The sequence below is a fragment of the Argentina anserina genome, chromosome 5 (genome assembly GCF_933775445.1).
Source record: "Argentina anserina chromosome 5, drPotAnse1.1, whole genome shotgun sequence".
Taxonomy (NCBI): domain Eukaryota; kingdom Viridiplantae; phylum Streptophyta; class Magnoliopsida; order Rosales; family Rosaceae; genus Argentina; species Argentina anserina.
Window position 1 is genome coordinate 3139356 of NC_065876.1, and position 68628 is coordinate 3207983.

General features: G+C 37.9%; 10 protein-coding genes and 1 non-coding gene across 14 annotated transcripts; 7 read left to right on the plus strand and 4 right to left on the minus strand.

The window, feature by feature from the left end:
• Positions 1 to 6609: 6609 nt before the first annotated feature.
• On the plus strand, positions 6610 to 11074 carry LOC126796465 (auxin response factor 9). Its single transcript, XM_050523292.1, has 14 exons — positions 6610 to 6964; positions 7052 to 7161; positions 7318 to 7419; positions 7629 to 7685; positions 7783 to 7938; positions 8060 to 8144; positions 8268 to 8358; positions 8537 to 8701; positions 8811 to 8924; positions 9014 to 9086; positions 9344 to 9497; positions 9577 to 10133; positions 10208 to 10395; positions 10507 to 11074. The coding sequence occupies exons 1-14, from the start codon at positions 6910 to 6912 to the stop codon at positions 10634 to 10636; spliced, it is 2037 nt and encodes a 678-aa protein (XP_050379249.1). The 5' UTR covers positions 6610 to 6909; the 3' UTR covers positions 10637 to 11074.
• Positions 11075 to 16252: 5178 nt separating this feature from the next.
• Positions 16253 to 19692, plus strand: LOC126796464 (cellulose synthase-like protein G3). The gene is made up of 6 exons (XM_050523291.1): positions 16253 to 16840; positions 17323 to 17472; positions 17561 to 17686; positions 17786 to 18229; positions 18363 to 18710; positions 18964 to 19692. The coding sequence occupies exons 1-6, from the start codon at positions 16253 to 16255 to the stop codon at positions 19525 to 19527; spliced, it is 2220 nt and encodes a 739-aa protein (XP_050379248.1). The 3' UTR covers positions 19528 to 19692.
• TRNAS-UGA (transfer RNA serine (anticodon UGA)) lies at positions 19598 to 19676 on the plus strand. Its single transcript has one exon. It is a non-coding gene; the product is annotated as a tRNA-Ser (tRNA).
• A 4948-nt stretch (positions 19693 to 24640) lies between the features above and the next one.
• LOC126794999 (probable E3 ubiquitin-protein ligase RHA4A) lies at positions 24641 to 26728 on the minus strand. Its single transcript, XM_050521806.1, has 3 exons — positions 26349 to 26728; positions 26086 to 26171; positions 24641 to 25344 (listed from the first exon to the last, which is right to left on the minus strand). Exons 1-3 carry the CDS (start codon positions 26625 to 26627, stop codon positions 24867 to 24869), a joined length of 843 nt encoding a protein of 280 aa, XP_050377763.1. The 5' UTR covers positions 26628 to 26728; the 3' UTR covers positions 24641 to 24866.
• Positions 26729 to 29631: 2903 nt separating this feature from the next.
• Positions 29632 to 32816, minus strand: LOC126794876 (30S ribosomal protein S6 alpha, chloroplastic). Its single transcript, XM_050521669.1, has 2 exons — positions 32428 to 32816; positions 29632 to 30112 (listed from the first exon to the last, which is right to left on the minus strand). The coding sequence occupies exons 1-2, from the start codon at positions 32782 to 32784 to the stop codon at positions 29873 to 29875; spliced, it is 597 nt and encodes a 198-aa protein (XP_050377626.1). The 5' UTR covers positions 32785 to 32816; the 3' UTR covers positions 29632 to 29872.
• A 181-nt stretch (positions 32817 to 32997) lies between these two features.
• On the plus strand, positions 32998 to 35501 carry LOC126794386 (26S proteasome non-ATPase regulatory subunit 8 homolog A). Its single transcript, XM_050521094.1, has 6 exons — positions 32998 to 33158; positions 33724 to 33802; positions 33929 to 34031; positions 34367 to 34630; positions 34873 to 34984; positions 35139 to 35501. The coding sequence occupies exons 1-6, from the start codon at positions 33054 to 33056 to the stop codon at positions 35277 to 35279; spliced, it is 804 nt and encodes a 267-aa protein (XP_050377051.1). The 5' UTR covers positions 32998 to 33053; the 3' UTR covers positions 35280 to 35501.
• Positions 35502 to 37136: 1635 nt separating this feature from the next.
• On the plus strand, positions 37137 to 40027 carry LOC126793585 (protein ABIL2-like). Its single transcript, XM_050520148.1, has 10 exons — positions 37137 to 37512; positions 37937 to 38037; positions 38200 to 38282; positions 38396 to 38546; positions 38680 to 38779; positions 38894 to 38983; positions 39172 to 39205; positions 39295 to 39371; positions 39463 to 39563; positions 39708 to 40027. The coding sequence occupies exons 2-10, from the start codon at positions 37939 to 37941 to the stop codon at positions 39882 to 39884; spliced, it is 912 nt and encodes a 303-aa protein (XP_050376105.1). The 5' UTR covers positions 37137 to 37512; positions 37937 to 37938; the 3' UTR covers positions 39885 to 40027.
• LOC126793584 (uncharacterized) lies at positions 39925 to 43364 on the minus strand. Of its 3 annotated transcripts, none has more exons than XR_007672079.1 (12): positions 43211 to 43364; positions 42921 to 43122; positions 42764 to 42811; positions 42625 to 42672; positions 42302 to 42376; positions 41973 to 42070; positions 41521 to 41764; positions 41292 to 41414; positions 40856 to 41077; positions 40677 to 40738; positions 40213 to 40470; positions 39925 to 40054 (listed from the first exon to the last, which is right to left on the minus strand). XR_007672079.1 is itself a non-coding variant. In XM_050520147.1 (11 exons), the coding sequence occupies exons 1-11, from the start codon at positions 43313 to 43315 to the stop codon at positions 40270 to 40272; spliced, it is 1428 nt and encodes a 475-aa protein (XP_050376104.1). In that variant the 5' UTR covers positions 43316 to 43364; the 3' UTR covers positions 40170 to 40269. The 3 variants fall into 3 exon arrangements, 1 of the variants encoding a protein (XP_050376104.1); XR_007672080.1 differs by having other exon boundaries at positions 39976 to 40047; XM_050520147.1 differs by lacking the exon at positions 39925 to 40054 and having other exon boundaries at positions 40170 to 40470.
• A 157-nt stretch (positions 43365 to 43521) lies between these two features.
• LOC126794679 (uncharacterized) lies at positions 43522 to 45298 on the plus strand. Its single transcript, XM_050521446.1, has 5 exons — positions 43522 to 43614; positions 43705 to 43811; positions 44549 to 44583; positions 44703 to 44770; positions 45008 to 45298. The coding sequence occupies exons 1-4, from the start codon at positions 43612 to 43614 to the stop codon at positions 44768 to 44770; spliced, it is 213 nt and encodes a 70-aa protein (XP_050377403.1). The 5' UTR covers positions 43522 to 43611; the 3' UTR covers positions 45008 to 45298.
• A 2373-nt stretch (positions 45299 to 47671) lies between these two features.
• On the plus strand, positions 47672 to 51670 carry LOC126793547 (protein NLP6-like). Its single transcript, XM_050520097.1, has 5 exons — positions 47672 to 48059; positions 48493 to 49052; positions 49183 to 49230; positions 49350 to 50289; positions 50423 to 51670. The coding sequence occupies exons 1-5, from the start codon at positions 47786 to 47788 to the stop codon at positions 51460 to 51462; spliced, it is 2862 nt and encodes a 953-aa protein (XP_050376054.1). The 5' UTR covers positions 47672 to 47785; the 3' UTR covers positions 51463 to 51670.
• Positions 51671 to 64932: 13262 nt separating this feature from the next.
• LOC126793387 (bidirectional sugar transporter SWEET4-like) lies at positions 64933 to 67333 on the minus strand. 2 transcript variants are annotated; one of them, XM_050519892.1, is made up of 6 exons: positions 67249 to 67329; positions 67003 to 67063; positions 66762 to 66798; positions 65768 to 66146; positions 65415 to 65534; positions 64933 to 65330 (listed from the first exon to the last, which is right to left on the minus strand). In XM_050519892.1, the coding sequence occupies exons 2-6, from the start codon at positions 67043 to 67045 to the stop codon at positions 65148 to 65150; spliced, it is 762 nt and encodes a 253-aa protein (XP_050375849.1). In that variant the 5' UTR covers positions 67046 to 67063; positions 67249 to 67329; the 3' UTR covers positions 64933 to 65147. The 2 variants fall into 2 exon arrangements, with proteins under 2 accessions (XP_050375849.1, XP_050375848.1); XM_050519891.1 differs by having other exon boundaries at positions 67003 to 67333.
• Positions 67334 to 68628: the final 1295 nt, after the last annotated feature.

Below are 68628 nucleotides of genomic sequence, written 5' to 3' on the forward strand. Positions count from 1 at the left end.
CGTTGTGGGTGTTCCGGCGACGGTGGTCCCAGTCGGGTCGGGGCAGGTTCTTTTTTTGCGGCTGAGGGTATCCATGTGTCCTTGAATAATGTTTGGGTTTGGGCCTTCCTTTTAGGCTTAACCCTAAGGTTTATTGTTATTTCAGTTTTGTTTAAGTTATGTTTTTATTTTAATTTAATAAGTTCCTACGATAGTTGTGTATGATGTATCGGGTTGCGTGTCCGTGTGTGCACTCAGTGTGTCTTGTTTGCTCTAGATAGGCGGCGAGTTCCTTGTTTTGTCAAACTGTCATTGCCTCCTAGTGGCAAGATGAGACTTAGTGTCGTCGGATTAATTTTTCGGGGCAACTTAGTGGGAAAACTGTGGTATTAGTAATTATGTTTCGCAATAGTCAAGTTATCTTTTCTACATGTCACCGATATTCTAAAGCAAATAGAGTAGTCATCAAAGTACTTTTTACTAGTTGGTATCTTGTTGAGTACAAGTTTGTAGAAATATCTGATATTATTTTAGGTATTTATAATCAGGCGTTTATGATTCATATCCTCCTTGTATTCGTCAGTTTCATCAATCAAGATTTGAGAGTAGCCTCACAAGCCCTCTTTTCAAAAAAAAATAATAATAATAAATACGGGTTGATTAATGTATCTCGTTTCATAACAAATTAAATAAACATCTTTCATTTACCACAAATATTACAAAATGAACATATAGCAAAATAAACCAACATATATTTTCATATTGTAAATGTTTATCAACCAACAATCATATTGTTACTATGAAATACGAAATATATAATGGCTTATTTTGTTATAATTTAATTTTAACTTGTTTGTAATAGTTGTGATAAAATATTAATTTAATTTATTATGAAATGAGATACATTAATCAACCCATCTTTATTTTTTTTTGAAATAGAAGTCTTTTTTTCGGTGAATAAATCGAAATTGCCATTGGAGGGAAATGAAAACTTAAATCGGAGAGAAATGAAATGACGAAAATACCTTTGAAAATCGGTGGGAAATAAAGCGACTAATTGTGATAATTGATGGAATAGACTACAATTAAACTAAAGCAGAGACTTGAGTACGAATGCGATAATTTCGAAATATGAGATACCAAAATTTAGAACAGTCAATAATTGAAGTATTGTTTAATTAAATCTTCATTTTTGTGTTTATATTTCCATTTCTTTTCTCCAAACAGGTCTCCACGTGGGGTGTGCTTATAGAATTCCACAAACCCCCACCAATCTTGGTATTTTCTCTCTCCTTCTCTTATTCTGTAGTGTCAAAAATACAGTCTTTTACATTAACAACATGTCATACTCAAAATTCTCAAACATTTTTTACCCAATGAAGTTGGTCTAGTGGAAACATTGATGTTAAGCTATAAGTAGAGTGGACGTTGCATGAATACTCCTGGTAATATGAGGTCTATAGTTCGAACCTCAGTTTGTGAAAAACTCTCATTGAGCCTCGGTCATATACTCATACCTATATTGCTCAACAGCCACGAGTAGTAGCTCAATCAGCCACCATTTATATATATTAAAAAAATGTCATACTCAAAAATTGTAATTAGTGTGCAATTTATTTTCTTAGCTCTCACATAGAATAAAATTGTTTTCTGTTTTCTTTTAGTATAGCATTATAGAGTGACAAACAATGAAAAGCATTCCAGGTTTGAGGGTGGTGGTGGGGCGAAACACACACCCTGTCTTTTTCTTGACCCTCTGTGTCCTGTGGTCATCAGGATTTTGCTCTAAGGGCACCCCTTCATTTTTAACCAAGGGCCATATGCTATATTGGAATCTTGAGTCGGAATGAATGGATATATCTAGACCATATTCCGGTGATAAATTCGAGTCACTTCTAATGCAAGTTTTATTTATAACTCGTAAACATTGAGTTGGACCGATGACAAACTCAAGTTTTTTTTATCATATTTAAATAATTAAAAAAACAGTTTACATGACTTAGCCGAGGATTAAGATTTTGTTCAATAAGTGTATAGAGTTTCCGAGCTTGTAAACATTTCTTGCCAACTCCAATGTTAAGCACCTGTAACTGTCTAGTAACGGTTTTATTACTAATACCATCTGATTATTAGAAGTTAGGAGCATGTTGAAAAAGTTGGAACAACAAAGACCTAATTGAGAATGACCTAAATCACTAAACTCATGTTACATATTCCCTTTGCAACCCTAAATTCTGACCAAGTCCCCGTTATATATGTTTGTCACTCACTACTTATGCTTAACAAACCCAACATTAAGTTATTGAAAACAGATCCAATAATTATTAGCGCTTAAAGACAATTGCAATAGCATACTTTTAAGACAGGTGTTGATCACTACACTAAAGTTAGGCAATAACAAATCTAAGTTAAAGGCCTACAATTATGAATAGGCACAGCCAAACACACCACACCCAAACTAAATGTGATTGGTTTTGTTTTGTCCTAATTGCTTTCTCATCCACGTTCTCATTTCAGATATATAAAAAGGCCTAACAATATTAAACAGCGAAATTTGCAAAAGGGTCGAATTAATCCTCAGAAGCAGCACCCATGATTAAACAAAACATAATGCTGAGATGTAAGTCATTAATCCCCACCAATACTTAATCTAATTTAGGTCTGCTGATTTAATTTACCTGATTCAATTAAGCTATTACTGTTTCAAAAGAGTTCTCTTTCTAATGAGAACTATATTGTTGAAGACTTTATACTTAATTGTTAATTAGACATACTTTTCGATTATATTTTTCAATCTCAACCGTTTAGATTTTAAGACTATATAAGTAGATTATTTATATAAATTTTCAGCCAATTTTATAATGGTTATGTATTAAAATATATCAAATTAGTGAACGGACCAAAATTGTCAAACATGAACCGTTTAAGTTTATAATGGGTATATCACATTTATGAATGTCTTAACGATTTTCAATTTGAACAAAAAATTAGAAGAATAATCTACTCATATAAATACAAACTAAATGGTCGAGATTTAAATATAAGATCGATAAGTGAGTGAATATTTTTAGTCCTTAATAAAACAGTTTTCATTTGAAAGGCTCCCACTGTTTCAATCCAAAAGAGGGTCAGACCAAAAAAAAAATCCAAAAGAGGGTCAATTGGTTGTTTGTTGTAAAAAGTATGTGTGAATTCTTGATCCCTTTTACTTGTTAAGCTGTTTTGGGTTTTTAGGACTCGAGTTAATCTCTGCTTGACTAAGTCTCATTCGCATATTTTAAGTATTCTGATTAATTTAATAGAACTTAGTGCTTAGATGGTTAACAATTCATTGCCCATTAGAATCAATCATTACTCTTCGATCAACTTATGCATGTAGACTAAAGTTGACATTTGAAACGAAGTATATGCGTAAGGGCTTGCCACTTAAGTTCACCACTTGAACCAAAAGTAAACACAGTTGAAGTTGATTATCTTACCCACAAAAGATAGGGGAAAATTAAGAAGCTTAGCATTACATTATGTGTGACATTCTAAAAGATGGGATTAATTTAGATTAGATTAATTAGTGAATAAGAGAGAAGCATATAAAGTGGTGCTTGTGGAAGGCATCTTATATTTCATAATCATATTCATATAAGATAGATTTATTCTTGTTAGGGGGGACAGAGAGTTGCTTAAGTTAAAAGATGCAAAGTAGAGAGACTACTTAGACTTAGTAGTAGTGATTAAATTAACTCATATCAAACCAAAGGTGGGTTTAAAGTTTAAACTAATCCTTTCACCACCTTTTCAATGTTCTTCCGAGATGGGAAGAGGTAAAGCAACCTTGATCTGATGTAACATGCACTATTGATCTTAATTTTTTGTTTTATCAACAATCCATTTTTTGATGTTTTACCGTGATTGTCGACGAGTTTTGCCGATTAGTCATTTTTTCTTTTCTATTCTTCTTATAAAGATTCCTACGCTGAGATGTATTGGTTGTGTATGACATCAGATTCCTTTATCTAGTGTAGTAAACTAGTAATGGTGAATAAAACAACTTTTATCCATTGGCATTAAGCTTGCAAGGGTTTCCACTTCGTTGTGCTCAATTCCAATTCGATATGACATTTTCCACCTGATAAGGGCCGCGTTGGCGAGCTGTACTCTTTGTATTATTTATTTTCTGGCCTAAACGTATGTGCGGTCTTATACGTTTGGATATTGTTCATTTTATGAATTACTCATTAACTAAAAAAAGAAAGGGCCGCGTGGAAGATGCAACACTATTATCATGTTGAACACCGAGTCTTGTCGTTCACAAAATCACAATCTCACAGATACATACATTCCCATGTGGTTTATACTTGCATTAAGGAGGTAAGCTAGCTAGCACCACCCGTTAGACAATGAAGGTAACTTATTTTAAAGCTAGCCTAAAACTATGAAAAACATAGCATAAGAATTGGGCTAAAGCGGTGAATAAATTTGATCGCCTGCAGTTTTGTATTTTTTAAACAACATAGTAATTTAATGTTTCTATATTTGTGGGCATGTATCACTAAAAAATCTTATCAAATAAAACAACGTCGTAAAACTACTACAAGGGGAAACAATCACTCCAAAACAAACAATATGCAGCTCGAGATCGAAAGGGGTAGTTAAGACGACCTTGAGCAACTAGAGCTTTTGTCTTAGGTATAACATAGCTCATAATTTGAAAAACGAGCATTGTGGAAACTACTCAACAAGAGTAATGTGGCGCCTGGCCAGAAAACTAGCAGGCATGTAGGTCACGTATCTCATATCGTCGCGGGAGAGTGAAAACTGTGCTTATATGAGTATGGTCGGTTTTTTATAGTGAGGGCGCATTTTAAGGTGACACTTCAAAAACAAAACCGTGCAGGCCAATAGATCCAACGCGGCTAATACCCTAAGTTATATGAATTGAGTTGTTACAAGGTAATGGAAAGGGTCAAAGGGTTCGCTCCGACTACAACTATCTTCCTTCCCGCACAAAAAATAACCATTTGTTGAAAGACGTTCCACATACGTCTAGGTTAGACGATTTAGCAAGGCAACACGAAACCCCTCGCCATTGCTAATCTCTCATCATACTTTCTCAAGTACATTAGGGGCAAAACTAACAAAACATTTTATTTAATTCACATAATTGGGCATACATACACAAAACTCAAAAGTAACTTGATGAACATCTAGTATGCAAAAACAAAGAAATACGACTCCATCATAAAATGCACAAAACTCAAGTAATTCAAGAACATCCGGTACGTAAAAAAACAAAAACTACGGCTCCATCATAAGAAGCATAAACACATATTACCAACGGAAAACATAGATCTATTTGTTAATAAAAATAAATAAATTGGGAGCTTATATTCATACCTCCCAAAATGACACTTGGACCTCTATCTTTTTTCTATATAGTTTTGACTTAGTCAATGCATATGAAATTACCAAAAAACATATAGCAATAAAAATATAAGAAAAGAAACAATTTTTACTTATCTATTATAAAATACAAATATAGATAATTATCCTTTATATTTATTGCTAGACAATCCAAAATGGGATATCAAATTGCATTAAATGATTTAATTGATTACCTTCTTTTTTAATAAACATCATTAGTCAAAAATTTAATGTAGTTGATAAACATCAAATTGAATGTGGACGATTTAATGTATAAACTATATAACTATCTATAATTTCTCATAAACTTCAATTTGCGCCTATAAAACTCGTTCATTAGATGTTATAATATTTCATATACGTTAATGAACAAAACTCATTAATTAGTGGTTAAAATATTTCATATACGTTGATGTTACTATCAATGAATGAAAAATATAGTTTGCCAATTTATTATGAATTTATAAAACGAGTGGAAGAGTGATCGAATTAATTTGAGAAGATAGTTTGTGTAATTATTATGCATTTTTCGAGTTGTATATAATAAATGAATTTGAAATATAGTATGAAAGAAATTAATAGATAGTAGTATGATTTGATATATCAAATTAGATAATAGACATTTTAAGAAAACTTTAGAAGTCAAATTAGTATTTTAGGTATATATAAAAGCAAAATAGAGGTCTACTGAGTAATGGGGTCTAAATATTATTTTTAGAGGTATGAATAGAAACTCCGAACTAAATTGGATAGAAAAAGGGGTAAACTTTCAACCCACGAGTAAAAGTGGCCCACAATGATTTTCAACAAGCGTAATTATCAGACAAAAACCATCCTAGCCTCCGCGAAATCCCAAAATTAAATAAAAAAAATTCCCCGTCCCAAAATTCTGCCGGGTTAACTCGAGCCAACCCTGTTGCCTGCTTCGAAGCAGACAACGAAAGTGACGGTGACAAACGGCAACGGCCTACTCCTTTCTCTCTCTCCGTTACCTCCCACCTCACGCTTCCCAACGCGCGCCCTTCCCCTTTCTCTTTCCCTCCCTCCAAAAAACACATTTCACGCCGTTAATCTCCCCCCGTCACGCGCTTTAACCCTACCTCCCGGTTAAATCCCAACCCAAGGCTCTCTCGCTTCTTCTTATAACTTATAAGAGACGCGCGCAGCCCGGTCTGGGGATTCCCCTCTGTAACGCCGTTTTTCATCCAAGAGAGATTCCCCCAATCTTGAGAGAGAGAGAGAGAGAGAGAGAGAGAGAGAGAGAGAAAGGCGGTTTCCCGAGCGGTTTTCGTAACGGCTTTTTGTCCCTCGATCCGGATCGTTACACGAGGAGTGTGTGTTGTGAATTCGAAAAGGCGAGCTGGGATTTAAGGCGGATTAAGGGCTTATTAAGAGGCTTTATTGCTCGCTGTTTAATCATACCTCGTTAAAAAAAGAGGACAGAGTCTTGTGCTATATTATATATTGAGCGCTTCTGAGCAGTTGTGATTTCGTGTTAAGTTCGTGACGGGAATGATGGCGAATCAGGCGGGTTTGTTTCCGCAGCAGGCGAATGTCTGCGCTGAAGGTGGGGATTTAGGTTGTTGTATTTTCGATTTGATTTTGGATTCGATTTGGTTTTCCGATTTTGAGGGTTTCGGTGTTGTTGTGGCAGGAGGAGAAGTGCTGTATCAGGAGCTATGGAGGGCATGTGCGGGCCCACTGGTGGAAGTGCCTCGCCTGAAGGAGAGAGTCTTCTACTTTCCACAAGGCCACATGGAGCAAGTCAGTTGATCTTCTTCTTCTTCGTCTTGTTTAACTCTTTTTTCTTTTCTTTTCTTTTGTTGGGTTTTGATTTCTGTTTATAGAAGTGTTTTTTTTTGGTTGAAATTGACAACTGTTTTGCTATTTTTGGTTTTTTTTTTATATGTGATTGTGTAGTTAGAGGCATCAACGACAGCAAATCCGGAAGTGAATCAGGTGATTCCTCGGTTTAATCTTCCCTCGAAGATTCTCTGTCGCGTAATGCATGTTCAGCTATTGGTAATTTCCTCTTTCTCCGTCTTGATTAATTTTGTTTCGACCGAGATTCTGTTTGGTTACTGAGAGCTGATGGATTGTTCTAGTCAAACTTTTCGACTCTGATTCCTGAAAAATTGAAAGTCAGATAAGCTGTTTTGAGTTGGAATAATATGTGGAAATTGTGTACTTTTTGCTAGGAACTTACCCTTTCTTTTCTTCTGTAATTTTAGGCTGAACAAGAGACAGATGAGGTTTACGCCCAGATTACTTTGATTCCTGAAGCAAAGGTAAGAAATATTTAAGCTTCTATTTTGTTGTAACAGAGTTAATATTTGAAGCAAAATTTTGTCATCAAGTGTTTCTGATAGTTAATTGTATGTGTAGCTAACCTCTAAACCTACTAGTCCTGATGAGTGTGTTTCTGAACCCGAAAGACCGAAGGTTTACTCATTCTGCAAGGTTCTTACCGCATCGGATACCAGTACCCATGGTGGATTTTCTGTTTTACGCAAACACGCTACGGAATGCCTTCCGCCACTGGTACTTTTTCTTTCCAGTTTCCTACCTTTTTGTTGCAAACTATATTTGTTCTCTCATTACTTATCTGACGTTTATCTTTATGTTTGTATTCATTCATCACTTGTCATGTATTCTCGTTCAGGAGATGACTCAGCCAACCCCAACTCAGGAATTGGTGGCCAAAGATCTTCATGGTTATGAGTGGCGATTCAAGCACATTTTCAGAGGTGACCTACATTTGTTTGCCCTCTTACAGTTGTCCCTAATCTGTGTTTGTATGTAAAAGTATGTGCTGGACCATTAACCATGTCAATTCTCACTCATTGTTCCCTGATCTGTGAACTGAACAGGTCAACCACGGAGGCACTTGCTTACAACTGGATGGAGTACTTTTGTTACTTCTAAGAGGTTAAGTGCCGGGGATTCCTTTGTATTTCTCAGGTATATACCGCTTTCTTTTCCTTCGTGTCTGTTTTTATTGTTCTTTGATCAGTTGTCAATCGCACCTTACAGCACTTGGCCTGGAATTTGATACTTGTCCCTTATGCTATATGGGACACTATTATTCATTATTTCCGACGGAACCATTTATTTAGATATGGAAAAATTTATTTCTCAGAGGTGACAACGGCGACTTGCGTGTCGGAATTAGGCGTCTTGCTCGTCAACAGAGCAGCATGCCATCATCTGTGATCTCAAGTCAAAGCATGCATGTAGGGGTGCTTGCGACTGCTTCCCATGCTGTTGCAACCCAGACACTCTTTGTAGTGTATTATAAGCCAAGGTCTAACGTACTATTATATCTGTGATGACTTTGAGATTATATTCTCTGTTAAAATTTGTATTATCCTGACAGCATTGGTCATATTTTTCATGATTTTCTAAATTTACAGGACTAGTCAATTCATTGTTAGTTTGAACAAGTATTTGGAGGCTGTTAACAATAAGTTCTCGGTTGGAATGAGATTTAAGATGCGGTTTGAGGGGGAGGACGCTCCAGAGAGAAGGTAGCACACGTCTGATCACTTCTTTAATAAGTTTCTCTAATGATGCGCTTTCTAACACATTTTTGTTATGTATTTTTTAAATTTTTTAGGTTTTCAGGCACTATAATTGGTCTCGAGGATATATCTCCTCAGTGGGCAGATTCCAAATGGCGATCTCTCAAGGTAAAATCTTCTACTTGATTACATACCCTTGTTGTAATCTTGCAGTATGGACTAATGAATAATTTTACAACTGTATCAGTAGTCCAATACCGCTGCGAACCTTAATATTAGATAGAGTTAGATACCTTAGCCCAGAACAAGTACCCAAATAATGAGTTAGAATTGTTACTACTAATACAATATTTCACTAGTCTTTGTCTGTGTTTCCTTTCTGTACTTAGTCTGAATTAAGAATTGTCACATCAACTTGATCCCAGGTTCAATGGGATGAGTCTGCATCCATTCCCAGACCTGACAGGGTCTCACCCTGGGAGATAGAACCATATGTAGCTTCCATACCTGCATGCCTTTCTCAATCCACTGTGCTGAAGAACAAAAGGCCTCGGCTTCTCCCTGAAATTCCAGCTCCTGGTGTGTATTCTTAACTTAAGAGTTCTTTCCATCTCTGCATCAGTGTCAATGTATGACTCTTTTTTTGTTTGAATTCTAGATACAGCAAGTTCAGTAACATGGCATGATGTAACACAATTGAGTGGTGCTGCTGCTGAAGGCCAGAGAAGTGAGGATCATGTTGCGTTGAATAATCAGCAGGCAGACATGATCAGCATCAGCAGCTGTATCTCAAGGACTCAGACTGATGGGGGCTGGCTATCTTCTTCTACAGTGGTGGATAGTAAAAGTGGTCCTGCTTGGCCACTTATCTCTGGATATTCAACTCCAATTTCATCAAAGCTTAAAAATGACTTGATGCTAGACCATGTTGAAAAGAGGAAGAAAACTGAGACAGCTGCTAGTTGCCTGATTTTCGGTGTAGATTTTAGCAGTCATCCTAAGAGCTCCCCTTCAGTGGAGAAGCCACCCCCACAACCAATTATTGCATCTATTGGAGCCACTGAAAAACAAGTTAGTATCTCAGAAGCAGAGTCTGACCAGAAATCTGACATTTCAAAGGCTTCTAAAGAAAGCAGCAAAGCTCAGTTTCAAGCATCACCAAAAGAGACACTGAGCAAGCAGAGTAGCTCTGCATCCACCAGGAGTTGCGTCAAGGTGCTCATTAATATTCTTTTGGTCATTTTATTTTTAATTTTATTACAAGTTTCTGATTTATGGCATGCCAACAGGTTCAAATGCAGGGAATAGCAGTTGGTCGAGCAGTGGACTTGACGATGCTCGACGGGTATGTTCAACTTATAGTTGAACTGGAGGAGATGTTTGATATTAAGGGACAGATCGGCCCTCGTAAAAAGTGGGAGATTGTGTTTACTGATGATGAAGGAGATATGATGCTTGCCGGTGACGACCCATGGTTGTAAGTATTCTTTATCACAAGATATAACAACCGGCGCTTATGTTTGGAAAAAAAATTATGTGTCCTTTTTTGGTTAGATTTAATGATTCTTTTGTGTCATTTTCTTTGTAGGGAATTCTGTAACATGGTGAGAAGAATCTTTATATGTTCAAGTCAGGACGTGAAGAAAATTAATGCAGGGAGAAAACGTCTTAGTATGTCCTCACTAGAAGTTGAAGGGACAGTAACAAATTCGAATTAACATTATATTGTTCTAGTTCTTTATCTCTTTTGTTTGTTTTCTTTTCGGGGCATGCTCTTTGTTAGTTTGTTGTTGGAGGACTCTTAATTTTGAGCAAATGAAGAAGTTGAAGTTGGAAGAAGAGGACCGTGGCCGATTAGCAGCTCGCTTATTTAGGGCTAACTAGAAGACATTTGACTGGGAAATTGAAGAGTAATGCATCATGTGTTGGATAGCGGGTAGGATCAGAATGTGTATATTTAAGCTGTTTGTGGTGGGTGGCTGTTGGGTTGGGTGGTGAGGTGAGGCTGGAGTCCTTTGTTCCATGTTCGTGTAAATATTCGTACTTCGGCGGTGTAATCTTGGTCTTTAGTGGGGTGGCAGTATGTATCTCATCTTATGTTGCAGTATTAGTTTTAAGCAATGATTTATAATAATCAGTACAATTTGTTTTAATCTCTCAAAGCTTTTGCTTGTGTTGTTTGTGTTTGGTTGTGCTCTATAATTTGATCATCACAAGAGGTCTGGTTAGAATATGGACTTTTTAGTTTTTATTTTCTTGTACCAATAGCATAATTGCAATCGTGAAAGGCCCAACTCGCACTCCTAAACTCGGTTCTAATTTCTAAACTAGTGCTGAAGCACAAAACCTTGAGATTGACATAAACCCGCTGAAAGGGGTTGAATGGGTTACCCATTGGTTTTCTCAGCAAGCATTCCCGAATATGATGTGGCCTTGAGCTCGTTGACGGAGAGGTTATAAGCAATTCATTTATACATTATGAGATCGGAGTTTGAAACTCTCCGGCAATATCGGCACCACCGTTTGCGACGGCAAAGTCCTTCAGAGCTAGAACAAGTGGTCTTTGGTCGGTGGACCAAAAGCCTGTGCTTCACTTCCCCAAATAAAAGGAAAGAAAACCATCTTTCCTTCGATATAAGGTCAACATCGCATCTTAAAGCTCGCCTCTATGCTTTCTTAAAAAGTAAGTAAATCGGGCGATCTTATTGAAATTTTTTGAAGAGGCTTACCAAGGATCCATAGGTTCATTTTAAGGAGCTATGCGCTCTCACGTCTGCCATACTTTGTGCATTTTGACAGCGTTACTCTTCCTCGTAAGATCATCTTCTACAAATGATTCATACTTGGAATATCTAAGAATCAATCATCAAATAAGTACGATAATTGAATTATTACCCTCATATTTGCTTAGGGTGTTTAACAATAGTTTCGACCACAGAATACTGATGCATGATGAGACAACGAGCAGAAAAAAAGATTGCTAACATTTGTCTAATAATTTAGTCCCGTAAACCTCTATGAAATATATGGGATGCTTCTTTCTTTCCTTCTCACATCAGGTTTCCATAATAAATTTGGAAATTCGACAGGTGATGCCACCTTGAAAATGAAAGAGGTGAACGACTCACCATAATCTAGGTTATCTTTTTTTTTTTTGAAAGGAGGGCTGGTGTGGCTACCCTCAAACTTCCATTAATAAAACCGTTGAATACAGGGGGGGACATGAAGCCTAAACTCTGATTATAAAAACCTGACATAATATCAAAGATCCCTACAAACAAGTACTCAACAAAACACCAACTAGCAAATAGTACTACTCTGATGACGACTCTATTTGCTTTAAAACAGCGGTGACATACAGAACGAGAGAACATTAGATATGAGACCCTAATAACAATGAAGCAGCAGTTACATATCCTAATGTCCAATACAATAGCTCTCCGACTACGTTGCCGCCAGAATATCACTCCGACGACACTTAGTTTCACCCTGCCATTAGGCTACAACGACTATTTGACAAAGCAAGAAACTCACCACCTACCTAGGGCAGACAAGACACAAAGATTGCACACATGGACACGAAGCCCGACTCCCCCTAGAAATCTTTTTGTAGGGAATTATTAACCACGATAAACTAAAAATAGTAAAATAAACAAGCTAGTTATGACCCACTAAGTAAGCCCAACCAGTATTACCAGGCCAACGAAGGCCCAACCGAAACCTCCAGGCCCACAACCAAAGAGGGCCAAAACAGGCCCAAGAAATGAGTGTGAAGCTGCACCGATGAAGCATTGAGACCGCCACCGCTCCCTCCTCCAGCCCTTTGCGTCGCTGCCGCACTTGAAACCTGAAAACATATGGAAAGAACTCGCCTTCACCCTCCACCACTTAACCCAAATGGTGCCCATATCTTGAAAAGCAAGATCCATTAGAGAATGGACACCCAAAGATCCTCCCCCCATAGCCAACTTCGATCCCTCTTCCCACCGCCACAAAAACGAAAAGCACAGCCGCCACAATAAGGCTAGACCACCGTGGCCACCACAGTCCCCCATCTCATGCCTCTGCCGCCGCTACAACAAACCCAATCTCAGACCCACCCCACCCTAATCTCTGATCACAAAGCCGGAGGACAAATTCCCCATCCCATCCGACCGCACAGGCCGCACACCAGTGGGGCCGAAGGCCGATGCAGGCACCGCCATACGGCCGGATGAGAGACACCGGCACCTGCGAGCCCCTTCTCCCAAAAGCCTAGCACGTGGAGGCACGTTCTCTCTGTCTCTCGTGTTTTTTTATGCATATTATTTTTTAATCTAGGTTATCTTTTGGAACGTAACGTGTACAAATTGTTGTTACATGTTTGATTAGCTATAAGCCTATAATTGGTTCTTGTTTAAATGGTAACTTAGAGCATCTCCAACAGTTTTGCTATAATTTCTCTATTATAGAGAAGCAAATTACAAAATCTTCAAAAAAATCATTGTCAAACTCCAACCTTCTCTTTTGCAGATTAACTATTTATTATTATAATATAAAATTAACATCTTAATTTATTATCATAATAAAATAATCTCAATTTAATAGAAATTTAATTGAAGAGAGAGAAAAGTGGTAGGAGATCAATAATGTCTTCATATTTCAAACAGTTGATATTGAGAGAAAAGTGGAGAGAGACATAGAGATTGATAAAACATTTATGATTGTCATCCTACAAATATTTTTAGAGAATCTGCAAATTTGGAGGAGGAAGTACTCTCTCTCATCACTTTCTCTATTTTGAAGAATGGGATGGAGAAACTGTTAGAGTGAAAAAATGTCAAAATTTTGTAAAATCCTAATTTTTCTGTAAAATGCCAAAGTTGTTGGAGATGCTCTTACTCCATTGTTGTGTGGCCCATGAAAACAACGATATTGATTCTCTCACATTATTGCTATCTTGCACAGGGCCGATCATGAGAATTTTGATGCACAATGCGAAAAAAATTTGGTGCCCAAATGGCAAACCATTAAAATGACGTACAATCAGTGTTTATTTCAACTCAGAATTTACAATTATATATCAAAATGATGTCAAGTTAGGAGGTTAATTTTTAAGCTAATTTTTATCATATAAAATATACAATTTGTGCAACAATTTTGAGTTGCAATGCAATGTGAAATTCTCATCAAGATATCTACATGCATTTTCTAATTGTGTCGCGTGTACAAGTTAGATTACAACAAAATGTTAAAATCTAATCTATCTATATATATAAGAATAAAAACATAAAACGTTTGAGAGATGAAAAATGATTAGAATGAATCAATTGGTTAAATAATAATTAAAACCTAAATTAAAAAAATATATATTTAAATTATAAAACAATTGAGAACGGAGGCCCCCAAGATTGTTTACATATTAACATATATCACATGCACTATCTATATTATCTAGAAATAAACTAAGAAGACATTGATTTTAACTAGAAACCGCACACGGGAAAGTGAGTGGTTAATTTGTGCTATCCTAGTTTTTTATATTTTTACGATCATAGTCCTGCTTGTTTTTTTGTGAGAGTCTGTGACAGAGATATATCTAAACGTTTACAATTTAATAAAACTCTAGCTACTCGCTATATAATAATAGAGATATGTAGAATTATGAATTGTGTAATTATGGGCCTAGCACTTGGGTGGTCTCTACTTTTTTTCACTATTACATCAACAGCCTCTACATATATACGTTGAAACATTAAAACTTGTGCCCCCATTTGTGTGGTGCCCTGGGGCAGGGCCATGCCTGATCTGCACAGTTCCCCGTCGTATTCTACAAATTATTGAAGCAGCAGGGCCACCGCGGCAAGTGGCCGGCAACTAATCTCAGACACGTAAATTGCTGCACATAATAACTGAGACCATCGGATCACAGAAATCTCACCCATTATCCTTCGATTCGTGAGTTGCGATGGATCACTTGATCTGAAATACCTCCATCAACTCGATTGTAGTGTAGCAGAAAGGAAAATTTGTGACCAGAACATCTCAGAACCTAACAATTACTGAAAGAAATTAAGTGGGAAAGGTGTCTTAGCAAGGATTCTTAATTCATGTAACTTTGTCTAACGTTAATTGGTCTATCCCTGGCTTAATTTTAAACACTAAACATGTCGCATCATGATACTCGGAACTACAAGGTATATGCATATGATAGTTGGGGACCAAATAATATTTATTCTTTTCCATAAATTCTGATTGAGCTATTTCTGTTTGCTTGCTGAATAGTGCAATCATGTGCTTGACTATATGTGACGACACTAGCTTCCACTACTCGATCACCAAATCGAGGTTGTACAATATATGGTGATCGGCGCGCGTACCATATCTGGAAGGATCTATCCAGAAACGGTGATGTTGGTAATAAATTAATAATACATAGAGAAAATTTGGGAGGTTCTACCTTTCTCAACGAACAAAAAATTGCCGTAGTTCTCATAGGGTTGTGCATTGATTTCATCTTTCTTATTCGGATACATCAGTTTTCAGCAGGTTGCTAGCTACCTCGAATCTTTCAGTGATATGCTAGTTTATGCCGTAGTTCTTGACTGTCGCTCAGAACTGTACTTCAGCATTGACTATTAGCTACATTTGTGTTATCTATGCACATTTATTTGATCAATGATCGATCTATGATTGTGGCACGCCGGAAGATGTTAAAAATGAATCATTCAACGATTAGCACCTTTGCTTATTCATTCATAACTTTAAAATAATCAAATCGTCGATATATATGACTGAGTTGAAATATGATGCGTCTACGGTTTATCATCAACACCTCATCGCGATCATAACTAAGTAGGTAAAATAATTTTCCATCTTCAACAATAGCATGTGTTAACTCTTGGCTAAAAAAGAACCGTAGAGATAAATTTTACGTTGATGGCCAAGATGAGCTAGGGTTTGTGATGACGAAGATGAAGTTTCAGAGAGAGAGAGAGAGAGAGAGAAGCTAATCTGTTTGTTATTACCAAAATGATAAGTTACAGAACAACAGAGAGGAGAAGATATTTATGTTTATACATATCAGCAGCAACTAACTAGCTATAAGATGGAGACTTAACACGTGTCTCAATAGGACTGGAAACTTCTACATTTTATTGTAATACACTAACATACGTATCTCTAACACCCTTGTGGAAGTTATATAATATACCATATCAAGTGATCGATCAACCTTATTCATTTCATGCGCCCTAACATATAGCATCAACTAGGATATATATAAGAGTAATAAGACCAAAGTACTTCGGAAGCTCAGAGGTTGCAACTAGTATTATACTTCTTGCTCCACCACCATGTCCACCGCCACTGACGACGTACTCCCTCTTCATAACTACAAACACTCTCTTCGTACCTCTATCAACCGCCTCTTTGCTCTAATATACTGTTGTGCCATCCTAGCCTTGCTTAATCACCACAGACACTCCCTCCTCCACTCAACAACCCTAACCTCCTTCTTCATCACCCTCACCCTCCTCATAGCTGACTCCATCCTCGGTTTCTTGAACATCACCGCGCAAGCTTTCCGAATGAAGCCCCTCTACCGCAAAGAATACCTCGAAAACCTCATAAAGGTTCTTCCAAAATCCGACTTCCCTGCACTTGATGTGTTCATATGCACTGCGGACCCCTACAAGGAGCCTCCGATGAACGTTGTGAACACAGCGTTGTCGGTGATGGCTTATGATTATCCGACGGAGAAGGTGTCGGTGTACGTTTCAGACGATGGAGGATCGGCTCTGACTCTGTTTGCGTTCATGGAGGCTGCAAAGTTTGCAAGGCACTGGTTACCTTTCTGCAGGGAGAACAACGTAGTGGAAAGGTGTCCAAAAGCTTTTTTGGAATTGGAACACTCCAGATTTGCTGAGGCTGAGAAAATTAAGGTACGTAACAAAGCTTTACACAAGCTTAATTTGTTTCTATTTTTTGTTTAATTAAATTAACCATGCATGCACAGTACTAATTAAGTTCATTAAACTCCTGCAATACGCCACTAACATTTGCTATAAGTTCATTCATATATATATATATATATATTCTTGCATCTTGAGTCTCAATTGATCAATGTATGAAAGCTAAAGAAAACCAAAAGACCAGGTCCACCCTACCCATCCATGATCGATCCATCCAAGAAGATAAGGAGCAAAGGAGATTCGATAGCCAATGCAAGGACAAAGTTACCTCAGTTTGCTCCAATCAAATTCATAATGAATCCTATGAATTCAAGTTAATCTTATCAAAGAACGAATCGATCAAATATACAACGGCTACTGAATTCCTCTGACAATCTTTGTCGTTCCGATCCTCGTACGTACAAACTTGGCACTACCATATTTTGTGATCTAAAGTCTAAATCTTGTTGCAGATCATGTACCAAGGCATGAAAGTGAGAGTAGACAACGTAATCGAGAGAGGCAAAGTCGACAGCGAATATATAATCGGAGAACGGGAAAATCAGGCATTTGTTAAATGGACCGATGGATTTACCCGGCAAGATCATCCCACAATCGTTCAGGTATCTTAAGCTCAAATAACAGAGATAATTATTTATAACGTTTAGTTCCTCAAACATCATAAGATGTTTAAGATTTGGATATGAGCAGGTTTTATTGGACAGTAGCAAAGACAAAGATATCACCGATAGTGTCATGCCAAACCTAATCTATGTTTCTCGAGAAAAAAGCAGGACATCAGATCATAATTTTAAAGCTGGTGCCCTTAATGTCCTTGTAAGCTCCATTTTAATTTCTATTCTATTTTACTCTATTAACAGTCCAAAATAATCACTGAAATATCTTTTTGCATTTTCACGTACTACTGCTGCCAAGATTCGAGTTTCGGCTGTCATGACCAATGCACCAGTAGTCTTAACCATAGACTGTGACACGTACTCCAATGACCCCCAAACACCTTCTCGTGCACTATGCTACTTATCAGACCCTAATCTTCGATCTAAATTAGGATATGTGCAGTTTCCGCAGCGATTTCGTGGAATCAACAAAAATGACATATATGGTTGTGAACTTAAGGGTTTGTTTGTGTTCAATGCTGAGGGAATGGATGGGGGTTCGGGGCCAAATTATGTAGGAACAGGATGCTTTTTCAATAGAAGGGCTTTCTTCGGCGGTCCATCACAGTTGTTATCACCTGAAATTCGCGAGTTAGCCCCGGATAAGGTGGTGGACAAGCTCATTCAGTCCCCAGAGATTCTTGAATTGGCACATCGTGTTGCTGCTTGCAACTACGAAAAGAATACCGATTGGGGATGGAAGGTATACTAAGTTTGATGACATATTTCTATGCATAGTTATGTTCATGATATAGCTAGCAATTTCGGTTATTCAACATTGTCACGTATGAGAGAAATGCGACCTCACTCGAGTTAAATGGTCTCAAACTGTGTAGCTTGGTGTGAGATACGGCTCGCTGGTGGAGGACTTCTTCACTGGTTATAAGATGCAATGTGAAGGATGGAAAGCTGTACTGTGCAATCCTACTAGGGCAGCATTTTATGGAGATGCTCCGATCAACCTTGTTGATGTGTTCACGCAAATAAAGCGATGGACCATAGGCCTCCTTGAGGTTGCTTTCTCTAAATATTGTCCAATTACATTTGGCATTCGAGCCATGGGCCCTTTGATGGGGCTCTCATATGCTCACTATGCATTTTGGCCCATTTGGTCCATTCCAGTCGCGGTGTATGCTTTCCTTCCCCAACTCTCTCTCCTCAATGGAATCACCATCTTTCCTAAGGTAACTTACATCAATCTTGGTCAGTTTCTCTGCCAAGGTAATATTCCCCATATATATATCAGTGTTGTAGTATTATACTCTAAGTTGATTAAAACTCATACTAATAAAGAGTTCATAACGACAATCTTATAACATAACATATTCAAACTATGTAACAAGATAAAAATTAATTTATTAATTCTTGTACTAAATTTTTTATTCCAACTACATAGGTACTTCTTATTAATAACATTGAATGAAGTTTTTGTTGCAGGTTTCGGAGCCATGGTTTCTCTTGTACGTCTTTCTTTTCCTTGGAGCCTACACGCAAAACTGCATAGACTTTATGGTAGAAGGAGGATCATTCCCCAAGTGGTGGAATGACCAACGAATGTGGATGGTTAGAGCTCTCTCACCCCTCTTGTTTGGATCCATTGAGTACCTCCTCAAGTCCTTGGGCATTTCTGCCCATGGGTTCAATGTGACCAGCAAAGTTATCGATGAAGATCAAAACAAAAGATATAACCAAGGAACCTTCGAGTTTGGTGTCGCATCACCCATGTTTGTGCCTCTAACATCAGCTGCCATTCTCAACTTGGCTGCATTTGCTTGGGGGCACGTAGAGGCTTTCAGAGGCAGCAATGGCTTGGAGGGGATGTTCTTGCAGATGTTTATAGCTGGTTTTGGCGTTGTAAATTGTATACCAATCTATGAAGCCATCATCAGTAGAAGTGACAAAGGGAGAATTCCTACAAAAATCACTATGGTTTCATTACTCTTGGCAATTGCTCTGTATGTAGCAGCTTATGTTGCTCTTCAAGTAGCTGACTTGGTATGAAGTTCAATTTACCATTGATGGACAATAGGTTAAAGTTAATTATGCCAAGCTTAATGCTAACTAGCTATTGGTCGATACGTCCGAGCGGTTAAGGAGACAGACTTGAAATCTGTTGGGCTCCCGCGCAGGTTCGAACCCTGCTGTCGACGTGTAGTGTTTCTGATTTTTTTTTCCTCAGTATTGTGAAACTGTGCAACTTGAATACTTGATCCGAATTACATCGGATATTGTTGCATGGTTATTTGAATGATACTGAAGACATTTATGAAACTTTAGTCATTTGCAACACAACAACATCCATAAGAACAGAACACCCATTTCATCGATCATATAAAAGTAGTTTATCTCAATTCTCAAATAGAGGTAGTAAGCATCAGTAGCAGGCTAGCAGCAGTACATAAAGTTGATTCGAAATCGAAAAGCCAATGCTGAATTTATTTTAAGCCAAGAGCTTCATCCCAATAAGGTAGGAAGTATAAACATCATGAACTGCATGCTTGATCCCTTCCTGAGTAAAAACTCGAGCATCCCAACCGTCCGCACCAGATCCACTCAGCGGCTCAACATCAATACCAACTTCAGCTGCCAACTCGGGTAGTCTCGTCGACTCCAGATTCGGTTTCTTCAGTATCCTGGCCGCAAAATATCCCAAGTCTACTCCTTCATTCTTCATCAGATCATCACGCATTGATTTACCATTATGACGAAACTTTCTTTTCCTCTCTAATTCTATACCCAAAAAGCAAATATTGGTATCAGCAAGAAGATCGCGGAGTTTAGTATTACCAAAGTAGCTGGGATAATAGTTGAACAGATCATACAGCTTAATCTGGGAGGATCAAGCAACGACCTTCAGCACAAAGTAGCAGCATTGAAGCCTTCACATTTGAAAACGTATCGATTATAATACCCTTGATATCAAGTCCCATAACAGGTCTTGCAGTTTCCAGCAAAGCCCTCATTTCTGATGTTATTTCATCAATCAAAGTAGCATTATCCACTACGTACGCTAACCTTCACCTTAACTGTAACGACCCCAAAATTTCGAGCTTAAAAACTCAAAATTCTAAAGTCGTTAAACACCAAATAATCTCAATAAATCGAAATCATTAAAGCGTAACAGCGGATCACATCTGAGTTTAAAATATAACTCAGTCAAGCCGATTATTACAAACCCAAATGATAATTCAACATATAACAAATGGAATTGTATAATCCTCACAACCTCACAAATAAAATTACACCAAATCACACACACAATCCCCGCTGGAACCTCACCACGACTGGATGCGATCGACTTCGAGTCTTCGGAGTCGTCACTCAATCACCACTACTCAGCACCTGCGGAAGTATCCCCTACACCATTGTAATTGGTGCACCGGGATTGCAACACAAACCCGGTAAGCTTTACAGCTCGTATGAGTAAAATATTAAAATAACTCTCGTCTCATAAAAGACACAACTCCACATCAACACAGCATAATGAAAATCATGAGAAAACGAGCAACCCATCTGGTTACTCTAATACTTTCACAAAATGGTAACTAATGAGCGCTGGTACACATCCGTTACCCCTCACTTAGTATACCGCTGATGTTGGGTAACCACCCGCCACCCAACATCCAAACAAGCTGAGTACCCATGATCAGATAACCACCCGTTACCTCCATGCAGTACTATGGCAGACAGACTAGAGCTCTAACTGTATCGTAACTTTCGCCCGGCCAAAGGCTAGGTTCCGACTTGCCTCACATGTACAATAATCTCACATCATATTGTACCACACATCACGTCCGAAGACAAATCACAATATTTCACATTTTCCGTGATAAAATCATGTACAATAATCACTCATCATATTGTACGTTTTAAAACTTTCACAATATATCCATAATAAAAATCATAACAGTATATTATATAGCAAACTATATATATTCGTATTTATTTACCATTTATACCACATATACATAGTCCACTATATCCTATACATGTCATATTTCATAAACACCTGAAAAATTACGTACGATAATCTCACATCATATCGTACCATTGAAATCACATACACATGCACAATTTTTCTGTCACCGAAATGACTATTTTCAATGAATTAATAACAGTAAGTAATTTAATGAACTATATATATATATGTACTTATTACCATTATACTGTATATATGTAGTTCACTAAATTATATACATGTTGTAATTCATTTAATAAACACACTTGCAAAAATGTCGAATCACCGCGAGGGTAGATTCGTAATTCAGTGAGATTTTACTCACCTTATTGACTCGAGCGTAATTCCACAATTCGCGATGCTAATTCCTTTCCTCGATTTAACGATCACCTTAAAAGAATAAGAAAAGAATTTAGAATCGTTTCGTGAACCTTTAAATGCCAAAACAGTAATATACGGTTACTGTTAAGCAATTTTGGTTTATACGAAGTTACTGTTCACTGTTCACTATTCACGGTTACTGTACAATACTCAATTAATACGTATTTCTGTACGTATAAATATTATATACGTATTTCTGTACGTATAAATATTATATACGTATTTTTGTACGTATAAATATTAAATATGTACTTCTGTACGTATAAACGTTAATACGTATTTCTGTACGTATAAATATTAATACGTATTTATGTACGTATAAATATTAATACGTATTTATGTACGTATAAATATTAAATACGTATTTCTGTACGTATAAATATTATATACGTATTTCTGTACGTATAAATATTAAATACGTATTTTCTGTACGTATAAATATTATATACGTATTTCTGTACGTATAAATATCAATACGTATTTTGTACGTATACGTACGATTTAAATGTAAATACAACTCAGTAAATAAAATTTACTAAATTATCCTTTTACAATTTACTTTTTACATTTACTGAAAGTAAATTATAATTACATTTACCGAAGGTAAAAATTAATTACATTTACCGTAGTAATTAAAATTTACATTTACATTTACCATTACACAGTAAATTACCAAAATACCCTTTCAGTCAAGACTATTTACACCGCCTCACACGGCGGCGCGTGTGGCACACGCGCCACCTCCGGCCGGCCGCGCGTGGGGCCCACGCGCCGAGGCTAACCACGGCGCGTATAGCGCCACCGCCACCTGAAAACTCATCCTCTCCTCCTCCTCTTTCTTCCCACGGTCGCAGACCACCCCTAGACTGCCCCATACCCCTTCACGCGCCGCCTAAGGCGGCGGTGTTCACCATTTCTCCCCTCCTTCCCGATCTCACTCCAATCTCCTCCACAATCAACCAAAACATCCACCATACACACCACAACAATCACCACAACATTTAGAATTGAAACCTCACCTATTATTGGTCTTGGAGGCACCGAAGCTCGTCGGAGAGCTTGGAGCAGTCGTGCGGTCCGGAGAGGCGCGAGCGGGCGAGTCGACCTCGGGGTCGCTTGTGAGGGACGGTGCGACGTCTCCTAGGCCGGCGGTGAGGACCACATCTCCCTGAGAAGGGAGATCGGTGGTGGACCGAGAGGGTGAGGGAGAGAGCTCGGGAAGAGGAAGAGAGGGTGGAGGCGCTGCGTGACGATCGGGGCTGCTTGCAGGAGATCTTGCGAGGGTGTAGGGTGCGGTGGTGCTAGCCACGAAGGGCTGAGGAAGGAGGTCGGGGAGGGAGGCGATTCGGAAGGCAGAGAGGGGAGAGAAGGTCGGGTGGAAGAGAGAGAGAGAGAGAGAGAGAGAGAGAGAGAGAAAGAGGGAGGCGGGCTGAAGAGGGGGTTTCCAAATATGGGAACCCTAGCTCTAAATCATTCCTTATATACCCCCTCCCAAAATCGGAAACTAACTTCCGTCGTTAATAACTTTTTCGTACGTCGTCCGATTCGAACGCGTCACATATCCACGAACTCGTATCGCCGAGCTCTACAACTTTCGTGAACGAAGTTTCTGCAACTGAGCGACGGAATAAAAGTCACTAATTTCGTTCGGAAACGTAACGTTTTACTTATTAAACGTTCCGAAGACGTTTCCGTTTTCGATTCCCGATGTTACAAAACGGAACAAACACGATTTAAATCATTTCTAAAACTCAAAACTTTAGAAATAGTGTATTAACTCGTCCCGAAAAATCGGGTTATTACATTAACGTACACCATGAAGTTCAACCAAGTAATTATCCATTTTCGACAAGATAAACAGAGGTATCATTCTGAGAAATACAAATTAAGAAACTCTAGCAAGGGACAGTAAAAGCATGAAGATGTTCATCATATTTATATATAAGCACATGAGTTTAGGCCGTTAAGTATATGGGTTTTACAAACTCTTAAGTGCATGGTATCTAGCTAATCTACACGTCAAATTAACATGAATCTAGTAATGGATATTTAATTACATTAGTGGAATACTGTAGACCGATCATCTTCGTTGGTGTGTACATTAATTTGTATGGGCACTGCAAAGTCTGGAGGCCCTTTGATGTTCTAATTCAAATGGTCAATCTTCTCCAAAAAACCGTGGCTTTCAATTGTTTTCAAGGGTTTATTCTTTCATTTCTTTGTGTTCAGTGTTCACCCCCCCCCCCCCCCCCCCCCTCTCTTAATATTTGATGTATGTAGTTGCTAAGATTAGATGAATCTCTAATATACTCTAAGTTTTTATTATTGGCCGGAATGAAAATTCAGCTTTGATAAAACATCATATATCATATATATACTCCAAAATTCTGATTTATATTCACAAAAGTCCACCTACACCAACACATATTAGATGGATCGGTGCCCTTGGTATTTGTGGTCAATATTACTTAGAAAATACCAAGTATATGTTAGCTAACTGTCCATTTATGTTGGTGCTATAGATAGTGTATGTCATGCTCTAAATCAATTCTTTGACTACTAAGAAATTGCATAGTGAGTTTAATAAGAGTTAATGAAGAATATTATAGAAGAATCCCCGTCCCATTCTGCCATGCATTTGCATGCATGTCAATCTTGTAACTTGTGTTCTTTTTCAACTAATACAAGAACAAAGATTGGTGCCCTCAGCATTCCCATATTCAGCTTTCTAACAAATGCAGACAAATGCAGTTAATCATTCGCTACAAGCAAGGGCACCCAGTTAATCATTCGCTCTTCTATATCTAGCTAGTCCACTTCAAATTACGTACTCTAGATTGTAGAGACCTCTCTCGAGATTCTTGACAATATTTATAGCCGGCCTCTATATATCTCACTCGTCTAACTAGCTGCCGCCAAAATTGGACCTCTCAGTGCGAAAGTATATAGCTGCTTGAGAAACTTATGTTATTCCTGGGTGAAGAAGGAAAGCACACATGGCTTAAACTTCTGGGATATGAATAGTAACCGAGTCTCCCGAATCTCGATTACTAGTAGTACTACTGGAACACCCGGACTCCCTTAAAGTTGAACTACCAGTGCCAGCAGTTGATGATGACTCTTCTCCAGCCGCTGCTGTCACATTTGGAGCGACGTTATTGTCCATCTGTTGCTGCTGGTTTTGTCGTAGCTCCAATGAAACTATCCTGGAACTGTGGTGGGAGACTATAATGCTATGGTGCTGCTGGAGTTGTTGTGCAGCTGGCTCTGTTGATGTGGTGGAACTAACAGTTACTGGTGCGGGATTATTACTGTCGATTTTGGTCGTACTAATCGGAATCACCAAGCATCTGCAAAGGGGGCAGGTTGTGTTGTTGTGCAGCCAGTGATGTATGCAATGGACATGGAAGACATGCTTGCACGATTGAACCTGCAGTAACTCCTCTTCCATTTCGAATTCCCCCAAGCAAACACAACATCTGGATCCAACCATTAGGCAGGCACAAATTTAGCTTACAAGATCAATTAAATCAGCCCACAAATCACTAACACATCACAATTTGACATCCCTAGTTCGATCAATGAAAAAAAAAACATAACTTGTAGAACGCATCAAACACTCATAAAGTTGATCGAATGTCTATATATTATTATCCATTTCGAGCTGGAAAAAAGTTTTGTTGAAAGAATCTCGATCAGAATGCTATAATTACACAAATTCTATAATTGAACTTTATTTTCACGTTTGGTCTCCTCCAAAAGATGTCCTTTCACACTATATATATTCTACTCGTTTATCAATCACTCCTTTTCTCAAAAGCACTTTTGAGAAAAATAGTGGATGTTATGAGAGATTCTAACCGATCGAACATGTATGCAAAGAAATATAAGCATCGAACTATTTATATATGATATTACTTAATAATTGAGAGATTACCTTAGAATTCAAAAACCCTCTACTATTTTTGTTGTTATTTTTTATTTTGGTAAATCGTCTAAATCTCAAATTCTGAATAGTCGGTTGGCAATGGTAGTGGCATTCCAACTTTAAGATGTGATGGAACACCATCTTGGCACATGCTAATAGAACCTAATAGGCTAATACTGATGTCTCCAACACATAGACCAGTTTAACTTCATCTGGCTTGTCATGACAATATGGTAAATCAAGATTAAACAAGTTAAAACTTAAAACTGAAAGCAGTTTGATTGAAACTTACTGGGAATCCTTTTTCCTCAATTCTTCATCAAATAGAATGATCTGCAGCTTCTCTTTGAGCTCTCCCTTCAAATCCATCGGACAAGGCTAATATGCATGGAAGGAAAAACAAAACAATTAGATAATTATAGATGATATACAAAATTCACATTGTAAAACCTCAGAAATGGATTCTCAATTAATTTATCTACTGGCCGGTACTTCTTTTCACTTCTTGCATGTTTTTGTGAGAGAGAGAGAGAGAGAGAGAGAGAGAGAGCTTACAGCTGAGGAAACATATGTTGAAGGTCCTGAAGCTTGATTATGGCTTCTTCTTTGAATGAGAATTGGAGGAGAAGATGAAAGAGTGGAAGCCCTCCGTTTGAGGTAGAACAAGTAGAACAAGAGAAAGAGAATGATGGAGAAAAGAATAGGAATTGAAAATATAAAGGCCTGGTAAAGTTTGAGTTGGAGTGCCTGAGGATAAAGGTGAGATTGAGAACTAGTAGTAGTAATAGAAGAAGGAGAACTGGCAGTTGTTTGAGTTGGATATGGAAGAACCATGCTGATCGAGTGAATTAAGCAGCTAGCTAGTTAATAAAACCTGGAAATTATGATGCCTGTTAGTTTGAAGATGTAGGGGAACTACTACAAATGCCCTCGTTTTCTATTTGAGGAGTGTATTTATGGGGGAGAACTTTGAGGTGGGATCTGTTCAGATATGAAGGGAACTGAATGATTGTTTTTCATACCAAAAAGTAGAGAGATCATTTGGCTTTGTAAAGGCAAATTTACAGTTGATGTCTACAAAAGAGGCGCAGGTCTATTCATTTTTTCTCTCTCCAACTACTGTGTAATGTAATAATCCGAATCAATAATTATTTTCTAAATTTCTTTGCAATATGTAATACTGCATAATACAGTGAAAAACAATTTCGGAGTCCAAATGAGAAGACAAGTACAATTTCATCATCTTAATCCTGTTGATCAAATAGCTCGATAATATGGCTGAGTTTTTAAGAACAGTTGTGGTTTTTATTGTTTTCCTTTGGTCAATTTCACTTACTGCAGTTCTGGTACAAAATATTGGATCGATACTGATGGTAGTGGTAAAAGTATCAGATATGATGAGTTACTCAACTATCCATGCATGAAAAATTAGAGCATGCATGCAGTAATTAAGAACGTAGTTGAACTAATTTCTGAATTAACCATCAAAATGGAGATTTATGTAATTAAGATCCTACTATTGCCGCGACTATGTTTCCTATGTAACTTTTTTGTGGATGAGTGATGATCTATGTTGATAACTTTTAAGAGTATAGTCGGACCTTTTATAATTGGAAATATCTATTTTTGCTTTTCTTCCGTAGTGCTTGTTTGAGAGCTTATTTCTTTTGGCGTTATGATTGTTTAGAGCTTGGGGAGAGGACACATTATAACTTTGTTAATTAAGATAATAGGACCATGAGACCTTCATCCCCATAAAAAACAGAGCAATAAGTTTTTTAGATAAATTCAATATTATTTCATGATCTAGCATATATTCCTTCAAGTCATGTCCATCACTAAAAACATGGGTCCTCATCACACCAAGCACTGAGAGGCTCAGTAATCTCACTGTAACATCATGGACCCAAACAACATCATCATCAGAAATTTTTACCAATTTCTGAATTCTTTTTAGTTATTTTAATCAAAAAGATCAAAACAATAAATAGATGTGAATTGCCTACTCTTAAGTGAGTTAAGTCTTAATTACTTAAGCTGTTAGTCCATCTGATCGATCACCCTTCGTGTTACAAAGTTGATGACCTAACTAACCTATAAAGCCACAAGTTATTAGTATGTTGTGTGTTATCAAGGAGGTTTCTCCCAACTTCAATTAATTTGACACACCTCTACCATCAGATATATATTTTGCCATGATTAGTAGAAGCCACAATTATAAAATCTGGACTACAAGTTCATCAATTGACATCAAATGTTGGTGTATATGCTTAAGATGTGCAACTAACAAGCCTAATATTTTTTTTATGTCCATATCCTCCCTAAATTGTGGTCTCTCTCGTCAACTGCAAGGGCTTAATACAAATTTAGGTGTGCTTTTACGTGTAAATGACTTGTTGAGGCCAAACTTGTTTATAGATACTAGGTAAATGTTACCCTCTCCAAACGGGGCCTTAAGGTTTTGAAAGGGAAGGAATTCGAACTTTGAAGGCCAAATACCAATGATACAGTAAGTGGTGTGAATATCAACTACAACGTACACATACTCTACTGTATATAAGCAAAGAATTTATTCTTCAAAATAAAAGGAGCAGAAATATTTCCCTTTTCGAAGTGTTTAGACCTTTAGCTCTCGACTACTTCTTTAGGCTAGGCAGGGGAAAAATTCTTTCTCCAAGCACTAGACTATAGTGATCTTGGTGCCTTTGAACTTTTCATCATTACATAAACACTAGAGTTCAGCAAAATCTAAAGTATAGAAAAAACATGGCATCTACAAAGTCAAATCTAAGAACCATTCCTTGTGATGAGATCAAGCATAAGCCATTTATATAAGACAAAAGAGATCATAATACTAATTGCGAGAACTATGCTCTAATTTCACAATGTTTGATTGGTTTTAGAGGCTTTGAAAATAGGAAAAGAGCACATTCCAAGTTTATGATAGATGTCTGCCAATTGCAATATCAAGTGAACTCAAGAATCTATGAAGCCTAGGAGAGTAATCCTTCATTTGAGGAGTGAGAGATTGGAATACGGAACAAGAATACTTGATTCTTTTATTCATCCACTGAAGCAAGCATGAGTGCATGAGCAAAAAAGGCAAAAGGAAAGGCAGTATTATGGTGCTTTTCCGCTCATCTTTTTTACTGTATTTTCCACTTGTTTTATGCTCTTCTTCGAATTCATTGGTACAACTTGTCCTCTATTTTAAGCATTTCGCGATTGCAATTTGATCTGCAGGTGTCCCTTGATTGAATTGAGGAGGTCTCACACTCTCACTGCTACTGGTGGATCATGAAGAAAGATTTATCTCAGAAAGTGGGTTGCAGATCATATCGGATTCTCCAGCTGATATAGAAAAGCCTCATGTCTTTACCGAGTAAAGCACTTCCACTTTAAATCTCAGTAATCCTTTAGCAGCCATGAAATCACCATGTTTAAATGAAAGGAATGACCAACTAAAGTCTCTAGTAGCCGGCGATGTCATGCATGATAAGCTCCCATGATTAAAAGCAAGTAATTATCACATGGTGCTAGCCAAGAAGGATAAGTTTTGACTCAACGATCCTAAAGATGATAAAACTATAACATAAGGCAATTCAATACGATTTTGGTATCAAATTTTTTGGATAAAGCCTACTGCCACCATAGATTGTGCAGTCTGGTTAAAAGGGATTGTGAACAATGACGTTAACCTGCGACAGATCAAATACACATTCTATTGAGTATTGACAATACAAGTTCCAGTTTCTTTCATGCATTATTTTATTATCTGATTCAAATCAGAAATCTAGGATAACCAACAAATTTGGGATTCAGCTCACTAGTACTGTCATCAAGACTCCATATTATGATGCTGATTCACAAGTCATTCTTAAAGATGATTTCATCAATTGAATACATTTTATTTGATCATTAATAAAAGGTAGTCAACTATGTTACAACAAAAACTAAATGACCTGAATCTCAATAACAAGGGGAAATTGGAGGATTCAACGCATATGGGATTACATTGTACATGGCTTTTTTCCTTCCCTGTTCTTCCTCTGAGGGATGGACAAAAGACTTGACCTAAACTAGTACTTCCTCTTCCTTATTTTGAAACTCAGAGATCGGATGACATTGTCATCAGCTTTCAGATTCTGTTCAAGAAACTCCATAGATTCGGGTTTTGTGAAGTAGGTAAAGAGTAGGTAGATCCCATCCAGGTAAGTGTTGGATTCTCCCGCTTTGTTTTTCTTCTGGATGCTATAGGCTAGTGGAATCACTCCTCTGTTGAAGACCTCGACATACATGCCACCTCCAGCTATAAGCAACTGCAAAAATTGGCACAGTCAAACTGTAAAATGTTGTAACAATTAAACTTCCAAGTTTATAACTTCACAATATATAACTACTAGTTGCATAAGTTAATCTGATGATTTGCATCAGACCAGCTTTGCTAGGCTCTGCAGACACCATAATTCTATCCAGTTCAGATTAGTTGCAAGGTTAGCATGCTCTAATAAAATACACATGAGCCACACCTCAATTGAATACTTAAAAACCTCATATGCACGTTCTTCCTAGTTTATAAGAGGTGGATAACCATGTCTAAACGTACATCCAGTATGACACTCATTATGTCCGAATAAGAGCCACAGAAAATCTAAGGGTAATTATAGCTAATTAGATTAAAGTCTTATAAAAAGTATGCATGAAGCGAAAACAATGAAATTTTTATGAGGGAGTAAATTAAGTGTGGCAGTTTTTGACATCAGAGGATTGTTTGGGTGATCCATGGGAATGATCCGAATGATACAGTCCTACGTACTGCACTTTTCCGAACAATTTCTCGGAAGAATGTCATAATCTATCAATTTCGTCCAGTAAACTCCCAACTTCTCTAGATGACAATAATGTATCACTACACAAAGAACATAACGGCTTAGCTTGTTTCATACAAGTACAATCAATAATTGTGCATCAATCATCTTCACTTTCATACAAGTCTACAACCCACTGGGCAAAGAGTTATTCCATATCAAACGTTAAGCAAAATATTTCACCGCACTTCCAAAATCTAAACACATAATGAAGTCTGAGATTGCCTCTCCATAGAAAACAGACCCAGAAGCTGGTTATGATGTGCGCGGGCTCAGTTCATCAACAAAGTAACCATCTTCCTCCAATATAAAATAGCATTTCATACCGCAATGTAAGCTTTTACAATTCAAAGAATGCCCGAAATTTTAAAGAGTTTTTTTCACCAACAGTCCCTCAACTCTGGTGTATCTACCAATGTGATACCTCAACTCTTAATCGTACCAATGTGATACCCAGACTCTAGTATTGCTATCATTGAAGTACTTCCGTCAGTTTTTTTCAACTACTCCGTCAACTTGGTGACGTGGCAAGTACGTGAGACCCACAAAGAGGGTTAAAAGACAAAATTAACCCCATCTAAGAGGAGCAATGTTTTTCCCGCCCTTTATCTTGAGAAATACACCCAATAATTCCAATTTTAGCGCCAATTTTCCCTCTCTACTCCTTAATTTGAGTCTCTTATCTAAACTAAAGAACTACTGCCAACCAGTCGATCACAATCTGATAAAACCTAGATAAATCTCATTTTCTATTTTTACCCTAGCACTTGTTAAACTAACAGAATAAATATAGAAATTTATATGAAACATCTCATTTCCACAATCTCATAAGAATATAGAAACACATAACTTAACGAAATTCAATTACATGTTTAAGTACCATTAGTTCTTACAAGCAAAAATCATGGCAGATCAACATAAAAGGTGACAACTAATGATACTTAAACATGTATTTGAATTTCGTTAAGTTATGTGTTTCTATATTCTTATGAGATTGTGGAAATGAGATGTTCCATATAAATTTCTATATTTATTCTGTTAGTTTAACAAGTGCTAGGGTAAAAATAGAAAATGAGATTGATCTAAGTTTTATCAGATTGTGGTCAACTGGTTGGCGGTAGTTCTTTAGTTTAGATAAGAGACAAATTAAGGAGTAGGGAGGGAAAATTGACGCCAAAATTGGAATTGTTGGGTGTCTTTCTCAAGGTAAAGGGCGGGAAAAACATTGCTTCTCTCAGATGGGGTTAATTTTGTCTTTTAACCATTTTTATGGGCCTCACGTACTTGCCACGTCAACAAGATGACGGAGAAGTTGAAAAAAACTGACGGAAGTACTTCAATGATAACAATACTAGAGTCTGAGTATCACATTGGTACGATTAAGAGTTGAGGTATCACATTGGTAGGTACACTAGAATTAAAGGACTGTTAGTGAAAAAAACTCAATTTTAAATGAACTGCATCCAATACCTTCCATTACAGCACATTTGAGCTACTAAGGAAGTTTGACAATATAACAAACTACATTGCACCACCTTCAAGCACAAGCTAATTCTATGTTACAAGCAATGATTCCATTTCAGGTTTTGCTTCAATAACTCTACTTATGTATTATACACAGCTACTCTAATCAACCAAAGGAACAAAACTTTAGCTACTCGTCTCCATATAAGTTACCACATTTCTTAGTTAGAGCTCAAAATTTACCATCCTAAGGTAAAATCGAAACACAGAAAAAGTAAAATCAAATTCAAAAACCCAATTACCTCCTCGTACTTCTGAGTAAGAGCGAGTCTTTCATCCTCAGACATATCGGGTCTGAGAACCGCCATGGTCTCGTACTGGCGGAGCCCCGGCGGGCACGTCGGCTCCTCCTTGTCCTCCACGGCGGTCAACCCCGGGCCGGACGGGGAATTCGGGTCGTCCTCCGACTGGAACCCGCCGCCTTCAAAGAAGGAGCCGGAGAACTCCAGTGACTGCACATTGAGCGACAAACTGCGGGCGGGTCGGGTCCGCAGAGGAAAGGAGAGGGCTTGGGGTAGGGATGGGATTTGGGAGAGAGTTGTGGGGCAAAAGTGGAAATTCGAAGCTGTGGAAATCAGCGAGGAAGTTGAAGCTGCCATTGTTTGAAGCAGAAAGAGTGAAGTGGATAATTGACAAGGAGAAACTGGATGACGGATAATAAGGAGGATGTAAACGACGCGTCGTTTTATAATTGGGCTGAATGGTAGGTTTTAACAGCCCAATATATATGTTAAAAGCCCAGCCCAGTTTGCGCAGTGGAGAGCTATATTTCTTGTTGGAAAAAAAGGGAGGGATTGAAGTGTGAACAAAGCGAGAGCAGAACCAGAGAGACTGAGAGAGAGGTAAAAGGTTGAAGAAGAAGAAGAGAATGGAGGCGAAGTTTAACGAGCTGAGTCAGAGCTTCGGGCGATTCAAAGCGGCGTTGATCCGTAATGACTTCGACACAGCTGGCAATCTCCTCTCGGATCTGAAGGTACCTATTGCTTTTTCGAAACCCTAAGTTTGTTTGCTCTATTTGGGCATGATTTGATGGCTGTGAGTTGTGTTAATGCTGAATCAGATGATCAATCTTGTGAATTTCGGCTATTTGGTTAGGTTTTTTTTTGGGTGAATTGGAGATGTGTGTTAGTCTATAAGTTGGCTTTCGGAGCTTGGTGAATAAGCTGAGCTTTTTCATATCAGCAAGAATCATGATATATTGCTACTTCTGTGGCTTTGTTTTTGGATGGGTGTGCGGTTTTGTGGTGAGCTGGAATCGGCAAGAGCACTAATATGAAACCTTGATAGATTATTGTATGACATATGTATGATACAATACTGTGATACAAATGAGCAAAGTAACTCATAGTACAGCTTATAGTGTGTGATGTTTGGTATGATTATGCCTGTGCGTGTGCTTAAAGAGGCGCGGTGGTTCTTCAGCTGGTTGTTAGGCTGATGGGTCAAGAAATGCATCCTGTAGACGCTATTTGGAGATGTTAGGAGTTTATTTTGATGTTTTTGTTTGGGCTGAACTTACTTGATTGTTGCTTTTGCAGGTCATGTTGACTAAATTCAACAGCCTACCACCCCTGTATGAAGATACACCTAATGCGGCCAAGGAATTAGAAGTAGCAAGTAATGTTCTTGTTCGAAATATGCTGTTGATTTTGTATTCGTTTAGAGTTCTTTAAGAGAAGAGTGTGATAGATTCCAGATTATCTGCCTATACTTCTTGAATTTACGATGTTTGTGAACTTTCAGGGGATATATATGAGCATGCTGTTCTTCTCAGTGTGAAGACTGAGGATCAAGAGGCATTTGAGAGGGATTTTTTTCAGCTGAAGCACTACTACACAGATGTTCGGTAATTTATTAAAGCCCTAAAACATCTTTTAAGCTACATTTTCTACTACAAAAACTGAGGCGTCTACTGTATGCACACCTATACTGTGATATATTGAGTAGAGGCCAACTTGGTCACAGTGAACACACTCGGAAAATATGTAGCTCTCTTAGAATACATGAGTATGTGGGTGGCTTTAGATATAATCTCTGAAGTTAAGGTAACACAATTTCTGCTGCAGTGCTATTGTCAGTTGTGTCCTGTATGCAGTTAGAAACACTGTTTTCTTATATCAATCTCTTAGTCCTTTAAATTCTGCATGGCTTTTAAAGTACTTCACAATTCTTTTGGAGCAGTAACCGTCTTCCTCCATCCACCCAAGAGTACCCAATCTTAGGTCTCAACCTTTTGAGACTCCTTGTCCAGAATAGAATAGCTGAGTTCCACACAGAACTGGAACTGCTATCATCTGCTGCTTTGGAGAACCCTTGCATCAAGCATGCGGTGGAGTTGGAGCAATCATTTATGGAGGGAGCTTACAATAGGGTGTTGCATGCTCGGCAGACAGCGCCACATGAAACTTATGTTTACTTTATGGATCTGCTGGCAAAAACAGTCAGGTAATTTGCCCCCTTAGTAGATGTAATTCTAATGTTGAGTGACAAGAAATTTAATTGATAGTAGCAGTTGATTAGTGGTATTTGTTCTGTTTTTTTCTTTGGAGTCTCCGTCAATGCATTTCAGTTTCTGTTGTGAATGATGTGAAATGAGCATCTTCTATGCATAGTTTAGCTCTTCATTTCATATTCTTTGCATCTACTTGTGGAAGTTCTCGTTGTTTGATTTGTTTTCTAACTTGTAGGGATGAGATAGCTGGATGCAGTGAGAAGGCATATGATTATCTCTCAATTAAGGATGCACAAAAAATGTTGCTGTTCCCTTCTGAGCGTGAACTATTGGCCTATATCAACGAGGTAATGTCATATGCATGATTTGTATGTAATGCCTCTTTAGTTTTCTGATGGATATTGAGTATACATACCCTAATAAATTCACACCACCAGTAGAAATATACTGCCTTTCTGCTTGGATCCATATTTTGAACTTTTTTTTCTTCCTTAAATTCAGGATCATCCTGAGTGGGAAGTAAAGAATGGCGGGGTCTATTTCCAGAAAGTCAAGGAGACCACCCCTTGCAAGGAGATACCTTCTCTGCAGCTTATCAACCAAACTCTCAGTTATGCAAGAGAGTTGGAGCGGATTGTGTAAGGAAAAAGCGGCTGCTTGTGGTTATTTCCAACACCCATTGACTGTGCTGATGCTGTCACTTCAAAATTTCTTTTTAATTTAGCATTTCCTTCCATATAACAACTTTTGCGGCAATCAGCATTTACCGGTGTGATTAATGTACTTTTAAAAACTGTAGAATGTCTTTTGTTGGAAACTCATTTGCTCGAAATTAGAAGAAAAATGGAAAACAATTGCATAGTTTCGCGGTGCCCTAGAGTTATTGATGGATAACGTGAATTTGAAAATGAAGCTAACAATGGTTAATGTGTAATGAGGTTAACACTTGACATGGCAACTGAGGCAGTGAGGCTTATGTAGTTATGTTGGGTTTGTTTGTTTTTTTTTTGGGTCCGAATGTTGGGTATGGTAAGTGAGAATAACCGTGCGGTATGCGTACTCCCAAGTCGTATCTCCACTATTAAAAATACAGGCCCTCAAAGCACCACCAAATGTGTTGCGTACATATGAGAAAAATTCTGGGGAGAAATCAAAACCATGAAATTTTAGCCACAAAATCGTGTGTTATAAAAGCCTATAATCCACATATGGCTGTAAGTAGACTTGAGTCGTTCGTGTTCGGCTTGCTTTTAGCTCATTCGGCTTAAGCTCATAGAGTTAAATGAGCCGAGTTTGAGCTCAATATTTAGCCCGACCTTGAAAATGAGCCGAGCTTGAACAAGTATTCGGCTCGTTTGACTCGTTTAGCTCGCGAGCTAGCTCAAGATTGTTAAAAACTCGGCTCGTTTATTAATTAAGTTTGACTTATTAAGTTTTATAGTATATATAAAGCATAATTTTAATATGATAAATAATATTAAAAATATAATATTAGTTCGAAAGTGCTGAAAAGTTTATTTCTAGAATAATTAGTTAAAAACTGTAAAATCTATAACGAGTTTAATTTGTTATTTAATTTATTACAAATAAAAGAGATTTTGTGTGATGTTATGAAATTAGATTTTGAATTTTCTTTTTAATTTCTAAAATTTAAAATTTTAATTTCGTATGATTCAAGTATGGTCGATCCGAATTCGATCTCATCTAATAAAATGAGCCGGCCCAAGCCCAGTTCGAGCCTTTTCAATCTGAGCCGAGCTTGAATAAGAAGCACAAAAATCAAATTTTAGCCCGGCTCGAGCTCGATCGAATGAAAACGAATCAAACATGTACAATGTAGTATTCGGCTTGGCTCATTTACACCCCTAAATCCACAAATATTTTGACAAAAAAAAAATCCACAATTTCAAGTGAAAATGATGGTTTTGGACGAAAAAACATTAAAATTAGGATCAACTCCCACGGAGTTAGAGAATCAAATTATATCATTTCGTGTGCTTAACCTTGCTCCCCGGCATGGCTGGTGCTTCTTTTGGTGCGAGTCGTGTGATGCAAAATGAAACAAAGTGATGAACCTTTCAAAGTACTTTCCTAATGCTATATAACTATTGCCTGCGTGATTCTTCAATTCCAACAACTTGTTTGTCTTAAAAGCATAACCAGTTTCTAACATCGAGTCTGAATCCAAAAGAGAGCTGGATCATCTAGGAGTCGATCAAATGTTTCCATCAGTGGCATTTTTAATGTCATATAAATCCAACCTTTTGATGTGGAATTCCCAACTGCCATATATCTTGTGGCCATTTTTATAAAGGAGTTAATTGTGTCATTCACATTAACAGTGCATTGAAATTTCACAACTGCAGAACTACAGACTTTGCATAATAGCCAACACTCATAAATCAAAAGGTCTAAAGTAGTTGGTTTTGTAAATTGCATACCATAGATGGGGAAGCACTGGAGTAAATGTTTCATAAGCTACAAAGGCATTGATCTAACTACACCAAATAACTTTCTGCAGCAAAGTTGGCAAAAATTGCTGGTCTTTGTTAAGATCAAATTGAAGGCTCATCTTCTATTATCAATTTAGAGGGTCCCCAAGTTTGAAACCAATCAAAATCCAAAACCACCACATGTTTGACAAGTGGCTTTGATTTTGATGATCTTAGGCTTTTTTCTTCTTCCACTTGCTTATATATGTGACCTGATATTTTGAGACTGCTCTAATAAGTGAGTTTAAGACTTTTTTGCATGAAGAAAACAAAACACACTCTATTTCTTTTGCAAGTCTTAATATCTTGAGTGCTTCTTTTCCTTAACATATATTGGGTTTGAGTGGGAGGTCAGTTTTGGATTGCAATTCCTTAAAACCCAGGTGTGTTCTTGTAGTCTGTTCTGTATAGAACCCTTTCTAATTTTGTCTCAGCAGAAACTTCAGAAAACTTTGAAATATAATTCCTTTTTTATATTGTTTCCATTGACCAAGACAATTAGTATGTTTAGGGCATTTTAAGAATGATATCTGCAGAATTGAAGCTTTTATCTAACATGCATGTCTTCTTTGTTTTCTTTCTATATAATTGTGGTGGTCTTATCATTCTTATGTTGGTCTCTGATTATCTGACTCAAGCAAGTCATTGAAGCCGAATATTTGTCTGTCTTTGAGTAAACACTCTTGTTTAGTAGAATACTAGAAAACATCTGGATAGAACTACTACCAGATTTTACTTTTCAAACAATTAGCAGCATGACTTCTGATTACTAATATCAGAAGTTCTCTTTCTATGAATATGTTGTAGCTATGCAGGAAATACTTTCTTCCACTTCTTCCTCACAAAAAGCTTCACACAATGATGAACTCTTCATGAAGCAACGTATGCTCTTCTCAGAGAATCTGAATGTGAGTTATTCTTCATCATCTATGTTGTCCATTAAAATAATCACTGTTCATTTTATTCTATATACTACTTTCCATTTTAAGTTTACAACATATGAAATGGGGTGGGTTCATATTTTTCTATATGAAATTTTTTCCTAACTATACAACACATGGAAAATTCAGGAATTGAAGAATCTGAGGAAACAGTTGTACTCAGCAGCCGAATATTTCGAAATATCTTACAGCAAAGAGGACCAGAAGCAATTGTGAGCTTTGATTTCCCGCCTAACTATGTAGTTATGTTGAGTGATTTGATTAGTCCTTAGTAGCCTTTTCCATATTACAATAACCTTTTGATTATTGAATCTAATTATGGTAGTGTGGTGGAGACCTTAAAAGATTATGTCATCAAAGCAGTTACCAATACAGTGGACCACTTAGGTTCAGTGGCATATAAAATCAATGGATTTATGGACGAAAAAGGTAGTGAAGTTTCAGAAACTGAGCTTAGGCTCTCTTGCCTTGAACAGGTCAGTTCTGTTCCTCAGTACCTTGTGAACTTTTAAGTGATCTTTCAGCTTGAATTTTCTGCATATTACATTTTCAATAATTTTATACCTCTTCTATATTTATCACTCATCTGTTCTTCTCGGACAATCCTAGCGACTGAGGACATGCCGAGACTTCAGTAATCAAGGAGGCTTATTCCAACATTCATTTGCCATAAACTTCCCTAAGCACCACAAGCGATACATCTTGCAAGGCAAATACACTCATTCTCTTACTCATATTTGCATTTCTGCCTTTGAAGAATTGCTGTTGGTCAGAAACTGATAACATACTCAATATAAAAGTGAGGGTGATATTTTGTGTTCAGGTGGATCAGCAACTGCTCATACTGTTGTTGGTCATTCTGCATTAAATTATAATCACAATGCTCAAGGGGGTTTTTCTGGGACTAATACTGGTATATATTTCATCACAAAGAACTTCATCCTTATAGTTTGGTTTCGTATAAATTATCATAATATGATTAGAATTCAAGGCTAGAAACTTATCTTTGTTATCATATGGTACGAGCTTTGGATTAATCTATATACTGAAACTTACCAAGGAAAAGCTGATTAATAGCATGTTCACGTTAATTTCTTGAAGCTACAACTAGGGAGACCTCTCCAACAGTTGTGAGGTACATATTCTGAACAATGATTATTCAAGTCAATTTATGTATTTCGAACTAAGCTTCACCAAGCCTCTTCTACATATTTTCTGATGCAGTGATGAGTATTCATTAAAGCATTCTCCACAATCATCACCTGGAGCATTTCAGTTCACAAGGATAGGATCCAAGAACGGTTTGTTTCAATCTTTGTTCATAATTTTCCGATTAACATTTATACTAAATGCAGTTTTGAGTTTACTTTTTTTTTTTTGATATACATACAGAGAAACGAAGTGTCTCACCACTTAGGTTTCCAATACCACGGTGTGGCTCTGTTGTCAAGAGATCAACCACTATGAACTCTTCTTCTAGTGCCAAACTGCGGGTAAGCTGACAATACTTCACTCTGGTTTTAGGCTTTTAGCTCAAGCATTCAACAAGATGTTGTTTCCAGTTGCATTATAAAGACATAGTTGCAAACTAGGAATACCTAATGAACTTAATATGAGACATTTTATAACATTTTCAGTACCCATCGGAGCCTCGGACTAGGAGATCAGCTTCATTATCCCTTCACAATGAAAGAGACGGTACTAAAGACAGTGAAGTAGACTCAAGCAAAAACAGAAGATTTTATAAAGCCTTATTGAGCATGGGCAAGACTAGAAATGAAACTGCATTTTACAAGTATTTGGACAAGAATTGAAACGACACACAGCAGTCTTCTCCTTTCTACTAGTCTCATCCATGCTAGCAAGTTTAAATAATTGATCATCTGTGGTTGCTTCACGCTGCGTTTTTAATTCTGATTTTCGATGTTTTAAAAGAAGTGGCCATTGTTCATCATTGCTTACTGGTTACAGTTTTTCCTGTTAGCTTTCACCAAAGTAAAGAATGAATGAAATAATCTGAAGATAGTTAATCAATTGAATCAAAGGCCGTAAGGATTCATCATTTGCATTTAAAGAAGCTTTTCTCATTCAAAACAATGTTAAGAGTAAATCTACTCTATCAAGTATGAACATGGTGGTTACCATTCACAAGACGCTATCACCGGTCGCAAGGTACATATACAAATGCTTCTAGGTTGGTCAAAATCCAAGATCAAAACTAGGGCCTTCTAGTTCAAAACTTGGGCAATCTAATTTCCTTGCACAAGTAGTAGGCTCCTGGGAAACAATCTTCTCGTCATCAGCAGTAACATGAGAAACACAAGAACTTGATCTTGAATCATCACACACAAATTCTGTAGTGTGTTGTGTAGTATCAGCTTTGACATGGTGTGAATGAAGCTGCTTGAGACAAGTTGCAAATATCGAATCAGAGCTACAAATCTATATATCTGCATAAATACCAGAGCTGTGCATGTGTGTTGTGCACAATTCTTAAAGCCCTTTTAGTCACTGTTAAGCATCTTTATTATTGAAAGACAACGAGCAATATAAATTCAAATGAGAATAAGCAGGAATAGATATACTAAGGGAATAACAGTCCAGACCTTGTGAAAGTTTTTAATATCAATACCCTCAGCTAATTGATTGCTAGAACCGCTGGAAATTGCTGCATAGTGCAATTTAAAACGAATTGACTTATTGCTTCGTAACTAATTCTGAAAGCTAATTTCAGAAGTTGCAACAATAAATAGTGATGAAATTTAAGAGTTATGATAAAGCTTGCCTTTATTTCCAATTTCCAAATTATTGCCTGGCTCTCTATTTTCAACTGAGCTGTGATGTGGTACTGATACAGGCCGAACATCTTCAGAGAAATCCAACATTATAACATCTGAAACTTCAGACCCCTTGGTTGAGGAAACTGGTTTGTCAGTGCTGTTAGCTTGGCGTGAAGCTACAGTATCCTGAGCCATAGGGTTTTGGAAAAAGGACAAAATCTGATGGGCTGCACAGATGGAAAGAGACAACGATGTTAATATGAACGAGAGAGAAAAAAGAAACACAAATAATCAGGATACCCCACCCCAGGTGTAAGATATTAGAAGAAAAGAAAGACAAGAAAATAGTAAAGGAACAAAAAGGAAGACGGAAAATAATTTAAAATTAGGACTAAGTAGTATGCTTGTCGCATTTGGTCCACCAAGTAACCAGAGACTCACCATCACGTATAAGCTTATTTGCAGGGACTCCCCTGCTTGGTTTTGTTTCCTGTACACCAGAGATGCTAAAATTCGAGTTTACAGCTTTCTTCAAACTAGCTTTGTTTTGAGAGTTTTCTTCACCTGCAGACCAGCAATAGTATGGTAAGGAATAAAGGGGAAAGGATAAAATGCTTTAAGCTTCAAGTCCTGAGGAAAGTTGCTTGAAAATAAAATATCTTTCATTTACCTTTATCATCATCTATACCAGTGATATCACCATTGCTGTGTTCCTGCTTTATTCTTGTCTCCCCCACAACATTCCGCTTATTCTCTTTAAGATGCAAATTCACTACACGTTTATGCTCTCCTTCCTGCTCTCCAATATCAACCAAATGAGCATCAAATGCTATTGATCCACCAGATGCTATGACTTCATCTTTCTTCAGGAACCTGCTATTTAACTGATTCCTGTTTGAATCCAACAGTATTATCTGAACAAAGACAGAAGAGTTAGATTGATTTGTAATTACAGACATTACTTGCCAAGGGATTTCCACTTGCACCATTGATGAGCACTAAAAAGAAAAAATAAAGTAGAGATTCGATAACGGACAAAGAGTGAATGGTAACTTATTGAGATTAACACATACACATATGGGACTAATGGAGAATGATATAAGGATATCAAGATAACTCAACCTGCTTTCCGTGAGTCCCCGTAATTGCTAGTTGCAAGAAACCATCATGATACCTCTTTGCCTTTTGAGTTAGCTGTGTGGTGTACAAAGCCTGCCAATCTACATAGCGAAGGATCAATGGTTAGAAACAACTTTTTAAAAACTGAAGATTTGAATACAGTTAATTCCCAGATCAGCTATGACTCAAATAAAGATAGATATGAAAAAACAACATTTCCCAGGTAAAGTAGAAGACCTGTAAACCACTGCGAGTGTCGAAATAATAAATTTCAGTAATGCTTAGTTAAAGAAACTGTTCTAAACAAACGAGGCGCAAACTCACAAGCTAACCTGTTGTGCTGGTTTTCACCGTCTCGGGACTACTAAGTGGTGCACCATACTTGTGTAGTTCCCTCTTCTTGAACTCTGAAATGTGGATTACATGTAAGCCAGGCTATTAAAAGAAGAAAAAAAGTAATAGACGTGCATGTAGAAGAATTAATAAGCTATACAGAGAAAATGAAAATACTGAGAAGTTAAGTTCACCAAACTCCTATTCTAGTAAGGAAAAATTCCCCAAATCATAAAATCCTAAACCAGTTCCCGAAAGAGCATAACCACACACTCTGCAATTGCAACCAAAACCAGAAAAGAACTGTATTTCTAACACTAACCTCTGATAATATTCTGCGACGGACTCAAGTTCTGCAGTGGCTTCTTCCCTGAATAAAAGAGAACTTTCACTGACTAAACACTTGCAAGCTCAAATGTGTAGTAGCCTAAACCACTTACATAATCAATTGACATACTAACCTCTGATTATATTCTGCGCCGGAGTCTGAAACGGCTGCGGCCTATTCCCTGTAGAGATCAACAAGTTAGGGATTGAACCTGCAAGGTGCAAACAGTACATAATGCTATGGAATCGAACAACATTGACAATAGCTGAAAGAAATTGAGCTACTCATACACGATTTCGCTCGCTTCTCACTGAAATTCACGCCGTCAGAATTGACCTCAGGTTTAGGTCTCTGATCTCCGGCACCGGATTCAGCGTCGTTCACGTCAACGAGAAAGGCATTGAAGGTGAGTGTTTCGCCGGAGCTAACGGCTTCGTCCTTCTTCGAGATCCTGCACTCCAATAGCTTCTCGCAGTCGTCGTACAGCAGCATCTTCAGATTCAAAAGCACAGAAGACTTTGAATCGGACAAAAATTGAGGTGAAAATTCGATTTGAATTTGGAAAATGAGGATTGCGTACCTTATTGGTGGAGGTGTGGAGCTCTAAGAAACCGTCCTGGTAAACCTTGCGCTTCTGCTTCATGTGCTTCGTGTAGGTCACGCTCCACCGCTTCACTTCCGCCATTGCTGCCTCTCAGAATCAACGCGGCGTCGTTTTGGTTCTCATGGCGGGACTTGACCTCCAATAGAAATACGAGTTTTTTTTGTTTTGTTTTTATATATAAAAAGGTTGGTGGCCCAGCCCAATCCAACTAGCCCAATAGTACGCCTGAGGCCCACTAGAGAGTAGAAATACGACAGCTCGACTCTTGTGCAGACTTCAAATCTCGTGTATTTGCTGCGACTGAAAAGCTCGTTTTGGTCAGATCCCTCGATCATTGTTGTAGATCTATACGGATTGAAAAGCCCTGATTTGGAAGCATGGTGAGAATCGATGCGGGTTTTGGTTTGCGAATTTCGGGGGTTGTGTTGGGGTTTTATTGATCTGTGATATCTTTGCTTTGTTGTGTGCAGTCGGCGCTTTTCAATTTCAATTCGTTCTTGACGGTGGTGCTGCTCGTGATTTGCACGTGCACCTTCTTGAAGATGCAGTTCCCGGCTCTCCTGGAACAGAAAACTGGGTCAGTCTGCTTCTTTGTTCTTGTAATCTCTGATTTAGATGATAAGTTGTGGTTTCTATTGCTTTGATCGGAATATCTGTATTAAGATTGATGTTTGAAGTTTTCGTGGATGATTGCTTTGATTTGTAGCTGTACTATCACCATGTGATGATTCATGAAGTTGTATGTGGTGTTTTTTGCCCAACACCAAAACCCATTACAATGTCGAAGCACATTGCACATTGTTCGAGTTAGAAAGAGGAGAGCTTGATATCTGTAGTCTAGTTGTATGCATTGAAGACTTTGCAATATATTGTCATTGTATGCAGTGTTAGGTCGGTTAGACAAAACCCATTTGAGTGTTTAATTCGGGGTTTTTGCTTGGGTGCTGGTTTTAACCATTGCTTTGCTTTTCAAGAAACAAATGCTTGAAGCCTTATGTTATATGCAGATCACGACATCTGCCTTACTCTTTCTATGCTATTGTGATGCCCAACTGTGCATACTAGATATTTGGTGGTCAGTCTTCAGTTTCTGCTGGGAAAGTCTTTTTAGTCCTTCCGTTCTTTTGCTCACCCTGCACTACAGAAATTCTCAGCAAGGCTACTTTTTTTTGCTCCCACTTATTTTATTTTATTTTGTATTATTTTCTTATCCATTCTGATGGTTGTGTTATATTTCTCTCCGCTGTTCTGTTTATCTAATCGTTTTGTCTAAATTCAAGTGCAATGTTTTGATTCTGTGTCTCCTACTAGCAGGTTTCGGGGGTTTTTCTGGAAGGCTGCTAGAATAGGTATGATAATTGAGATTTTCTATTGATCCTTGATCCTTGGTATCACAATGTGCTGTTGCTGCTAGTATAGTGGCAGTTTATGTCCTGTGTTTGATGACTTTTGTGGTGTCTTGATACAGGTGAACGGTTGAGTCCTTGGGTTGCTGCTGGATGCATTGCGATGGGTGTCTCGATTATACTTTTCTAGGTAATGGCCCAATACGTTGGTGTACATTTAATTACTTTCTTTGGCATCTATATCTGGGAGTATTTGAGTGGCGATAGACTTGTTTTTCTACCTGAACTTAGTTCCTATGTTTGTGTATGATCCAATTGGAGAAACGGATGGATTAGTATGCAGACCAATCTTGTTCATATTCAATACCGTTAGAGACTTGCTTATAAGTGGCAACAGTGATTCACGGTGATGCATGGTTTATTGCAGGTTAGGATGTAGTCAGGGGCAAGGAAACTTGGTGCATGGTAGTGTTTTGTAAGCTTGTGAATTACAATGACTAGTGCTTGGTCCGGTGATCTCTGCTGGAATGAAAAAGACAATTAGAGTGAGATTTTAGAGTTGCAAAGATTGTCAAATTTTTCATGAATGAATGGTGTATAATTTACCTTTTGCAAAAAGAGGAAGAAACAAAATCAAGTACTGCACCTCCATTTGTTTTGAGCTCTACTTATGAATCGGATCAGATTGCTTACAGTAGCATAGATTGAATTGACTGGCTATGAAGCATTTTCTTTGGATACGTATCTAATGGAAACGTGTTTGCAGAACCGAAAATCAGTGGCCGCCCTTCACTGTTTTGCTCACATAATCACCTTTGATGATGAATGGTGAGCAATATTTGGTGGGCAGTGACCAAGCCTCATATAATATCTCACTATAGTTGTCTGCATTCTATACTCTTAAAACCTATCGCTTTCGCCGATTTATGAAAAATGGATTCCTGATTATGAACTTCATTATGTGGTTCTAAATTGACTTAATTTTCGTAAAATTATTTTAAACCATTTGACTTCTCATATCAATGTTTCCTCAAAACGGTATTGAGTTTTGCTTTATTGGTCTGGTTGGCCTTATTTTCGAGGTTAGCTCTAGAATTTTGATCTCTGATTCTGTGAAGTTGTCCATTTAGATAGGATACGCTGCTTTGTGGATTTGATTTGATTTCCCAGGCCACAGGCTACAACTGGGTTTTATTCTCAGAGGCAAACAAACACAAGCTTGTGTTTAACAAGTGGTTCTTTACATCTAGCCATAACCGTAGTTTTTGTTGTGATTTTCACTAATTGTCGTTTTCATGAAAAATTTAAAATTAAGAGCATCTCTAACGATTCTTCTAAAACCTAAATAATCTATATTATAAAGGAAAAAACATAATTTTAACTCCAACAGTTCATCTAAACCGTCCTCTATGATAAGGTGAGAAGAGAAACAAAATTTATAGATTTGTAAAAAATTTTAAATCTGTTTAAGTTTCAAAATAATCTCTAAATTTTATTTCTTACCAAATATAATTCACTCTATCTTAAAAAATAACAAAAAAATAATAATGATTTATCGTTCCTTCTATGGTCTTTGTATAAATTATGACATTATGAAATTCAATTTGATTTTCATTTAATTATGTATATTTGCATTTATTTTTATATAATAGAATAGAATAACTGTTGGAGTTGAGACATTTTTTATATATAGAGATTTGGTGTTTTCATCATCTATAATAAAGAATTTTAAGAGTAGCGGTTATAGTTGCTCTAAGAAAAAACATTTATATCGAATGCTCCATTCCTATATTAGTATTCTAACTCATCATGTCTTTAATATGAGTATCGATCCTATTTACAATTACAGTCTATAAAATTGAATCGATCAAATGTTTGGAAAGTAATTGATATCTATTTCGCAAAATGTTCCCATTTCCAGTATTTTAACTTTTGATTACGGTTTTCACTACTTGAACTTTGATTAGGGAGACTTTAGAAGGGGAGAGATTCGTATCTTATTATAATTTGCATAGTGAAATCATTGATGGTTCATAACATTATTTTAAGCTAATTATATAGATTAATGGGGGGACCTTTGTTAATATCACTAATTGGATTCATCATATATATATGTTCTGGAAATGTCCATATCGACCAGTGGATTACTAGCTTGTCGTGATGAGTTGTGACAACCATATTTTATAATTTCAGGACCAACTTTCAGATATTTCAATACATTAAAATTATAAATAAAGCTGATCCAACCATTTGGGTTTAAGTTGAACCCAGTGGACCAAGCAATTTGTTAAAGGGCAGTAAGCAATGACATTGTTTAAGAATTAAGAATAAGAAACTCAGAGAGGCCACAATAACCGATTAGCCACAAGAGGTTGTTTGTCACTTTGTTGTAAGAAAGAACAACTAGTGACGCGGAATCTAGTGCAGATCCGGTCATCAACTACTAGTTTTGGTTAAAAATTACTGCAATTTATAATGCTAGATAATTGTCTCATGGCCTCAACTAACACTCAATTTTAATAACAAAAATGACGAGATATTTGACAAATCTCAAAAACTAATAGACCCAGCACGTAGCATGACATAACTTAAAAGAGCAATGCCATTAATACTTGAATGTATATAATCCTGTATAAAACTGATCGATATATAGCCTAATCCTATTCCAAGATTCTTAAAAGAGTAGAAAAAAATTCATAAATTAGTCTTTGTAAATAGTACCGAAAATTCAAGAGATTTATATAATAATGGTGTTTAGTAGATTTTGCTCAACTCCGTAATTCATGTTCTGTCTGATTTAGCTGCGAAACGAGTTGCTTGTGATTTTATTTTGTAATTTCGTTTGGTCTTTCTCTGCTCATGATATATCGAAAACGGAATAGAATGGTACTCAAAAGAATATTAGTCAAAAATAGAGAAATAATAGAAAAAAAGAAAGAAGGAGAGAAATGTTTTATGTCGACGATTAATTAGGGTAGCTGTTGTTGTTGCCACCAACACCGGATCATTTCCCGCATATTTTATCCACCCAAAGCACTCACTCTCACCATTGTTGCAACTTGTAAAAAAACAAAAACAAAAACAACTAATATGGATTCCATGGAATCAAACCCACTCCCCCCTGCATCATCAACAAATTAACCATTTACCTCTCCTTCCTCCTCCTCCTCCTCCTCCTCATTTTTCTCTCCCAACATCAACAGTTATGTCCGACCCCGAAGAAGACCGCATCTCTCCTCCCGCCATTTTCCCAAAGTCAACAAAGAACCTCGACGCCGCTTCCCTCATGGACTTCGACATCGACGTCCCCTGGCCGTTGGATCAGATCCACTTCCTCTCCAATCCCACCTCCCCTCTTCTCTTCTCCTCCGCCGACGACCCCTGCTCCCCTCTCTGGGCCTTTTCCGACGTCAGCAATCACGATAATAAGCTCGCTGGAGTTGTCCAGGCTCTTCCCGACCCGGCCCGATATGTCTCCGGTGAGTTTCTAGCTTGGGCCTGTGGGACTTTGTATCATATAAAACCATGGGTTTTGCTGAGAAGATAAAGCTGAGTTTGTATTAAGCAAGTGCTTTATTGTCTTAGTGGGTTTTCCTTTGTGGAAAGGTTTCTAATTATAGGAATACTTGGTTGTGTTTGTTTTGGTTTATTTTGATTGCTTTTTGTAATTCCCTCGTGAACTTTTAACCACGGAGACTTTTTTTGCAAGTGTCGAAATCGGGTTGTTACACTAAAAAAGGAGCCTTTTGAATGTTTATGGGATTTTTAATTTCACTACTGATTTGTGTGACGGAGAAAATTTTGGGACTTGAGTTGTTAAGGAGAAAAATATATGTTACAATTGGTTCATTCAGCATTTTCAGTTCTTGAGAGGTTTGCTCATTTGGAGTTTGACTTATTGTAATATCACAGCTACTAATCAGGTAGTGGAGAAGCCGAGGGAGAATGAGGACAACAAAATACTTGCGTCCCCGTTTTCGGGGCTGCAGCCAAGTCCAGACGGTTATTTTATGATTAAGGAGAGGATCACTCAGGCGCTTCGGTACCTCAAGGAGTCGAGTGATCAACATGTACTAGCTCAGGTTTGGGCGCCGGTTAAGGTTGGAAATCGGTATGTGCTCACAACCTCAGGGCAGCCCTTTGTGCTGGATCCACATGATGGACTTCATCAGTACAGGATGGTTTCTCTGATGTATATGTTTTCTGTGGATGGGGATAATGATGGAGTGCTTGGGCTTCCCGGCCGTGTTTTCCAGCAAAAGTTGCCTGAATGGACTCCAAATGTTCAGTACTACTCCATCAAAGAGTATCCGCGGCTTGATCATGCTCAGCACTACAATGTGCAGGGAACCTTAGCTTTGCCCGTGTTTGAACCCTCTGGGCGGTCCTGTATCGGTGTAATTGAGCTCATTATGACTTCGCAGAAGATCAATTATGCTCCGGAGGTTGACAAAATATGCAAAGCCCTTGAGGTTAGTTTACTTTGTTGTCTTTTTTAAATTAATTGTGTGATGTTCATTTCAAATGTCAACAGATTTATTAGTCAACAACAAAAATAAAAATAAAGAAAATTTTGGTCACATAATTTAATTTCTCCTGCAGGCAGTAAGCTTGAAAAGTTCACAGATGTTGGATCATACAAGCACACAGGTGAGCAATAATCATGTGCCTAAATTGGTGTTCTTTTGGAAACCAAAAAAATGAATATGGATTTCTTTCATTTCCTCTTCCATTCTCACAGATATATGCTTGGCCCTTCTTGTAACCAGATTCAGATACGCAATGAAGGTCGCCAAAGTGCATTGACTGAAATCTTGGAGATACTGACAATGGTGTGTGAAACTCATAAATTACCACTTGGTCAGACGTGGGTTCCATGTATGCATCGCAATGTTTTGGCTTATGGTGGCGGCATGAAGAAGAGCTGTACAAGCTTTGATGGTAGCTGCATGGAACAGGTCTGCATGTCCACAACTGATGTGGCAGTCTACATTGTAGATGCTCACATGTGGGGTTTTCGGGAGGCCTGTGTAGAGCATCACTTACAAAAGGGTCAAGGGGTTGCTGGGAGAGCATACTTGTCCCGTAATGCATGCTTTTGCAGAGACATTAGCCAGTTCCGCAAAACAGAATACCCCTTAGTACACTATGCACGCATGTTTGGGTTGACCAGCTCATTTGCAATCTGTTTACAGAGCACTCATACCGGAAATGATGATTACATTCTAGAATTTTTTCTGCCACCTAGCATCACAGACAGTTGTGAACAACAGGCTTTATTGGGTTCTATATTGGCTATAGTAAAAGCTCATTGTCAGAATCTCAAAGTTGCTTCTGGAATTGGACTTGCAGAGGAAGGTATAGTTGAGATTGTTCAAGCTTCTATAAATGAGGGACTTGATTCAAGACTTGAATGCATACACATTCCCTGTTATGTGGATCCACTACCAGGGTCTTCCTTACCTATCAGTAAAGAGAAGGTTCACCTAGATCCAGCAAAACCACAGTTAATGGTGGACATTGATGCTATCAATGAAGAGAGAAATGCAGTTCTTAAGGGTGGAAACAACAGCATTTCTCATCTTGAGAATAAAGACATAAAAAAGACATCAGAGAGGAAGCGTGGAAAAACTGAGAAATCAATTAGTCTAGAGGTTCTTCAACAATACTTTGCTGGAAGTCTTAAAGATGCTGCAAAGAGCCTTGGAGGTTATTTTTTGTCACCCTAAACATCGTTTTTTGCTCATGTTGTTTCAACAATATCCTTATATACATTATTAGAAAAGTTAATTTGCAGTCGTTATTGAAATATATTGATCTGTATGGAATTTATGTCTTGCAGTTTGTCCTACCACAATGAAGCGCATTTGTAGGCAGCATGGAATCTCTCGCTGGCCATCTCGCAAGATCAACAAGGTCAACCGTTCTCTCAGTAAGCTAAAGCTTGTAATTGAATCTGTCCAAGGTGGTGAAGGAGCATTTGGTTTGAGTCCTCTTACAGGTCCGCTTACTGGTCCTGTTGGCTCCATATCTCAACCTTATGAAGTCCAGGGAGAAAAGAAAGACTCACCCAGCTCTAGTTCACCCGGTAAAGAGGGACAGTGTGGGAGAGAAGATCCATTGCAAGATATTGGTAAAGGTTCAAACTCATCCAAAACAGGTAGTGGCTCAAGGGAGGCAAGTACTGGTACCCCTACTTCTCATGGTTCATGCCAAGGTAGTCCGGCAAATGTAAGTGCAATGGCAAAAGAACCCTTTGTTTCTTCCACCCACGAGCAATTTGCCGAAGTAGATCGCTCCCCTGAATCAGCATTTCGACCGCCGGAGGAACTGTATGTACCCGGTCCTTGCTCGATACCAGATGCTCTCCGGATTACAGTACCTGATGAACCATCTAGAGGAATTCTCCTAGAGGATGCTGGAAGTTCAAAGGACTTGAGAAATCTTTGTCCTTTTGCGGATATAACTGTGGACGAGCAAGTTCCAGAAGTTTTCTGGACAGACCCCCCATGTCCCAATACAGCACCTAAGCAATCCATGCCTACTATTACTTACACGATGCCCCAAAACACTTCTTTACAAGAAATGAGGAGTGTCACCATAAAGGCAGCATATAAAGATGATATCATCAGGTTTCGGATCGCAATGAGTTCTTGTATAGTGGACCTGAAAGAGGAAGTGGCAAAGAGATTAAAGTTGGAAGTGGGCACATTTGATATGAAGTATATGGATGATGACCTTGAGTGGGTTCTGATAGCCTGTGATGCAGACCTGCAGGAATGCATGGAAATTTGCAGATCATCAGGCAGCAATATGATCAGACTCTCTGTGCATGACATTCTGCCCAATCTTGGAAGCTCTTGCGAGAGCACTGAAGAATGAGGATCTAATTGTAGATATGGCTAGACTGGTTAGTTCTTAACATCATTTCTAAATGATGCTTAGCAAATGCAGGTGTAGTAGGTATTGTTTGATAGTCTTGCTTCATTTTTTTTTGTCATTAAAAAGAAAATGAGTGCATCTTGAAATCAAAGTGTCGATAGTGTTGCTCCCCCCGTGCCTGAATTTCATTGGAGTTTTTGTTCCTTGACATTTTATCCCATGATTTTGTGACATCCACACTACCAAGTCCTCTGCGTCACAAGAACCTTTGTATCTTGTCAGATTTGACCTTAGAACTTCATTTCTTTTCTCAGTTGCTGAGAGTGGGAATCCATGTCAAAGAAAGAAATGAAATTCTCTAATCAGCAATCATAAAACTAGTCCGTAAACTTTTGGACCTGGCCTCTTGTTTACTTCAGAACGATATATTATTTGATCTCAAACATTCTTACATAGCTGCAAGTTTACAAGGCTTCCATCTCTTTGTACGCGCACTCGTCACAGGGTGAACATAACCTTCTGCCTGCTGTTTTACCGCAAACGCTGATAACGTTGTAAATCACATCTCTCATGTTCATAGAGGTTACACGCATGACGCATCTAGATGACTCTTGCCTCTCCAGTATGGCAATTTAGCGTGGAACATTATCACCCCGCTGCGCCGGCTCCTCGCTGGGGAGATGGCAGAGTTGGCGTACATGGTGGCTCCCCGGAGCCTGCTACTTATCGTTTGGGTTCAGTATCATACTATCTTCTATAATCACGAACTTTGACAAACTCATTCTTTCTGTTATCAGTCGCTGAGTGGATTTGTAGCATGCCACATATAGGACCAGGTCAGTTGTGAGTAATCAAAAACTCTGAGACCAGAATCACCAGATAATAACGTACATTTAGTTCGTTTTCGAGCATTCATAGTTGCAATCAACAACGTGATTTAAGATGGGGGAAGTTTTTAATAACCAAGAATTATGACAGTTAGACCACCGTGATCATATCAGTACAAGATTATATCAAAACGGATGAGAGCATCCAAGTAAGACCCCCATTATGATGTTAAATGCCGTGGCAATGATACCCACAAGAGCCACACAACCATAGACCTAGCTCTTTCTGCGTGTATGGGCAAAAGTAGAACCAGAAAGCCAAGAACACAGATGATAATGATCGATCACCGTGAAGATCCACCGGCCAGAAGCACCATGGCCTCTTTCTCTTATCGGAGTAGCTCAGAAAGATGATGATCAATGATGTAAAGGACCCTCAAGGCCAATGGCGCCCATAATTTACCAACGCGTTTATGGTGCACGTACACCAAAGTGCTGTATGGGTAACCAGCTGATGTACAAGGTCCAGACCATGCAGTTGAGTAGGGCTGCAAGGTATGGGACTGGTGATGAGAATTTTTCCATTCTTCCATATTCCAACAAGTCTTGTCTATCTCATGCACTATGTAGCACCGACACTTCTAAAGTTGGCGTGTCGAAGTGTCCGACACTTCCCGACACCGTGTCCAACACGCCAAGTGGCGTGTCAGTAATATTGAATTTTCCAACACTGTGACTGACACGCCACAACATAATTCTAACACGGCACATCATCATTTTAGATAAAAAAAATTAGAAAAACTAAAACTAAACAAAAAAAACCCAAATTTTGTTTTAGCCCTATCGTTTTCCCTTTTTTTTTCCTTATATTTATTTATTTTAAATTGTTATGCAATGGAATGAACTTAAAATTTTAATTTAACATTATTTCATGTGTTATATATATTTTTTACGCACTGATAAATATATTAAATTATATATAAATTGTCGTGTCGCGTTGTCTGTGTCGGTATCCGTGTCCGTGCTACATAGCTCATACATATAGTGGAATACTGAATCTTGAAGTACCTTTTAATTTTATCGAGAGTGTTTAAAATTTTATAAGGAAGTTTCTATTTATATCTCCAAATCTGGCACTAAGACCTATTTCTTTTTTAAAATAATATCAACTTTGTCAACCAATACTAAATTACTTAAAAGTACCCAAATCAATATGTACAACTGAGCAAATTAAAATTTCTTGTTATCAAGACCAGTTTGTAATATTCTTAATCCCTCAAATATGTTTTCAAAGTTAAGAAAATGAATCATTAAATAAACATGCCTATGATTTCAAAGTTAAGAAAATGATTGATTTGCCGATATTTAATTTCTTTGAGTTCCTGGAGTATTAATACTAGTGGGTTAATTATGGAGCTTGACTAGAAGCGTTTAGGGACTCAGTAAGATCCTTTACCCGGCCGATTTCATAGAGATTGATTCTACAAAATGGGTATATTTATAAGAATAATTAAAGTTTTATACGGAAGATTGAATTCATTGAGTTTATTGGATGAGGGGTATTTGTAAGGAAAAGATGGAGGTGTAGATACCAAATTGGTTATTAGAAAAAGTAAATTAGAGGTTTATTAAGTAGAGAGATCTAAATGCCAATTTTAAAGGTAGAAATAAAAACTCCATTTTTATAAAGTTCAAAAAGAAAATAAATATAAAAGCTCCTTGTACGTTTCATAAAAGAAATTTATTAATCTATTGATACTGTTTTTCAGGTTATGTAGATTGGAAATTCCAAGAATATTTCTTTTTGGAAAAAACTTAGATTACCAGCCAAGCTGACCAAAACCAATAAAACAGTGACACCTGTCACTTTTAGAAAATCAACTTACAGAGTCTAGTGGAGAGATCAAACCCAAACTTAGGGACTTAGAAACCTCGGGAAGATTTACACCAGCATGTCATGTTCCGTTTTCGGGAGTGTCAATCGTGGGCGTCGGTAGTTGAATAAACATCAGGCATAAGTGAGATTTGCTCCAAGATTAAAAGTGTGGGAGATATATGACTGCTCCTTCCGAGGGGTTCAGGCAGGCCGACCCGGTTCAGTTTGGGGAGTTTATCGCTAATCGGGGACTTAACGTCAAAGAAAGGGGTTGGCCGCCCTACACACAGGTTAGGGTCTGGAGCCGATCCCCTGATGAGCCCAAGACAAGGCGAAACCAGTGCATTATCCCGTTGGATAAGGCTGGTTTCATGGGGATGGAGCGCCGCATGGACCAAGTGTGGCAGTCGAATGGCTAAGTCCGTGACAAGTGGTATCAGAGCCGCCTCAACATCGCTGTCGTTGTGTCGCCAAACGCTCACACGTGTCGTCGTGTCCCCAAGATATGGGGGGCTCCGCGGGGGAGTCGAGTAGGCAGGGTCGTCTCCAGGGGGTGGACCAGACGAGAGGATCCTTGGCAAAGTTCAGGACGAGAGATCCGACGCGAAGTCATTGTTGGGCGATCTTTGGGAACTCATTTTCATCGCTCTAGGCATCGCGAGCGTACAAGGGATACGCGGGCCACAAGTGGGGATGCCGTGTACGAGGACGTACACCAAGTTTGGTGGGGGGGATGTCACGTCCCGTTTTCAGGAGTGTCAAACGTGGGCGTCGCTGGTTGAATGAACATCAGGCATAAGTGAGATTTGCTTCAAGATTAAAAGTGTGGGAGATATATGGATGCTCCTTCCGAGGAGTTCAGGCAGGCCGACCCGGTTCAGTTTGGGGAGCTTGTCGCTAGTCGGAGACTTAACGTCAAAAAAAAGGGTTGGCCACCCTACACACAAGTTAGGATCTGGATCCGATCCCCTGATGAGCCCAAGGCTGGGCGAAACCAGTGCATTGACCCGTTGGATAAGACTGGCTCCATGAAGATGGAGTGCCACATGACCAACTGTGGCAGCCGAATGGTTAGGTCCGTGACAAGCAGTTGTCTATCATCATGCAAGTTTCTATCAATTGGATCAAGTTGGAATTTGGAACCTAAAAGGAAAGTAAGAAACCATCAAAACATACTCAAGTTCTGGGTAGTAATTAATTTGCTAAAAAATTCACCAAGCAAACTAAGCGGGAAGAGTTTTTCTGGCCAAAAACTATCTTAAAGGAGTAAAGGAATGGTAGCATGACAATCTACTCAGACACAGTGAATCATAAATGTTTTTTGCAACGGGTATAATCCATTCAATCTAAATCTCTTTTCAATTCCTTCGAAATTTCGAATTGGGATGGATGTTTCTCCCTCCCTCTATGTAGTTGTTTGAAGTTGATTAAGTCAAAGTGAGACGTGTCGCTATTTCATTGGTTTAGGTTAGCTAGTCCTGACCGGGGCTGGTCTGGCAAGGTTCTTCCAATAAAGAATAGAATATGATGAAGATACTGGCCGGAGTGAAGTTAATTAGGAGGAAGGATAAATATCAAGTGATTAATGGTCAAGTGGAAACTTCCGATACGTTTATTAATTTGGAATGAAACTCTACATAAATGAAATTTATTTGGAATAAGAGATAAAATTGAATTGTATGTGGAGATTCAATTTCATTGAGTTGTTATTTATAGAAACATATCATAAATTTAATAAGTTACAATTGATGTTATTTATTTACCGTAAGAAATTAGAACTAAAACCAATCTGATTACTAAAATACCCCTGTATTAATGAAGTCGCACATTTTTTTAACTTACCATACCATAAGAACTTGTATGTAGAGCTGGACTCAGTGTCAACGGTTTGGTTTATGAGCACTAACCGAAAACCGACACCGAACTTTCGGTTTCATGTTTTTCTAAACCGAAACTGAAAAATATATATAAAAACCGCGGTTTAGGTTAACCCTATAATTCGGTTCGGTTTCGGTTTTATTTCGGTTACAAAACCTAATATCCTTATTGACCTTTCGTACTTAACTAATGAAAATAAAAAGATTAAAAGTAAAGGAGTAAGCTACAAGTTCAATACTTTAATTAAATACATTCACCAAATAAATAATTAAGAACTCAAATATTAACTAAACAAAATTATTGTGCTTTGCTGAATCACAACAAGTTAACCAAAATAAACACTAAACCTCATGAGCTTCATCACCAGATATTCATACTTGTCTTAACATGAGGGTTAGTTGACAAAATCCAAAAAGCATTACATTAGATCTCTCCATGCATGATTGTACACATATAAAAATCAAAATCATATATTACCTTGTACAAAATCACATATCTCTACATGTATATATTTATTACCAAATCTATGCTTTACATAAGCACCCGATCGATTACATATGTTCATCAAATACAAGTTATAACCTTACATCCCAATTCTCGGTTCGGTTCGGTTTCCACCGGTTTTCTGAAAGCATGAAACAGATAACTGACACTAACTGCTCGGTTCGGTTCGGTTTCCGACACCGACACGGTGATTCCATTCGGTTTCAGTTTCTCAGTTTCAGTTCGGTTCGGTTATGGCCGGTTTCGGTTTTTTCGGTGTCAAAAAGTCGAGCCATACTTGTACCTTTTGATAATGATCAAACACAAGACTTTACTCATATTGTTATTTACTTTCCGTTTGCTTTTCATAATCTTATGGTGTAAACTAGATGTCACATATTTTGTGTGTGTGTGTGTGTGTGTATAGAGGCCCATTTCAGAACGGACATCTACAAAACATAAAAAGTGTGGATGCCTCTGTAATAACCCGATTTTTCGGAACGAGTATTGGATAGTTTTTAAGTTTATAAATTCCTGAAATTTATTTAAACGAATTTTGTATGCTTCGCGAAGTGGTATGTCGAAAATGGAAACATTATCGTAACGTTTATTTAGAAAAACGTTACGTTTTTGTGACGTGAATATCGACTTTTACTCCATCGATCGTTTGTAAAAACTTCCTTCACAAACGTCGTAGAGCTCGTCGGTACGAGTTTGTGGACGCGTCACGCGTTCGAATCAGACATCGTACGTAAAAGTTATTAACGATGAAAGTTAGTTTCCGATTTAGAAATGGGTATAAAAGGAAAACTTATCAGAGGTAGGGTTTCCATTTTCGGAAACCCTCTTCTCTCTCCAAACCCGCGCCTCCCTCTCTTCTCTCTCCTTTCCCCCGATCTCTCTCTTCCTTCGAAAATCCTCCGCCACGATCCGACGAGCTCCGACCTCCATGTCTCTCACAGCCGGTCTCTACTCCATCACGAGCTCGAATTCTTCCTCTCTTAGGCAAGACGCGCCTCCCCTCGTCGCCGAGGATCGACATCAATCTCCTCCGTCCCCTGCAACAAACCTGCCGTCGTTCAAGCTCTCCTCCGACGAAGCTAGGGTTCAACGCAGGTGTGCCTCCATCACTCCTCAAGCCCTGCACCACCTACGATCGAAGGGGGGATGCAACGACACACCTCCTCGAGAAATCGACACGATCGGCGACTCATCTCACCCCGGCGACGAATTCGACGGTTCAAAGTTTCGATTAAGGTGAGGGTTTGTATATTTTGATTGTTGTGATGCTTGGTGTGAATTTTTGGATGATTTGGAGTTGAGATTATGGAGATTGGAGGAGGATTGAAGTAGAGAGGTTACCGCCGCCTTAGGCGGCGCGTGGAGGTGGTAGGAGGCGGCGTGAGGCCGTGGAGGAGAAGAGGGAGGAGAAAGGAAGAGAAATGGGGCGGCGGCGCTGCCACAGTGAGTGGCGCATGAGCACCACGCGCGGTCGCCGACGAGTAGCGCGTGTACCCCACACGCCGCTACGTGCGGCGGCGCTTGAACAGTAATTTCAAACAGTAAATTGTAAATTTATTTTTACGACGGTGAATGTAAAAATGTGATTTACGTAAGGTAAATGTAAATTTTATTTTACGTATGGTAAATATAAATGTAAATTACATTCAGTAAAATGTAAAAAGTAAATTCGGAAGGGTACTTCAGTAATTTTATTTACTGAGATAATATTTACATTTGAATAATATTTATACGTACAAAAATACGTAAATAGTATGTATATGTACATGGATACGTAATTGATGTGCATTTGTATAGAAAAATACGGGAATAGTAAATACGTGAATACTAACTCCCTGAACAGTAAATCCGTAAAACCAGAAATTGCTGAACAGTAACATATTTTTACTGTTTCGGCATTTAAAGGTTTATGTAACGATTCTAAATTCTTTTCTTATCTTTTCAAGGTGATCGATAAATCAAGAAAAAGAATTACCTTCGGACATTGTGGAATTACGCTCGAGTTGATAAGGTGAGTAAAATCTCACATATTTACGAATCTACCCTCACGGAGATTCAAGATTTTGCAGAGTTTTAAAGATTGAAATACGACATGTATATGATATAGTGGAATATATATATATATATATATATATATATATATATATATATATATATATAAATAGTAAATAGGATATATAGTTTGCTATATTATATACTGTTATGATTTCATTGTGAATATGTCATTTTGATGACGAGAATTATATATTGAGCATGTCGAGTTAATTTATACAATATGAGGTGATGATTATTGTATGTGGTTTTAACATGGTGTTTGTTAAAACGTTTTGTCTTCAGACGTGATTTGATGTCTTCGGACGAGTTTTTTCTTCGGACGTGTTTATGTCTTCTGACAAGTCTTCGGACGTGTTTGGCATGTCGGAACCTAGCCTTTGGCCAGGCGAAAGTTACGATACATTTAGAGTTCTAGTCTGTCTGCCGGAGTACTGCATGTGAGGTATCAGATGGGTTATCGGCTCATGAGTACTCATATTTTTGGATGTTGGGTAGCAGAAGGTTGCCCAATATCGGCGGTGTACTACGTTAGGGGTAACAGATGTGTACCAGCATTCATTAGTACTCGTATTATAAATGCATTTGGGTAACCAGAAGGGTTGCCCAATTTCTCATGAGCACTTTCATTTTCATATTTTGGACAACTAGACGGGTCGTCCATGGACTCATGAGTGCATTTATATTTGATGTTTTGTGGATTTCCGTGTATATTGATATGCGAGTTTTATTATTGTTTTTACTCATACGAGTTGTAAAGCTTACCGGGTTTGTGTTTACAATCCCAGTGCACCAAATCGATGGTGTAGTGGATAACTCCGCATGTGTGGATTAGCGGGAATCGACTGACCGCTTAGAGGACTTGAAGTTATTTATTTCCAGCTTGTGTGAGGATATTTTTGTGACTATCTTGTGAGGTTTTTGTGAGTATTATACATTTCCATTTGTTATAATGTTGAATTATAATTTAGTTTGTATTTAAATCTGTTTGACTGAGTCGTATTTTGAACTCAGAGATTGTAACGACCCTAAAATTTCGAGCATAAAAACTCAAGATTTCAAGTCGTGAAACACCAAAACAATCCCAATGAATCGAAATCATTTTACATGTCACAGTGGATCATTACTGAGTTCGCAATACAACTCAGAAAAACCAATTATTACAAACCAAATTTATAATTCGACATTACATAAAATGAAAATGTAATAATTTCACAATCTCTCACCAAACCCACAAATGAATCCTCACAAGTTCTCACACAATCCACAATAAAAACCTCACCACAAGCAGGATAATGAACAACTTCGAGTCCTCAGAGTTGTCCATCGATCTCCACTAATCAACACATGAGGAATTATCCCCTACAACATTGAATTGGTGCACCGGGATTGTAAACACAAACCCAGTAAGCTTTACAGCTCGTATGAGTAAAATGAAAACATAACTCGCATATCAATATATACGAAAATCCACAAACAACCAATATAAATGCACTCATTTGTCAATGGACGGCCCATCTGGTTGTCCCAACAAAATATGAAATGAAAGTGCTCATGAGAAATTTGGCACCCTTCTGGTTACCTAAATGCATTTTATAATACGGGTACTAATGAACGCTGGTACACATCTGTTACCCCTCACGTAGTACACCGCCGATATTGGGCAACCTCCTGCTACCCAACATTCAAAAATATGAGTACTCATCTGTTACCTCACATGCAGTACTCCGGCAGGCAGACTAGAGCTCTAACTGTATCGTAACTTTCGCCCGGCCAAAGGCTAGATTCTGACATGCCAAACACGTCCGAAGACAAAATGTTTTAACAACTCCATGTTAAAACCATGTATAATAATCACACCTCATATTGTACAAATCGCATCAATATGCTCAATATATAATTCTCATCACCACTGTGATCATATTCACAACCGAAATCCTAACTGTATATAATATAGCAAACTATATATATATATGTACCTATTTACCATTTATACAATATATATATATAATCCACTATATCGTATACATGTTATATTTCATTCTTTAATATTTTGCAAAATTTTGAATCTCCGCAAGGGTAGATTCGTAAATAAGTGAGATTTACTCACCTTATCAACTCGAGCGTAATTCCACAATTTCCGAAGATAAATTCTTTCCTTGATTTATGATCACCTTGAAAAGATAAGAAAAGAATTTAGAATCGTTTCGTAAACCTTTAAATGCCAAAACAGTAATAATATGTTACTGTTCAGCAATTTCTGGTTTTACGAATTTACTGTTCATGGAGTTACTATTCACGTATTTACTATTCACGTATTTCTGTGCAAATACATATCAATTATGTATTCATGTACGTGTATATATTATTTACGTATTTCTGTACGTACAAATAGTATTTAAATATAAATATTGTCTCAGTAAATATTAATTACTGATTTACCCTTCTGAAATTACTTTTTAAATTTACTGAAAGTAATTTATATTTACATTTACCGTATGTAAAATAAGTTTACATTTACCGTACGTAAATCACTTTTACATTCACCACACGTAAAAATAAATTCCAATTTTACCCTTTAGAAACACTGTTCACGCGCCGCCATACGTGGTGGCGCGTGAGCGTCACGCGCCACTCACTGTGGCAGCGCGTGGGGCACACGCGCCGAGCTTACGGCCGGCGCGTAGCACGCCACCACCGCCCCATTTCTCCCCCTCTCTTTCTGCTCCGCCCCTGCACGGCCCAAGGCCACCTCCAGACCGCCTCATGCACTCACACGCGCCGCCTAAGGCGGCGGTGCTCCACTCTCCACCTACACCTCCGATCCTCCTCAAAAATCCTCCCAATCCATCCAAAAACATCACACAATCATCACAACCATAATTTGAATGCATCCTTACCTAGATCGGAGTTCGAAATGCGTCGGAAGTGATTGAATCGTCGGCGAGCTTCTCGCAGGAACTCCACTCGTCGATGAGGTTTCTTGGCAGCGAGGTGAGGCACGGCGTGCTAGAGGGTGGTGGCAGAGGGTCACGAGATGCTCCAGGGACCGGCGGTGAGTGACACGACGGCTTGGAGGCGGAGATCGCGGCGTGATGCAGACGGAGGCTCGGGGAGAGAAAGAAGACTCTCGGCGGCGAGGCGGAGCGTCGCGAGCTCGGGGTTTGGTGAGGAGGGTCGCGCGGTCCTTTTGGGCTAGGCGGTGTGGCCTATGGAGGGCCGGTCGGCGAAATCGCCGGTGAGGCTAGAGAGAGAGAGAGAGGAATCGGGGAGAGACGAGAGAGAAGAGAGAGAAAGAGGGAAATCAGAGAGAGAGGCGCGGGGGAAAGGGTTTCCAGAAATGGAAACCCTAACTCCAATAAGTTTCTATATATACCCGTTTCCTAAATCAGAAACTACTTCCATCGTTAATAACTTTTCCGTATGACGTCCAATTCGAACGCGTGATGCGTCTACGAACTCGTATTGTCGAGCTCTACAACTTCCGTGAAGGAAGTTTTCGCAATCGAGCGATGGAATAAAAGTCGATATATATACGTTGCGAAAACGTAATGTTTTTCTAATTAAACGTTCTGAGAACGTTTCCGTTTTCGTTTCGTGAAGTCGCCTACAACCAAATTCCTTTTTAATTGAATTTCACAACTTAATAGAATTAAAATCAACACCAAATATTGTTCCGAAAAATAGGGTTATTACAGAGATGATCCGTTGTGGCATATAAAATGATTTCGATTTATTGAGATTGTTTTAGTGTTTTTCATGACTTCAAAATTTGAGTTTCATGCTCGAAATTTCGGGGTCGTGACAGCCTCACCATCGTCCATCTTTTAGCTTGAATTGGCACTGATAACATTGTTGTTCTTGCTAGAAGGATACCAAGCTTTGACTTGGAGCTTCGTTTTGCAATTGGACTCTTCTGTTATGAATTTGCAATCGAGCTTGATGGTGTGCGATGGTTTGCTGGAAAAACTTTCAACCTTGATCACATTGACCTCAATCTTCATGTCGACGCCATATGGGATAGTTGTGGTCCACATCCAGCAAGAGTAGTAGCACCGTCGATGCTTGATGCAGCTGTGATCTTCATCATCCACACTTTTTATATCTTCTTTAATTTTTACTTGACAAAAATTGTCACTAACTTTGAGTTTTGCGAAATATGTTGTTTGTTTTGAGTCTTAACAATAGCATATATATAGAGTTGGACAATTATGAAATATTGAAATTAAATTAGGGTAATTTTGGTAAGAAAAATTGATACCTGAGCTTTGATATCGATACACACCTCCCTCCTTGGATATCAAGTTTGGAGGTTTGTCAAGAATCAATTCATGATCAATTCATGATTACTAGTGGGTCCCACATTACTGTAATTTCAATTCATCCATGTGTTACTAAATGATAGAATTTACTCATCCCGTAATCAATTCTTCCATTCCCAATTTCATTGCAGGTTAGTAAACGTGTCATTCATGTCAACCAAACTAGCTACCAAAGTAGTCCAGACTCCAGAGTGCGCCAATGCAAGGAGAATAAGAGACAATTAGTGTTAAACCCATTTTTCAAGCCCTCTTTTAAGATTAGCCCACACCCAATTCTTTTTTAAATCAACATCCAAAATCTTTTCCAACCTTTCTTATAGGGTTTTATTGAATAATTAACGTATTTCAATTTTTTAGTTCAATTTACGATTTTACCCTTCTAATTGAAAAAGGAAATTAACTCCATATATATAGTCGTCAGAATTTTTCAAATTCAATAAACATGTAAAATTATAGAAAAATGTACGTGTAAATTAAGAAAATAAATTAGGTAAGAGAAATTACATGAAAAGTCAAATGAAAAATTAAATTAATGTAGTTTTTCTTTTTGTGTTAATCACATCGATTGAATGCATTAAAAACTCTCTTTTTTTTCTCTACATCCAAGCTTGTTATGTAATTATGTTAGTCAAGAAACAAAAAACAAACATAGAATTATTTCTTGGACTTGTCTAATTTTCTATATTTGATTTATTCTATATTTTTACGTGAGAGAATGAAAAGTTGTCTACGTACAAACATATCGAAACCCATTACCTACAAAACAAATGTCTACTTTGCATTACCTACGAAATAGATGTTTACTCTGCATTACCTACGAAATAGATTCTACTCTATATTACCTACAAAATAGATGTCTACTCAACATTACCTACAAAACAGATATATACTATGCACACCTCAAATTAAATTAAATTACTGCTGAGGATTAAAAACTATTTACCACCACAATAGAAGCAACACTCAACACACATTCCATAGATTCAAGACCTCCCACCCTTTTATACCTACTAAACAAAACAAACTAAACTATACTAACAAAAAAACAAACACTTAAAAACATCACACAAGACAAAACATTCATACTACGTGTAATCAAGAGTAGAAACACACCTAGGTGTACGCTAGAAGGAAAATTCAACACATACCCTATTATGGAGAATCATATCTCGAATAGAGGTATCGAAAAACATATACATTTTCGTTAGAATAAATTCACAAAACAAATACGAACCAGAAATCAACATATACTTTCAACACAATTATTTTTGACCCTACTGATGAAATCATACTAACTCTTATATATAACATTGATATAAGATGTAGTGATTAATTTAAAAACTTCAATTAAGGGATATGGGAGTTAAGCTACAATCAAGGATGAGAAAAAAAAAATAGGTAGGCACAATCTCTGGAAAAATGAGGTAGTATGAGTTATTATTTGTCCAGATGACAAACTTGGTAATCCTGCAAATTCTATGTTCTATTACCCATGTTCAAAATATATTTTTCCAAATTAAAAATCAACCTAATATATAAGTTTGAGTGTTAATTAAAGTGATGGGTGTAATCTAAAATAGGTATATGTTTGTAGGTATATATCTAAATCCCCCGGAGAATAAAGATGAAGCCAATTGAAGGTTGATGATTTTCCAGTTCATTTATTCGAATGCAAAGTTTATGCAAAGTTAATGATGAAGTTTCTAGCTTCAGCAATTCAAAAAGGAAAAGAATAAAGCTCATATATCAGAATACAAAACTTGAAAAGAAGAAAGTTGAGCAATCATATAAGCTAGGGGGCCTTTGTTGAATTCAGAACCGAATGTTATTTGAAAAGGCGTGTGCCTTAATCTTAAGTACATCAGTCACCTCTTTGTAGGCAAACATTGCCACTTGGGTGAACACAAGAGCTTGTATGTGTAATGTGTCATTCATCCGATTCCTATATATTTGACTACACTTAATGATCATATCAGAAATCACATCTCTCATGCATATACACTTATACAGAGATAACAATAATACACGTATACTATAGATGTGTATCGCTTATGCCAAGATATGATCCACAACACAAAAACCAAATGCGATGCGCATGCATTCATTGTCCTCCGGCTGAGGCATGCAAGGGAGAAAATAAAAAAGGTAAAAAGAAAAGACTCTTAACTTATAACTTCCATTGTTTTCTCGGCATGTCCACTGCATTGGACGCTGGAGTTCGTCAAGTTATGCGTCTCCATACTGAGTAGTGCGGCCGGCAATCTTTTTGGCGTTATCGTCTATGGTTACCTCCGACAAGTTCACCTCCCTGCCTTTCCTTTCTGCTATCAGTCGCTGTGTCGACTTGTAGTACGTGGCATACAGAATCAGCTGAGCTAATCCAAAAAAGGTGCCCAGTCCATTAGGAATCTGCGGCCAAACAACAACAATATTTGAGCTTGGGAAAAACTATCATAATTGATTGGAGTTCTAGTGGGATCACGAAATTATTACTGTGATGAAGGGGTCAAAACGGATGAGAGCATATGCAGTCCAAGCAAGGCCATTCGCAAACGAAGTAAACGAGAGGAAAAAGGGCATGTACTCCACACTTTTTGTTGTGATCACCATTTTCTGTCACCAAAGAGTAGCATAATGAAAATTAAACATATAGATGCATTCTAAACATAGTCTGACAGTCTGCAGTCGTATCTTTTTGTTAGACAATCCAAAATGCAAACTATGATATGAGCTTAATACTTGCATCTCATGAATTATATATATCTACGTCTAATTAACTGGGTATGATTTCAACTAATTTGCATGTAGGATTTTAATCAGCTAAGGGTGATCGATCAATTAATTACCATGACAGTCATTGGAGCAGCATACATCATGATGTTGAAGGCAATGGATATGATGCCTACAATCAAGGACCTCTTGGTATGTGTGTGAGCCAAAGTGAGAACCAGAAGAGTAAGAACACCGATGAAAATGATCTCCACAGCAACAACCAGAACCACTATGAGCCTCTTTTTCTTGTCGGAAAAAATGAGGAAGAGGATTATGTAGACGACCTCAATGATCGTACCCAACCCGTTTATGGTCCAGACCAGAGTGCTATCGGGGTGCACAATCGGTAACCCATATAAGGTCCACACCATGCAGTTGATCAGGGTCGCAAGGTATGGGACTGGTGAGTATTGCTCCACTGACCCTTTCTTCCATATTTGAACAAAAGTTGGACTGCGCCATAATTAAATCATTGTAATTTTTGACAGAATACATAAAGAAAACTATTTCATTAGTGGATATTATCAATCATTTTATAGTAAATGATAATTAGGTTGTAGCCTCTAATTAAGGTAAACCTAATTATTATTAGTGGTAAAACTGCTCTTTAAGTCCAATCTACGTTTCATTGGCGTAAAAGATAACATTTCCCTTCTAACTCAACTTAGATGAAATAATAACTAAGGTACTTCTGTTAAAAGCTCAATGGCTTTACATAATTAAGCTAATGGCCTTTCTAGTATAAGAGGGATATATGTGCATATGCCCCCCCCCCTCGGGCCCCTCCCATGCCTCTTTTATATATGCTCAATTTTTTATATATATATATGGACAATGATATAAACATAATACCATATCAAGTAATTATCATTCACATGTCTACATAGACATGATGCCGGATACTTTGAACATATCATTTGCTTTTGTATTTGGCTGGTGAATATCATGTCGACCCTTTACAAGAAAGAATAAATAAGAACTTTTTTGTACCTTGTTTTTAACCATGTTCAGTTGTTTCAAAATTTGGCAGTGCCAATAACAAGGAATTAGAGAGGAGGAAAAGCTTACACTGGTGACAAGAACAGGAAGAATGCAATGAGGTTTCCTGGAAAAAAAAGATGAAGAAGAAGAAGAGAAAGTAAGCGAACAGCAGATATGATCAATCTTCGATCATTTCCTGCTGGTCAATTACGTACATACGAAAGATTAACGAAACCTCAATGAATAAATTTCTTAATCAATAAATCTCATCGTCAATCTAAGTAGATTATTTCTAGAAGTTCAATATTGTACTCTCGGTCAGTCATACCTATGATACCGACCACAGTCCGAGCAGCATCTGCAGAAACCATGGCTGTGATGATTGACCCCTAAAGAAGAAGAAGAAGATATATGGGAGAAGAAGCACAAGATCGAAATGAGGCTGCGGAGAAAAATGGATAAGCTAGGGGAACAAGAGAAGAAGAAGAGAGAGAGAGAGAGAGAGAGAGAGAGATTTGCTGGGTGTAAATGAGAAAGAGGAAGATAAATAATGAAGAGGGAGGACTAGATGTACGTTCGGTGTGGGTTGTGTGTTCCTGTGATTTGAAAGCGTACTAATTTGGACTCATTGCGAACACTTTGTTGGTTTTGGTGTTAGGTCTCTTGCATGGCATGTATTAGACATGGAACTTATATATATATATACTGCTAACAGTTTAGCACATATAGGGCTATAGCTCCAAAACGCAATGGAAGAGATCGAATATCAAGCCGGATATGTGAGACAGTGAGAGAGAGAGAGAGCACTGCGGTCACTACTAGCTTAAAGATTCTTCCAGGACTTTCTTTCAGGTAGTTGGGACTCTCAGAAAGTGACTGCAAAGCCCTTGAGATATCAATGGCATGAATTTAACTCGTTTACTCAGGTCATTTATAAAAACCTATTGGGGCATTACGACCACTTTCTCCCACTCAGAATCCAAGTTTTGATTTCTGCTGCATTATTTTCCATATCTAATAAGTGGTTTCTAGTGTAGAATTAATCCATGTAGTGTTATTAATACACGAATTAAGCAGTAAAAACCCATCAATGAAATGGATATCATGATCACTAAAATGGATTTCATGATTTCATATTAAGTTATTTGATGGAACTGGCCGGGTTGGTGGGTGATTGCAATATTAATTAGTTCGTTTGGATTTTCTTTCATTGAATGAATGGTTGAATACGTGGTTCTCTGAATTTATTTACAGAACTACCAAGGCACTAGCTCACAATTTCATTTTGTGATCGATAAGGGAACAAATTTTATAGAGATCATCCACAGCATGCATTACTATAGGACTGTTGGTGAGTTTGGTAAAGCAGTGACAATGAGTGATCTTGATCGAGTCGATGATCACATTTATAACATGAACGTACTTTGGTCATGCATTTAGGAGAGGGCTTTGCTCTTTTTATGCATGGAATCGATGATCTTCTTTCTTCCTAGATATTTTCTTATCTCATAGAGTTGGTAATTTCTCATCATTTTAGCATCAAAGTTGGTTCAAGAGTCAAAAGTTGTGTGCTTATGTAGTTGTTATTTATAATTTACACCCCAAAATTAGAATGTGATCCGGAGAAAAACTCTCGGTTCGGAATTGGGTAGCATGCATTGTGTTTTAGAAGAAGAAAAAATGATAGTAATATTACATGCATGTGCACTAATCGTGTACGTAGTCGTATACTCGTATTAAGTATAAAAATGATAGATAATCCCACGAAGATCTATTGAGGATTTTCATTTGATGTAACTTTTATACAAAGCAATCTTATATATTCTCGCATGCATAAAAAGACATTTTGTAGCTATCGTCTCATTTTTTGTTAATTTTGAAAAAAAATAAAAGGAAGTTCGCCTAAACGTCTCTGTATCAGAACTCTGCAACTAATATGCACAACTCTGAGCTT

Bases quoted from the DNA above. Each gene is read 5' to 3' on its own strand.
- LOC126796465 (XM_050523292.1), top strand. From the start codon at position 6,910: ATGATGGCGAATCAGGCGGGTTTGTTTCCGCAGCAGGCGAATGTCTGC. The intron at 7,686-7,782 runs GTAAGAAATATT...TTGTATGTGTAG, and splicing joins CTTTGATTCCTGAAGCAAAG to CTAACCTCTAAACCTACTAG. The intron at 10,134-10,207 runs GTGCTCATTAAT...GCATGCCAACAG, and splicing joins CCACCAGGAGTTGCGTCAAG to GTTCAAATGCAGGGAATAGC.
- LOC126796464 (XM_050523291.1), top strand. From the start codon at position 16,253: ATGTCCACCGCCACTGACGACGTACTCCCTCTTCATAACTACAAACAC. The intron at 16,841-17,322 runs GTACGTAACAAA...ATCTTGTTGCAG, and splicing joins CTGAGGCTGAGAAAATTAAG to ATCATGTACCAAGGCATGAA. The intron at 17,473-17,560 runs GTATCTTAAGCT...GGATATGAGCAG, and splicing joins ATCATCCCACAATCGTTCAG to GTTTTATTGGACAGTAGCAA.
- LOC126794999 (XM_050521806.1), bottom strand. From the start codon at position 26,627: ATGGTTCTTCCATATCCAACTCAAACAACTGCCAGTTCTCCTTCTTCT. The intron at 26,172-26,348 runs GTAAGCTCTCTC...CATGCATATTAG, and splicing joins CAACATATGTTTCCTCAGCT to CCTTGTCCGATGGATTTGAA. The intron at 25,345-26,085 runs GTAAGTTTCAAT...GGTTGGATCCAG, and splicing joins TTGAGGAAAAAGGATTCCCA to ATGTTGTGTTTGCTTGGGGG.
- LOC126794876 (XM_050521669.1), bottom strand. From the start codon at position 32,784: ATGGCAGCTTCAACTTCCTCGCTGATTTCCACAGCTTCGAATTTCCAC. The intron at 30,113-32,427 runs GTAATTGGGTTT...CAATTTTTGCAG, and splicing joins TTACTCAGAAGTACGAGGAG to TTGCTTATAGCTGGAGGTGG.
- LOC126794386 (XM_050521094.1), top strand. From the start codon at position 33,054: ATGGAGGCGAAGTTTAACGAGCTGAGTCAGAGCTTCGGGCGATTCAAA. The intron at 34,631-34,872 runs GTAATTTGCCCC...TCTAACTTGTAG, and splicing joins CTGCTGGCAAAAACAGTCAG to GGATGAGATAGCTGGATGCA. The intron at 34,985-35,138 runs GTAATGTCATAT...CCTTAAATTCAG, and splicing joins TATTGGCCTATATCAACGAG to GATCATCCTGAGTGGGAAGT.
- LOC126793585 (XM_050520148.1), top strand. From the start codon at position 37,939: ATGCAGGAAATACTTTCTTCCACTTCTTCCTCACAAAAAGCTTCACAC. The intron at 38,038-38,199 runs GTGAGTTATTCT...TGGAAAATTCAG, and splicing joins TCTTCTCAGAGAATCTGAAT to GAATTGAAGAATCTGAGGAA. The intron at 38,780-38,893 runs GCAAATACACTC...TTTTGTGTTCAG, and splicing joins CAAGCGATACATCTTGCAAG to GTGGATCAGCAACTGCTCAT.
- LOC126793584 (XM_050520147.1), bottom strand. From the start codon at position 43,315: ATGGCGGAAGTGAAGCGGTGGAGCGTGACCTACACGAAGCACATGAAG. The intron at 42,812-42,920 runs GTATGAGTAGCT...TGATCTCTACAG, and splicing joins TGAGAAGCGAGCGAAATCGT to GGAATAGGCCGCAGCCGTTT. The intron at 41,078-41,291 runs GTGAGTCTCTGG...CCATCTGTGCAG, and splicing joins AAATAAGCTTATACGTGATG to CCCATCAGATTTTGTCCTTT.
- LOC126794679 (XM_050521446.1), top strand. The intron at 43,812-44,548 runs GTCAGTCTGCTT...TCCTACTAGCAG, and splicing joins CTCCTGGAACAGAAAACTGG to GTTTCGGGGGTTTTTCTGGA. The intron at 44,584-44,702 runs GTATGATAATTG...GTCTTGATACAG, and splicing joins CTGGAAGGCTGCTAGAATAG to GTGAACGGTTGAGTCCTTGG.
- LOC126793547 (XM_050520097.1), top strand. From the start codon at position 47,786: ATGTCCGACCCCGAAGAAGACCGCATCTCTCCTCCCGCCATTTTCCCA. The intron at 49,053-49,182 runs GTTAGTTTACTT...TTTCTCCTGCAG, and splicing joins AAATATGCAAAGCCCTTGAG to GCAGTAAGCTTGAAAAGTTC. The intron at 50,290-50,422 runs GTTATTTTTTGT...TATGTCTTGCAG, and splicing joins TGCTGCAAAGAGCCTTGGAG to TTTGTCCTACCACAATGAAG.
- LOC126793387 (XM_050519891.1), bottom strand. From the start codon at position 67,045: ATGGTTTCTGCAGATGCTGCTCGGACTGTGGTCGGTATCATAG. The intron at 66,147-66,761 runs GTAAGCTTTTCC...ATTATGGCGCAG, and splicing joins TTCCTGTTCTTGTCACCAGT to TCCAACTTTTGTTCAAATAT. The intron at 65,535-65,767 runs GTAATTAATTGA...CTTTGGTGACAG, and splicing joins CTGCTCCAATGACTGTCATG to AAAATGGTGATCACAACAAA.